General features: G+C 40.2%; 1 protein-coding gene across 1 annotated transcript; it reads right to left on the reverse strand.

Moving 5' to 3' along the window:
* Nucleotides 1-1,185: 1,185 nt before the first annotated feature.
* Nucleotides 1,186-55,197, reverse strand: CNKSR3 (CNKSR family member 3). The gene is made up of 13 exons (XM_066315505.1): nt 55,045-55,197; nt 27,962-28,125; nt 20,721-20,923; nt 19,296-19,383; nt 16,745-16,786; nt 14,795-14,914; nt 12,980-13,039; nt 10,282-10,350; nt 9,421-9,567; nt 7,825-7,949; nt 5,278-5,486; nt 4,732-4,821; nt 1,186-3,275 (listed from the first exon to the last, which is right to left on the reverse strand). The coding sequence occupies exons 1-13, from the start codon at nt 55,094-55,096 to the stop codon at nt 2,977-2,979; spliced, it is 1,668 nt and encodes a 555-aa protein (XP_066171602.1). The 5' UTR covers nt 55,097-55,197; the 3' UTR covers nt 1,186-2,976.
* Nucleotides 55,198-72,089: the final 16,892 nt, after the last annotated feature.

A 72,089-nucleotide genomic window follows, 5' to 3' on the forward strand; every position in this document is an offset into this window, starting at 1 on the left:
GAGAAAGCATGTGCATGAAAGCCTTTCTGCCTGGATCATGTGTAAGATATTCCAAAAATTGAATGATGAATGCAGAAAAGCTCCTAGGGAAGTAAAGCCTGGAAAAAAAGGGTCTGAGCTGAATTCATCAATATGTAAGTTAAAGCCTGATGAGGGGTTTAACTTGGTCTATTCAGGATGTGATTGCAGTTATAGAGCAGTTTGTGAAGACTACCTGGTGGCAGTGTAATAAAACAGGATGCAAGATTTGGACTGGAGAAATATTTATGCAAGAAGAAAATTCTCTATCCTCTCCAACTATAAAGCTAGTCTTCATCATCTGTTTCCTGGCATGGTTAAGTTTTGGAGTTTTACTTTTTCTCCTTTCTGTTTAATGAGCACCAAGAGTATGGAACATGCTGTTTTTAAAACAAGCCCTGCTTATGAGAAAGGAAAAGCGACTGGCTCGTTGATTAGCACAAAATTAGTATGATACTCCCAGTACTGCATCGGTCATCCAGAATTCAAACACTGATCAATTTGTTAATAATACTAGAGGAAACACATGGCTTGGAGAATTGCCCTGCACTCTGTCTCTATTAGCTGTTAGCATTCATTTTTGTCTTATTTCCTCTCACACTTTACATCCAAAATAGGAAATTATTTTTGCAATGGTTATGTAAGAGAAACCAAAGGTATTGGCTTTTACATATTCTACAGACTACAACAGAAGCCTGCTCAATATTTCAAAAGTGCACGATCCTCCCTATACAGATATGAGTACTAAATATTATTTTCTATTTTTGTGGGGTTTATGAACTTCTCCAATTAACTGCATTGTTTTGTCACCATGACAGTGCATTCAGAGTATTGTGGAGAACTTTACCATGGCAGGATATCTGGAAATATACATGGTACTCATTAGGGAAGTCAGCCTAGGTACAGTTTTTGATAGGATAGATACACATACCTTCAACATCAAGAGATGAGACAAGTTTTTGCACAATAGCAGAATTTTTTGTAGGTTAAGCCAGAAAGATATCAGCTGTGATTTATTCCTAGATCTGTGGGACTTTTTTTTTACTTTTTTTTACCCCTAAACTGTAGAGCATCCTCTATATTCACTGTACACAATAAGAGGTTAAGCACGATGGCCCCCATTCATTTTTGAAGTAAAGAAAACACGACATTGAGGATGAGCAGAACTTCCATTTTAAAATAAGTCTTGTTTAGACAACAGCTTTAGAACAGTTCAACCTTTTTGAGGCTGGACTGTCCCACACCACAGAGCCTACAACATGGCAATTTCAGCCCTTTTCTTGGAGGCAGGACCAGGCTTGTTGTAGGGTTCAACTGCACAGCAGCAGTCCATGTCTCTAATACAGACTGCCATCTCGGGGAGTGGAGGAGAGTGGCAGGAGACAGACATATTTGCTTTGATCAGAAAGGTACAAACCAGCCTTCCCAGTCATTAGTGAGTCACAATCAACCATAATTAATTGAGAAGTGAATGAAACACCCTGTCTCTCTTTCTGGGGCTGTAGCACAACATCATCAGCTTATTGCAGCAAAATAGTGACATCTTCACAGGCAGAATTTGTGTGCTTTTAACACCCTGTTATCACATGTGATTCCTGCCTCAGTCCTAAGTGCAAACCAGCATTTAACTTTCCTCTTTCCCCACCAATTATTAAATGTAAATCCTTCTTTTCAGCAAGACCAGAGGAGTAGAGGCTGTTGGCAATGTATCATCTACAAAAATAGTTAGTCTTATAATTAGAAGGTAATACAAAATCTTATTTTCTATTCATTTGACTAAGCTGTGCCAAATATTTCAATACAGGAAGGTACAAACTATCTGTTTAAATGTAAAAATATATACAACTATATTTAACATTTAAATAACTTTAAACACAACTGTTTGCATACTAACAATCTTATGTACATTCCTTCTTAAACAATACCTCTTTAATATCCTCCTCTTTTGTAAAACAAGTTTTATTTTCCTCCCAAAATACCCAATACTACTTTAAAATTCTGGAGGGGTAAAAATTAGAGCTATATAGAAAATAGCAAGATGTTTTACAATTGTAGTGTAATGGTAGCACATATTTTTCATAAAAACAACACATCATTCAAAAACAGAACCACCGTAAAAGTTCTCATAAGTCCAACAGGACTGTCTTCAAAACGTTACTTTGGTTAACAGCAAGTCCTTCTTAAACAATTAAGGATAAAAATATATATTCTTTCACCACCTCTACAGATGCATTTCCTTGGCATGTTGTAGCAATCCATACACCTTTACACATGAGCACTGCAGTTGTTCAGTGCTCCTTATTTGTACTGTGATTTCAATAAAATAGATTATATATATAAGGTTGGATTGATTTATAATTAAATTAGTCCAACTTCCTAAAATCTCTGAATAAGAGAACTCTCTTCCTAAGACTTCATAGGAACTCTGGATATCAGAGAAAGAACGGTAACTACTACTACTTCTTCCTCACGAGGTTGATCGCATGCAGTACTTGAAACAGCATCACCAAGTTGCACAAAACTGCTGTTTCCCTGCTTATTTTCCCAGTCAGGAGAGTGACAACTTCTGTGAGCTCTGAGTGCTCTGACACCCTGCCAGCTGCACCAGCCTCTGAGCATTCAGACAACTAAAGTGCCACTGGGCTTCACAGTAATCCAATGCTTTCCTCTGAGTCATTACGTGCTTTCCAGGTCATGTGTGGCCTCTACCTCACTGAAATTTTACTCATTTCCACGGGAATAAATGCCTTCAGTTTTTGGCCAGGAAGAGGAATGTGATCTTTGTCTTTCTTCCCTCCTTGCACTGTGAAACCCTCTGATCCGTCAAAAATGACAAACAAAAAGGCAAAAGTGTAAGATTCTCCAGGAAAAGAACACTGCATTAGTCACTGTGTGTCAGTTAAGCTGCAAAGAAGAGAAGTCTGAGCAAAGGCACTTGGTAACAGCACTGGGGACAAGTCAGTGAGTCAACAATTTCAGTCTTGTGATCCAATTGACCAGCAGCGAGGGCTCTGCCGAGGAGGATTTTGTGGATGATGTAACTGATGATTTTTTAGCACCTTCCTCTTGAAAAGGAATTGTTGCACTGTTGTGGAGGTCTGTATTCATAAAACACCTGCTGCCTCGAATATAATCCGTTCCCCTCGCTAACTGCTTGTCAGACACTGGCCTGGAGAGTGGATGCTGCATGGAGGGGCTTTCCTCAATGATTGGGGTTATCCTTTCATTGCTGAAGTACCTGCAGAGGACATCTTCACCTGTACAAAAAGGAGGAGGAAAACCAATTATTGCTGACTTCAAAACTCTCCACTAACATTTTCTATTTTCAAAAAAGTATTCTGGTTACATTTCAAATACCTAGATCTGGGGTTTTGTTCCTAAAACACCTGGACATAAGCAGCTATCAATAGATTCACAGCTTTTTGCATATTTAAAGTTTTTTAAGTAACACAAATAATGAAATAAATCCATACACAGAGGAGACACCATTTGAGTGTTATATTCCAGATTCATACACACCAAAAATGCTGATGCAGACTACCTTCATTATCATAGGTGAGATGTAACAAACCTTCTTCTAATGCTGAAGTGACCAGAGTTGAATCCATAAACTTCTCAATATAACTCATTAATAACTTAAAAGCTACTAATATTACTCTGGACAAGAGAAATTAATTTTGTAGGTGAAGATGTAAGCACTTCCCTCCCTGGTTTTGACCAGTGATTTGTGATGCTTTCTGTATTTTTACTCTTCCTTAGACACCTGACCAAGGCAGCTGCTGCTAAAGACATCCTACCAGACTAGGCAGGCCTTCGGTTCTGATCCAACACAGCTTAAATACAAGCCTGCAACACTTAAGTAACATTTCAAGCATTAAAAAAAAAGGCAACAGAAAACCAAAGGTAAAACCAAACAAAAAACCACACACACAAAAACCAGCCCTGCCACCTGGTGATCACTCTGTTAGTAAACCTCCAGGTTGATGCTTCTCATTATCAACTCCTGCTTTTACGTGAAAATAATAGAAGCCAGCTTTGATTTTACCTAGAATTAGACATTAGCTTTCATAACTGATTCCAAGAATAAACCAGTCATCCTTATTTCCATACTAACAAGACTCAAATAATCTTTCAGATGCAAAAGAGGGTGGGAAGAGAACAGTGTGGGAAGTAAAAAAAGCCATCCAACCAAACACAAAATGTTATGAGCTTCTGTCTCTCTCCCATTCAGTGATGCCTGCAGAATATATTCCTTTCTAACAGCAGTAGCAGTAAAAAGCAGCTCCTAAAAGGCCTACATTTTACATTTTGTGAACAAGCTTACTTCTTCAACAGCCTCCACGGTGAGCTAAACAAAAAGACTCAGCAAAAAAATATATTAAATCCAGTAGAAAGGGGAAGGGCTGTGTGTAAAAGCAAAAGGATAAACACATACTATAAAGTCACAAGTAGAAATCTGCCCATGTCATTCTGGCTAACTCTCAATGCTCACTACAAGTCTAAGGCAGAAGATGTGAATCCCATCACTGAACAGCCTCAGAAATTTCATAGTTACCAGATGGCATTCCTGCTAAACCCAACAATGGTCACCTAGCATCAGTTCAGCAATATGCAAACCATAATCCTCCATTCCTAATTTAAACACTTTCACGTAGTTCAACCCAAGGAAATTCTGGAGAGGAAGAGAATGACGGATAAAACCTAAAACCTTGCCTTTTCTCCCTGACCCTCGTGGCCTAGAGAAGGGCTCTGCAGCTCCTATCCAGCTTCCATCAGCAGGCATTGACAAAGGACGAGGTTTTCCTAGAGACAAAATAGAAAGTTATGAGGAGTTACATAAAGTCGAGGAAATCAATCTTTAAATTTTTGCTTTTTCCAGTAAACAAAAGAAGAGATAAGCAATAAGGAGTTCAAATTGCAGAAAAAAAGGATATTTGAAGATGCTTCCACTCATGACATATAAGGAATTAGTGTACTGAGATTAAACAGCCACCCTCTTGCTCATTTAGAGCAGGAGTGGACATAATGTTGTAATCAAAACATGTGGAAATGGCTTTCTTTAGCAGCAGACTCCAGCTGAATGATATTCATTACAGAAAAACTAGCGTTTAAGAGAAATTACTTCAGATGTAGAATTCACAATTTGTACAAATGGCCTGAATATCAATCACATCTGATGAGCAGTTTTCTAAGACGAATCATTTCAGACTGATCAAAGTCCTTATCACAACAGTGATTACAAGAGAGGGATGAACTCACCATAGGACTGTGTTTTTTCTCTCATCTTGGCTGGCAGGACATTTACTTCCATGGGATACCCAGGCAGCTGATCTGAATCAGCAATAGTAAACCTTCGCCTTCGGCTCTCCTGATCCAGAAAAGAGTTGGGAGACTCAGCACCCTTGGACCCAGATAGTGGCTGACTGCGTTTGTTGCCTCCTCCATACACAAAGCTCCCCTTTTCATCTCTGAAAGGACATGTAACTTCAGTTAGTGGCTTGAAAGAGTTTAAAGCTACAGACATAAGCAGGTTTGAAAGATGCTTTTAGCAGCAGGTGATACTCGTGACAACAGGCATTGTGCTGCAAACAAGCTGGAAAAAAACCTCAAATAAGTCAGGTGATAGAAAACTTCATTATATTTAGTAAGGAGAAAAGAAAGCTGCCCTCCTCATGCTAATTCACTCTTAATGAGCCAGTAATTTAACACACGGAGAAATTTAGCAGCTCCATTCCTGCAAAAGATTTTGATAAATGAGACCTTTCAGTCCTGAGGGCATCAAAACCACTGATTCACTGTCTGCTCAGTACATAGTGACTCAGGAGTGCTACATAAATTTATCCATCTCTGTATGCGTAATGGTAACACCTATTACCTCCATCTGAGGGACTCTGCCTTTCAGTCATTGTAGGAGTCCAATAACTGCCACTGAATATTTACCTCCTTCTTCCTTCCTATATACTTTTGGAAGAGAAGCTATCCTTCAAGTTAAGATTTGCATGGAGGTTTTTTCCCCTTCCTACATCTTACAATCTTATTGCTTGAAGCAACAGCTAGCCAAGGCAGGCATAAGAACACATAGCTGACTGTCTAAGCACACATATATCCCAGTAGTCACAGCAGCCCCTGAACGCACATCCCACTTGTCCAGCTCTCCAGCAAAAACAATGCTACAGCTCAGTGAACAGGAAGGAGCTATTTATGGAGAGGCAGAGACCAAAAACTGCACTCAAGTGTTACACCAGAAGTGTGTGTGGAGAGCTCTCCTACACCACCACCATGTGGAGACTGTGCCATGGGGAGGGTAACCCAACAGTGCTCTCTGACTCCCAGGGTGCAGCAGAGGAGATCCCTACCAGGAAGGGAAGAGAACAGGAAGGATGATGAAGGGGAAAAAAAAACCAAACAAGCAACCATCACACAAATGCACCACAATTTCAAGAGAAAAGCAAAACATGCAGAGGTCAATATAAACGGCCAAACAGAAAGCAAAAGAATTGTCCTTTCTCCTCTTCCTGTCTGCCATAACTTCTCTCATTTGCTTTCTTTACGAGTTAAAGTCAAGATGCCTTTCCCTTTCCACACATCACCCAGACAAGTTTTACACCTCGTATTGCGATTTCTGTCCTATTCAACAGGAATTCAGGTCTAAAGGCATATAAAGCTCAAAATAATTTTGTGTCTCTTTAGGAAAGATAAACAAATGGAGCACACGGACAGGATTCACCAATGCGCTTGAAATTTAAAGATTTGAAGAAACGACTAAGGCATTCACCTGCTAAATCTATATACTTGTTATTATGCCAAAAGATTTAAAGATTTGAGCTTTTTTAATAAGAACTGAGCATGTGCAACCATAAAAGCAAGGCAAAAGCAGCTCAAGGTGGGCCCAACTTCAGTAAAGAGACCGTACCTAAGCAAGCCCCCCTCCCAGTCCTGCCCCCAAAAAATGCAGTAATACCATCTCGGTTTCGGTATCAGCCCTTACATGACAGGAGGCAAGTGCCCTCTCACAAGGCCTACAGCCGAAGGTCACAGTTTCTCTACTGGGCTATGTACATGTAACCCAAAATGTCAGGGAAGGCCAGGAATCATACCTGCCTTTCATATCTTGCCTGAAAACGCTTTTTTCCATCCCATTCCCAGATCAGCTGGCAGGGTTCTGGCATGAGTCAACATGGACTTGAGAACAAACAACAGTCAGCCTTACCATACACACCACTCCCCCCTCCCACTGTGTACACAGGTCTGCATTTTTATAGCCTACACCACAGGATAAAAAAGTAAAAGTTGATGTATTGCCTCTCCCTTCCCCTCAATGGGAACATATTTGTTTTAAACAACTTGCAAGTTTAAAAATTTAACATGATAGGCGTCATTTAACGTGACATTCTTTTCTATCCTAACTCCCACAACAGTTACTCAACTTGCTAAAAGAGAAAACACTCAACAGTGAAAAATGTTAGGAACAAAAATTACTTCTTGCTGTGTGCAGTTGGATTTAAACAGTGTCAGAAACATAACTCCACAACAAAACCAGAGATGACACTGGTTCATCTTTGGGAACAACTCTGCTCTCTGTGGCACACAATAATAAATCTTCCAGTAACAAAATCTGTTACAATCCTGGTAGTATACACATTTGAGCATAAGTTTAAGCAATTCAACTAATTTAGACAGCTAGAAGAAAGTTTGAGATTTGCAGCTTCCTCAAGCTAATCCGCACAGAGCTCTAAGAGCAAGCCAGCTCAGAAACAAGTGCAGTGAAGGAGGTTTCTGTTCAGTGGTGCACGTTTGCTTGCTTACCGAGGAGAATATGGGACAGCTGGTGGAGGGGGTATGTACAGATCCAGAATGGCTGGCTTCTCCTTCTTCAGTGAAGTATCCACAGCGCTTTCTGGTGCCGGAGTTGAAGCTGGTAGAGGACTGGTCTGAAATGTTAAACAGCTATCAAACATCTGAACATTCATTTATCATTCACAAAAAGATAACTTAATCATCAACAGCACCGTTTTCATCTCCTACTGAATTACTATCTCTGTGATGTACAAACACTTTAAAAACTCTTAGAATCCACATTTTCCTCCACCCTCAGTCTTGGCTAGCTTTACAGGACCTCCCACAGAAGTCCTATCATGAGTAATGCATTGCTCAAGAATATTTTGCTTTTTCCAGTTCTATTTTTCCTGTAAATTCCACAGGCAAAAAAAGCAACTGAAACCAACCCCCCCTCTTCTATTTTTAGATGTATTAAAATAATGCAATTTGTTAAATACAGATATGACTAGCAAGTCTTGTGAAGCTGGCATATGCTACCTTTATCCCATTTATTCCATTCCCCCTAATGCCTGGGGCACAGACAGAAATATAGTAAAGTTCACCATAGATTGGATCAATGGCTATAACTAGGGCCAGGGAAGCAAACTAAAAATAAATTTGGCATTGCTCATCTTTGCAGCTCTATATATAACATCTATATATTCTCAGCATCTTTCCTATCTGCTTATAGGAGACAAAAGGTTTCAAAGACTTTTCTTTCCAATCACTCCCTTCCCCAAGGAAACACTGCTGGGTATGGCCAATAAGTCAGCCCACCTCAGCTCCTCACACTGGTAGCACATCAGGCACGATACCACAAAAACAGGACACAGACCTGGATCAAAACCGAAAGAGGAGGGGGAACTCTCCCTGGTTTTATTAATTTCAGATAATTAGTTTAAATTCAGTTAGGTTGCTTGCTCCTGCAAGCATTAAGCCCTAAGTTTCCTAATACAACAAGCCACTCCTCAATATGGTTATTTAAGAATTACTAATATCACTCTATTTGTCTGCTCAGCACCAAATCTGTGAATTGCCCTACAACCAAATCTTATTTAAACAAGCAGTTTAAATGATTTCTTGAAAAAATACCACTCTTTCTCACCCTTCACTAGACTAAGAGGACAAATATATGGAATAATCTTAAGTTATTTCACAAAAACATATTACTGTGATAAACAAAGAAAGCATTTATTTCTTGCTCCATGCTGATGAATTCCATACATATCAGCAGTTTTGCCTCAGATAAGTTCTCCGGGTGGCACAAAGACTAATTAAAATATTCAGCACACCTAGTCTCCTTGAGCACCAAGAGGGCATTATCTGGTTGCAAGGGAAAAAAAAAAAAAAAAAAAAAAAAAAAAAAAAAAAAAAAAAAAAAAAAAAAAAAAAAAAAAAAAACACCAGAGAGAGAGAACATTTTCCCTTTTATCTGGGAACCATAGGAGGACAGCCATTTCACCTAACCTGCCTTGACCTGTACTCAAACATGAGTACTTTGGGGCATTTCTGGGATTCCTCTGTTTTCTAGCTGCAGCCAAGGCATTGCCATCCTGACATCAGAGTGGAGCTGGCAGCTCTCACCTGCACCAAGGGTGGTTTCCAGCGCAGGTTCTTCAGTGGAGCAGGAGTGAAATGAAAAGAGCCAGTAGGACGTTTCTTAAGCAGCAGCCTAACTCCAGCAGGATTCTCTCGCAGCTTTGCCACCAGATTTTTTAGTTGCCATCCAACCTGGAAAAAGAATAAAGACATCCGTCATTTATTATTTCTTTTCTTAAAGCAAACAAACAAGAACAATCCAAATCCCCAAAGTCAGACTGTTTGTTTTCACATAAACCTAAGAAGAGATAAGGGATCCAAAAAAGCCATCTTAAGAATTTAAAAAAAAATTGGAAAGCTCTTTTTTTGCAAGGTTCTTCATTTTTTTTCCAAGTTTTCTACTTAGTCTGTAAACTAAATACTTAGATATCAAGCACTGCTCTTTATACCTCAGTTCCAGTCCTAGAAGGACTAATGGACATGTTTAAATTGAACTACCTCTGTCATGTTTCTTCCTCACATTGAAAGGTGTCGCCTAATGTGCTAAGCAAAAATGTAATCATTGCATCCTGGTTCCCAGATGCAAATGATTGGACAATCACTTGCAAATTACTGGGGAGGGGGCTTTTTAAAGCTCTTTATCTGCTTTTTAGGCATTTTAAAACGGGTCTTAAATGCAACATGAACTATTTTAATATGATGCAAAAAGCATTCAAGCATAAAATACTGTATATTTATTTTATCAAAATACTGCAAAGAATAAAACTTGTCTTGAAAATAAAATGTTAAAAAGCCCCAGATATTTCACGAGGAAAGCCCCAGAACTTGTCTCCTGGCCCCATCAATTCAGGCCCTGTGGTGCAGGGCAAGCACAAGGGCAGGGCTGTGAGGCTGCGAGTCACTCACCACAGTTTGCCGATTAACCTGGATCACTTCATCACCAGCGTGAATCTTCTGGGAGCGATCAGCAGGGGACTACAACGAGGAAAACAAAAGTCACGAGCTGCAGCAGGTCTCCCTCCCATAACAACCCTCACCAAACTAAGTCAAAGGTTGCATCAGCAACGCTCTTCACTATATGTAATTTTCACATCTGCTAATGATTTGAGAAATGCAAAAGAATTAATTAAATTATTTATTTTTATACTGGGGGGACTAAAGGGGAAGAGAGAAGCCTCCATCTGTTACAGGCCAAATTGTACTTAAGTCACGGGACAGTCTTCACTCTCCTTTTCCCTCCAGTTTGTACTATAGTTTTAGATACTAATGGAAGAGGACTGATGAGGATTTCTGCCCTAACACAACAATCATCTTAAACAGCTTTTAAATAAATGCGTATTTTTTTAAAAAAACACATTAAGACTTAGAATGTACAGAACAAAGGACCAAAATCTCTCCAATCCACAAGATAGGTCCTTTGCACTTTCCCTTTTTGTTTTCCAATGTAAATAAAAGCTTCTGACTTATGTGTTACAGCTGGCTTGAATAACCAAAGTCAGCAGATAAAAATACTTGCATAGACAGTTATTTTTCAAATACCTATCTAATATAATACACTTTAAAGTACAATTTTTTGAAACAAAGCCTAAGCTCTGGGGAGCCATTAGCAAGGAGTGCACCAGCCTTTGCTGCAGTTATTAAAAAACACTCTCACTGCTATAACACACCAACTCCTACCAGCCTTGACAATACACAAAGCACACAGACACGCTACCTTGGTACATGCTGCACCCTGCTCACAGGACAGCAACTCCTCCCATTCCCCCCACACCATGAGTAACCACCAGGCACAAGGCCAGCTCTTCCTAGTGACTCCAGAACTAAGCACTGGGATTAAGGACTCCCTTCTCCACCTCATCACACCTTTAGACCTCAAGTAATTTTGCTATGAGAAAGAACTGTAAGAATAAACAGTGTAACAAAGGAAGAAAACATGGGGAATTTGTGGGAGGCTCCAGCTATCATGAGTAACCCCGTTTCTTCATTGTCTTCTTGCTTCCTCTGAGAGGAAATGCCTCTGTGGAAAGCTGCACATATAGGAGTCAACCAAGATCATGAAAAAATGCTGGGACAGAGTCAAGTTTGTGAAAAACAAAGCTCATTTCAAGCTGTCCTTTGGGTGACCAACAGCTCATCTGAGGGAAGGTGGGGGACCCTTGCACAGAGAACTCCTGCAGCAAGTGACAGGTCACAGCACTGGGATCACATCGTGAGAACAGAGGAAAGAGCAAAGTTTAGCTCTAGGCAAACGTGACATGCAAAGCCACACGCAGGATGGCGTAACTCAGGAATCCTCTTGGCTAACTCATACCAAATGGACCTCCCCAGTTCTTCCATTGTTCATTACTGTCAATTCCAGGGTGCAATTCCATTGCGTTCCCATACACCAGCTACTAAAATATCAATCCAAACCTAGCAAGAAAATTGAGCTAAGATCCAGCCTAGGTCATCTAAATGATACCACACTACCATAAAATCATTAGTTGTTCACAGATCTCTCAGTCACTTGCCAAGTTCTGTAGCTCCAAAGGAAGAGGTTTCCCCAAAGCAAGAACCAGTGTTGATAACAAAAAGCTGACACTTAGGTCAACACTCAAAGCTACAGAAGGAATGCAGACCCAAAATAAGACCTACAGGTAGAAGCAGAAGTCAACATTATATTCTTTTGCATTTACCAGATGTTAAAATTGCTGCAAAAGTGGACGTGGTCTCTGTGGCAGTTCCTATACAGAGTTATGCCAGGACAATAGTATCAAAAGCTATAGAAACTTTCACTCTGCACTCTGAACTGCAAGCACAGATTTTCCACCCTCTTCTGCTTGGTCCCTGGACCTGGCAGAGGAACAATTAGAATCACTGGTTCTTTCCTATTCACAGGAAAAAAAAAACATTGCTGCAAAAGCCAAGCTTCTGTGCTCTTTTTTTCTTTCAGTCACTGCTCCTGGACAGTAGTAGCCTGTTTAAAAACACCACAGCATCACCTGCCAGCCTCAGCTGCTGGCTAGAGGTCCATTTCTTCAAGGGCTGCCCAGAAGCCTTCAATAAACTCTCAGCTACAAAGGACTCAGTGTACAAATAAAACAAGGAACCACCTGCAGTAAAAACTAGTTGCCTCTCTTGCCAACTACTTCCTTCCAGCTGACCACTGTTAAAGTCTTTCTTGTTCATAGCCTTTTTACTCTGCAAGGTAACTTTATCATGGGACAGGTCATTGATTTCATTACTCATTACTGAATTTACCACACTACCACCTAAATGCTCCCATTAGGGGAGATTGCCTTTGCCAGTAGAGAGCAAATACATCTAAGACTATGTTAAGCAAGATACCATAAGAGCTCAGAACAGCAGATACAGTAACTTATTAAAGCAATTACTTTAATGCCAAGCATTTAAAGTAATTTGTGTACTTGCAGAAACTGGTTTAATTGGACTAACAGTGAAACATGCAGGCACAAAATATTTACCAACTGTGGATAAACAAATGATGGATCATGCAGTGTTTAAAGCAGTAATGCCATGCAATTCATGTCTAAAACAACAAAAAGTAGTAAGTCAAACTAACTCAAAGCTGCTGTCTGAGATAATCTACATTTGCTGCACTTACATTTTCTGTAGTTCCAGTAATTACATGCAATCCATCATAAGTTGATTTGATGTACATTCCCTAAATATAAGGAAAAAATGAAAAACAAGTTTAAAAGCAAAACAAACCACTTAACTTATCTGATTAAAACAATGTTGGCAACAGAATCAAAACATTATTAAAACCAGTTAACAATTCATATATTCTCCCCTAGAAAAGTGTGTGGTCTAATATTACAACATTCTAAACATCTTCACAGATCACATTTAGTGTAATTTATTGTAATATTTATAATGACTTGAAACACCTAGTGTGTGGAATGAGACTTAGAAACACTCTCTGGTTGGTAATACCAAACACTGCTGGTTTTGCTGCCTTGTCAGTCTTTGGCCTTGAAAAGAAGTTTATTTCCTTACTACCCAGCCTGCTCTAGAGAATTACAGGTTTTACTAGGTGGCCACAAATTCTCTACAAACAGAGCAGACTCACACAGGTGGGCTAAAAGTATTGCTGACATGTTCTTTTACAGTTTCTCTTGGTAAGTCAACACACAGACAGCCTCATAACCACAATGCTTACATAAGCACTGAAAGTTCAAGCAGAGTATTTGTGGCTCTGTATGTTAATGCTGAGTGTGAACACAAGGACAAACTGGATGAAGTGGGTGTTGACTATAAGAGCACCAAATTAAAAATCACAAACAGGCTATTAACTAATAATTACATAGATTTCCCACAGGAGGTGACCAGCATATTGACTGCATAATTTATGAACAAATACATAACTACTTTTCTTTTCTATATCTGTTGTTAGAAACACACTGAGAAGTACAGAACTGGATATTACTGAGGAGTTGAAAGCAGCTTAGCTGCATGAAGTTACCACACTTTAAAACTAGGTGGAAAAATAGATGATCTTTTTGACCCATCCTCTCCAGGCAATTCCCTGCCTGTTTTCCTGTCAGTATCCAATTGGGTGCACTCACCTCCTTGTTCCTTACTTAGGCCAAGCAAGACTGACTCTACTTTGATGTAGCTTGAGCATTAACAAAGAGGTTCCCATAATTTCAAGAATGCATGACTGATTCAGTCAAATCCACTGGTCTAGGTAAAACAATATAGCACAGTAAGACTGTGCAGCTTTCTCTAAAAATGTTCATTTCTCCTGCCTTCAGGGGTAGGGTTGAATGCAAATGCATGCAACAATTTAAATTCCTTCCAACTCATTCTAACACATCTGTTCCCTAGACAGAAAATCCACCAAGATTTCAAATTAAATTTCTCATAACCAGCACTCAGCTAAGCAGAATCCATTGAACAAACAATGGTCAGTAACGAGACACGGCCAAACAGTTAAAAAATACTCATTTTCCTGCTAACAGCAAACCTCCAAAATTCTCCAATCATCTAAATCTTGCTATAAACACACATTAAAAAAAGCATCTTTCAAACCACAAACATCATTTCTCATTGCCTTTTCCCTCTCCCAGCCCCCTCAGAAAAAAAGTGGTTATGGTAACCTGAAAAAAAACCAACTACTAGCTTCACAAGCATTTGTAAATTCTCCAATATCCTGGTTAACACACAACTTCTCAACAACTTAGAATCAGAAATATTATTTGGGATCAAGCCTATTAATGTGTATATCTGTCCCTGGCAGCCACTCCAGCACATCACCTAACACCTGACCTTTAGGATTCCTTCTCGTGCCCCTTTCTTTTCCCCACAGGTTATTATCAGTTTTGAAATACCTTATTATAAATACACACTTGCACTGGTTCACAGGGCTACCTATTAAATACTGGGAACATCAGGACACTGAAGAGTTGCTTCTTACCAGGCCTTCCCCAGGTTTAATGTTGGTTAAATGGACCTCCTCCAGACACGCACACTGGCTCATCAGTGGGTCTGTAGTCGATCGGATGGCTTTATCACAAATGCCATTTAAAGTCTTGGCCTGCAATGAGAACACACAGAAACAGTTAGGAAAATTCTCTGCTGACTTCTTCCTCTTTCAGTTTTCAAAAAATGTAAAGGAAATGAGTTCTAAAATCACTGAAATAGAAGATTAATTTGTACAGATCTATTCCACAGCATGTTTACATCCTTACTGTAACACAGAAACAACCTGTTTCCAGTACTGCTACCTCACCATCACTAACAGATGTCAACACATCCTCTGTCTGAAATAAACACACAAAATATAGCGAAAAATCGGGTGTGTGGTTTGTTTGCTTTAACCAAGATAGAACTCATCAAAATATTGAAACATTTTTATGATTCCTTGTGGGAACAATTGACAGTTTTTCATGTCATTCTGTATTTCTGCTATAAGAATACAAATGGCCATGTGTCACAAAAGTTGATGTGCTGGCCATTGACATATCTGCACAAAACCTTACAGCATAAGGTAGGCCCATCCAGCACTTAAGTGCTTCTGCAGTATTTCTCTCCACTGTGCCTCTGAACTGACCTCTTCTGGAATGCTCACACAGGCAAGGTTCATATTTCCTTTTGACCAAAACATAACTGATCCTAAGCCAACATTATAACTAAAAGCTAATTCTGACCTTGGTGTGTGTCAGTAAAGTTGGAGGCAGAATGGCATGTAACTATCAGAATGTCTAATTAAACATGAAAAAAAGAAGAAAAAAAAGTCAGAAAATATTTGCCCTCTCTACACTCACAAATTTCATTATATCCCACTGTGTTTTCTGTCTTGACATCAACTGAAGTAAGGCTGACACTCAAAGTAGGTTACAAAATCTTAAAGGAGAGGGGAGAGAAGATTAGTACACAGTACTGTAGTTAGGTATCAACAGTTTGGGAGCCTCCAAGGTAAGTCACCTTTCACAATCCTTCAGTCAAAAGAGACACATGTAATTACAGAATGGGGGGAGCTATGTCATAGGAAGACATTGGTTTGGATTACAATGGTCCCTGGAAACAATAGCTCCAACGTTTTCTGTTTCTTTTTACGTCAGATTTATAAAGCAGCAATAAAATAAATCAAAACAATGTTTAAGTGTGAATGTGAGGAACTGCTCAAACAAGGGAATTCCAAACAACAATACCTACTTCCAGTGTGGGTGTGCACAAATGGAAAAAGAAAGATGCAGAAAACTCCCTTTTACATAGTCTCGTTATTTATGAACAAAATTATTTTTAGTTATTGTGCTACTAAATTCCTAAGCATCTATGAGCTACCGGAAGGCCTTATCAAAGAGCACAGCCTGGTCCATGTCAAAAGCAGGAAGCGATGATTAACTGTTACAAAATATAAAAAGCATTCCATTACACTCTGCATTTGGTCACAAGGCTGCTTCAAACAACCCCAGAAACTTAAGCTCAAGTACAGAGCCAGAGCTTCAGCTCTGTGGCAGGGAAGTTCTCTTACATGAAGCAGCATAATAAGGCAGAGCATTTTCTTATTACGCCGCTAAATGCACTTCACAGGCATAATTGGTTTATTTAGCCTGTGATCATTTTCCAGCATTAGTCCTCTCTTGAAAATTTGAGGTTAAATTCTCTTGGAAATATAACTGTGCAATGAAACTTTAATGAATACTTGACTCCATGCTATCACCACACACTATCCATCTGCTGAAACTTCATTGATTTCCTCTACAGTAAAGAATATTCACAAAACAAGTCATAGCAATGTTTACTTGCACAATAAGCATTGTGCATTTGGGACTGAAAAGCTGTTGTCAGTACAGCCAGCATAGAAGCAACTCAAATGAATGTGAATGTAGACAGCTGAGTTTCAACAGAAACATAAACTTACCACAGTCTGGACTTTATCTTCCATGTCAGCCACAGTGCAATCCTAAAAATAAAACAAGAACAAAACCCCTACATTAACCAATAAACATGGAAACAAATCATCTCTGAAAACTCTGCAAAACTTCCATTTAACCTCAAATAGAAATAGAGTTACTCATGCTGCAGGGATTAGTCAGATTAGTTTCACCCAGTAAGGCTCAAAAGGACTGTTAAGCAACTATTTTCTGGCCCTGGTAGCAAGTAATAATAAACCTTGAAAACTAAGACAATGTGGGATTTAATTACAGCAGTTGACTTTTCCAGAAAAGCAGAACCCTGCACAATTAAATCAGATTCTCAGAAGACCAGGTAGATGTGTTTGCCTTACACTGATAAACCCCAAATCAGGTAGTCCTCTGGCCCTAGGCATGAAAATGGACCTAAAGGATACTGGTAAAAATAGAAGTGATTTTTTAAAAAATATCCTACCAATGACATTCGTGAAGGGCAGAAGACTGCACACAAGCCATTATTTACACAGCCCAGCTTTAAAAGTCTTTGAACTGAAACAAGTTCATGTAAAAATCTACAGAAGTCATCACTGTTTTCTGCAAGAAATGCTGAACTGGAGAATGATATTACTCCCAGATTAAAAAATTAAAACAGCATGGAAATAGTATCTACAAGGAGAAAACTCCCAAACATTTTAATAAGTTTAAGGAGTCATGTTGGAGAAGTTTGTGGAGGACGTTCCCCTGATTTTCTCTACTAAATGCATCTGCACAAATCAATAGCAAATGCCATATATCATCATGCAGCCAAAATGCTCAATATTGCAAAGTCCTTCTGTTCCCACTCATTTCTGTTTATACTTTTTTATTATTTCAGCCCTAAAGTTCAACATGGAACTTTAAGTGGAGTAGAATCCTGTCCTTGAATCTATATAGCTATCATCAAAGGTAACTAGACTCTTCTTGCATTCCTGCCTTGCTTTATTATGATATGCTTTTATGCATCATTTATGATTATGCAGAGCAGCATTGGTTCCATGAGAGCCACTCTTGGCATCTTCTTCACCATTAGAACTGACCAACTGTTTCTATAGTCTATACCTTAATAAGAAATATTTCTGAAGTCTAAAAACCTTCCTAAAGATTTTTCAACTGTATCTCTTTTCCACATCAGCAGACTCCTTTGGACTATCCTAGCATATGTGCCCCATCCCAGGAAAAAACTGTGTTGGTTGGTTCTTCCTCCATTAATGCTTTTCTCATACGCACCAACCCCATCTTTTACTATAGCCCATATCAAATTGGCAGAGAAGTAGTCTAACATTTTTTTTTTAAAGGCCAGCATTGTATTCACAACTTCCATTCGCCTGCCATCAAAGGCTGATCTAACAGAAAGATTAGACACCATTATTAGCAGTTTTATTAATACATTCAGCAATCTCCTGTGTCAGTTTCTGTAGCACTCTTGGGTGAACACCATCTACTGCTGGAAACATGCACTGTTCCACTGCACAACCTGCACATCTATAGCTGTAAATCACCGAGTTTGTGCGACTGCACACGGAGCATCCCAGCAAGAAGGGCACTGAGCAGCAGGCATGTGCACCTTGGGGAACCCAGACACCATGCTCTCACAACTGACAATAACTGGGTGGCATCACAGCTCGATAACTCAGGATGTTTCTGTCCTTTGACATCATCCCTTCAGCATGGGGAGGGAATCACCCATGTCACAGGCCGTGGTGCTCCAGAGTTCAAACAACATATGGGCAGAGAATAATGGTTATGAGCAAGTTTGGCAGTCACTGAAATGTGCAGACAGAGCTTCACAGCCACAGCAGTGCCACGCTCTCAGAGCAGGCTCAAAAACAGGCAGTATTAATCAGTGAGGAAAATTACGTCAACTGCCAAGATTGCCACAGTTGCTACATGCCATTTTAGCTATTATCTGTACAAGCACTCATCATACAGCTGGTAAATTCAAGTTTTGAAAAACACTCTGGTCTTGCAGCAGCAGCAGCAGCAGTCTGGCTAGTGGGATCTGTATCATAAATGTGGCAAGTCCTTCCATTACATGCAGTATTTCCCATTTGATGACTGAAACATGCTGCATGGGACAAGATCTATGGAGTCTGCAAACATAGGTATAAAAACCAATGGAGCCAGATTTTTGTTTAGAGTTAGCACTGATAACTGTTTTTCAACATGCTGCTTGGAATGTGAAAGCCTTCAAACGCAGATCAACTATTTCAAAGACTAACCCTCTTTTCAGTAAAGATCAAGAAAATAAGAGTAGCCTTTAAGCTGCAGTCACTTAAGCTACAGCCAGCAATACCAAAATTGGTAATTAAATTGAAGGGCAGGAGGGACAACAAAAAAAACCCCTCAACTCAGAAACACAGACAGCTGAAACTGACCTTCATGGATGTTCAAAGTTAAAAGTTAGCTCTCATTCCCAGAACCGCCTTTCACTAGCAGTCAGCAAAAAGCAAGCACATTACTTCCCCAAACACCCCCCTTCCTTCCCTTCTGGAAAGCAGAGAGGAAAAGAAATCAGCTGACCTTTTGAACAGTAGTAGTGAGGTCCAAGCAGAGCTGAATGATTCTGTTCTTCATTGATGAAAAGTCAGCAATACCTGTAAATGGGGTCCTATAACAAGAGAAAATTCTCCTTAGATTGGAGGGACCAGCCTTCTCCCATCCTACCTTACCAGTGAGGAAGAGCATATGAGAGTAAGTGCTGCAACTCTGACACTGACACAACTGTGAGGATAGTTTTACAACGCAAATATTCCTGACTGCATAGTCCTGCTCCACTCTTGCACCAAAACTGTGAATTTTCTAGCCCTGTCCTTGGGTTTACCAGAGAGTAGACTGCCAACTTTCTGACTGGACAGGGAAAAAATGATTGTCAAAAAGAAGAAAAATAGATTTTCACATGTTACAAACTGAGGTGCAGTGAGACTTAGAGAAGAATTATTATAGATAGAGCAGCTTTAGGGCCTGTAGAGTCCTACCTCTGACCTTTCAGATGGCTGCAACACCTAGAAGAAGGGTTGAGAAATAACTATAGCAGATTTGGAAATGGACAATCTTGCAATTTTGACGACTGTCAGTTACAGAAAAAAATTCAGGGTGAGCTGCCAGCAAGAGAGTGAGAGGAGAGGACCAGGTGAGAGGCACAAACTGTTCACATCACTGCCTGGACACAGATCAACTCCTTGCTTGAGAGCAGGAAAAAGGATAAGAGTGTTCCTTGCTGCCAGGCCCTGTGCAGTTATTCTCCTAACTTTTCCTCTCAGGAAAGCTAGCAAGGACTTTGAGAACTTATGTTCATCTGTTATCATGGACTGCACCTCTGTCAGCACCTGACTTGCTGAAGTTGTAACAAAATAACTCTGGGTCTTTCCAGGCAAAAAAAACCAATTAAATAAGATCAAATTAAAAAGAGAGAAAAAAAAAAAAAAAAAAAGCCAAAAAAAAAAAAAACAAAACAAAAAAAAAACCAAAAAAACGCCAAAAAAAAACCAAACCAAAACAAAAAAAAAATCCAAAAAAAAAAAAAAAAAAAAAAAAGCCACCACAGCAGAAGGATAATCTCTCCCACTTCTCAGTTTTGAAACCACATAGCTAAGGCCATGATTCCAGCAGAACATTAAAACATCTTTCAAGAAGGGACCTGCCAATGACAAGAAGTATTTCAGAAGCTGGGAAAACCATGTCTATGTGAAGCTGACCTAAAAGGGAACACTCACACTTTTACAAATACCAGTCTGAGAACAATGTTACCAGTTTTATTGCTATAGCAAGAGTGGAAGTGCAAGAATAGATACCATAGGTTAAATTTACCCACTAGAGGTCTTCTAGCAACACCAATAAAAGAGTTAGTGACATTATGATCTTTACAGCCAAGCATCTAGGAAAGGCCCTACAAAGAGAAGTAATTCAATAGAGCAGCAAATTAAAATATAACCATTTTATTCTTACCTGTCCAGCCAGGCAAGCAAGGCCTTAGCAGCACCAATAAGCTCTACGACAGAAGTGAGGAATTCATTGGGGGGCTTGCGAGAGGTATTTCCGTCATAGTTTGAACTTTTCCTACGGCTGCTGATGTAGTTTTGCAGATTGTTGGATGACCCTCGCAGCTTGAGAACCAGGTTCTTCATATTGTCTGTTTCAAGGCCATAGTTCTGCAAGGAACATCATTGAGCTTGATAAATATCCTTGTTGAGTGCTCCTCTTGATTGTAAAGCAAGTTAAAAGCTCACATGGGATAAAAAGCCTTGATGATTTGCACAACTTTCTCATGGTTTTTGGCAAAAATGCCTTCAAAGATTTATTCTACACTATAGCCAGTAAAGAATACTTTTGTGGGTGCCAAACTTCAGTTTCTGTCATTAATGAGATTTAAGGACATTTTTTAATCAGAATGAAGTCCCAACGTCCTAATAGATATAATTTACTTGTTAATAACTAGATTGTGTTGCTTTTCTTTGCATTAAAGAAGAGCAAGAGTTTTGTTTCTCTTAAAATATTTTCTATCCTTTGGTAAATAAACACTGAAGTAACATTTCATTCACAACTAAAGATAAGTTAAATCTGGTAAGAGATGAAAACATCAACAGGAAGCAAGTGCAATTTTGCAATCAAAAGCTTGAGTAAATATTTGGATCACCAGTTTTCAGTAACTGTGCTCCTTGGCTACAACAGTGCAATTATTTGCAAGTCTGGGGACAGTGTTAACATCATATGTGGTAATTAAACCCGTTTTTAGACATCATATTTTTCAATCATTTACAAAACCTAAAAAAACCCCACTGAGAGTCTTACCTATAACTTCAGCTTTATAAACTCAAATTCCTGCTTTTATTGACAAAAAAAACCCCTAAACAACAAAAAAACCACTCCCAGCAGAACAAAACAAACACACAATACAAGAAAATCCTGCCCTTCACTATGCTTTTGCTGCTGCAGATTGTTGCAACTAACCTGCAAGCTCCATAGTTCAGTCAGATATACTCTCTACTCTTTCTACTTTCCTACTCAAAAACATTAACCAACTAAGACAAATTTTAATTCCATTTAATTTCTAGTTTCCAGGAGTTTCTGATACCTGCACTCAGGATCACCATCCAGGCTCAAGGGAAGCTTCAGAGGTCCCAGACAAACCCCTCCTGCTCAGAGCAGGCTCAGCTGTAAGCTCAGACCAGTTTATTCAGGATTTTATCTTGTCAGGTCTTGGAAACCTCCAAGGACAGAGTACATAACTTCTCTGGGCAGCCTGATCCACCTGGTCTGACTGTCCTCAGAGCAAGAAAATGTTTCCTTATATGCAGCCTGGACCTCTTGTTTCAACTTCTGCCATGCACAGCCCAGCTCTGTCATCCTGACAGCTGTTCCCCACCATGGTGCGTGCCGGGGATCTGCTGTTGCGCCTCCCTGGAGCCATCTCTTCCCTAGGCTGGAGAAGTCTCTGTCCCTCAGCCTGTCCTCAAGGACAAGTACTCCAGCCCAGACCAAGGTAGAGCCCTTCAATGAGCTTGCTCTGGTTTCCTTGTACCTTTGCAGTACTTAGGGGCAGGGGGCATTTTTAGACTAAGGAGTCACAACTAAAGGGTGATAAACACTTCCCTCCCTCTCCCATTAATGCAGACCAGGATGCTGCTAGGGCACAGTGCTGGCTTGTAGCTCCATTTCCTCCAAGGTGAAGCATCTGTAAAACAGGCTGGAATATTTAATATTAAGTAATTTACAAAATGTAAGGATCTTTGACTCAAAAAAAACCCCACACGTCTACAGTGTATGGAGAGGTTTCAGCAACACAGCTACTTTAAAAATACTACTACCTGCTACGGATAAGATCCCAGTGGGTTTAAGTTACACAAGTGCCTCCCTCCTCCACCTCAGGGCTCTTGGCAAGGAAATACCCTTAAAGTACAGCCAGGAGTAGAGGTTGAAAGGATATGTCCAATTTCAAAAAATGCCACTGTTGCAACAGCAAAGGATATCCTTAAATTTTCCAGGATCACAGAAAGGGAAAGATGTGGATTACTAAACAGCTTTAAAGTACTTGCACACTGTCATGTGAGAACTGATCACCCTTTAATTTTAACAAAGCAAAACAAACAAACAAACAAATCACCCCAAGAGCATTATTTGGATGCATTTCTTGCAGTTAGTTTTATCCTCCTCTTAGAAGACTGAATATTGGTCTATTATTGAGGGAATACTTTTCACAAGCAGGTCTGGATGTGGAGCAAGTTCCTATGACCACAGGAACACATCCACATATCAGAAATTCTCCCCTTAAAGAGGGGAACTAGAGGACGCTGATCCCCTGCTTTCATAAAGGAACAGAAAATACTTTTTCTGTGCAGAGGTATAATCACCTAATCATTCTGATCAGAACCTGAGAGCTTTCATGTAATTAATTATCTCCTGATCTTTCTTTCTGTTATTCAGATGCAGAGGTTCTGCCAGCCACCTGTGGGTACTTGAGATTAGAGGTGGCACCAGCATTTAAGAGTGCACATGTTGATATACCAGGTAGGATTTTGGGCTTGGCCTTAAAACATTCACGCAGCCCTTATCACACCTCTTGCACTTTATTTATACCACGGCTGAGTCTGGTGTGACTCTTCCAGTTCAGGTAGTTTTTAAATAATTCTGCCAAGTAGTTCTCAGTTTTGAGGGTGACTTCAGCAAGACAGGTGCTGCCTCTAGGGATGCAGAGGCTCCAGCTCAAAGCTGCAACTGGTGTCCCCAACAGACTCTCAAGAGCACATTGCAGCCAAGCCCTAAGTCACTGCTCTAAGCTCTCCTACAGCGTCCCCCAAAGGCTCTGCAGAGTGCAGAGTGCTAAACCAGCACTTTGTGCTCCAGGAAAGGTCCTGACCAAGCACCACACTTACCCAGCACAACACAGGGCATGCTACTCTTGAGTGCCAGGACACCAAACTGGACAACTGTGGATCAGTCCTAGTGGATGAAATACCTCAGAAATAGGAGTCATCCCAACCCAAGCTACCACTGCTCCACCAGTCCCCTCACTGTCTGCTCTAATACACAGAAAGCATTCTGCCCCTTCACCAGATACAGCAATACTTCTATCCAAGCTGAAACTCTCTTGACTAGCTCTCACATCACAACTATTCTTTCTCCTTCACTTGCAATGTCCAGTCTGGTGGGAGGGTTGACTTGGGGATCTAAATCATACAAAGAAATCTAGTCCTGTGGTTTAACTCCCTGAAGTAGCTCACGTCAGGGTCAGGTGAGAGCAAGCACAAAGGATCACTAATCAGAGGACACGAGGGAGTGGAGACAGCAGCTGACTTGGATTAATTCAACTTGTCACAGAACTGTAGCCCCAGTCCAGGACAGATAGGAATGTTGATATTGTGGCAGCACACCAAACAACCTTCACAGTGACACACAGCTGAAGTGCAAAGCTTAGCAAGCTTTTCTTGAAATTTTTCCACAGGACTAAGGCTACAAGAGTTAACAAATTATTATTTAAGCAACCAAAAGGTTTTAGATGTTGCCCATGAACCAAAGAAAAGATTACACTTTACTATCACTCCCGATTTTAAACATCAAAGTTGTTTTAATCTAAACACAGGTTGCAGCCAGCGGTCAAGAGCACCCGATGTCAAACATTCCCAGGCTATTACTCATTAACCTGGGGAGCCACATGCAGGGCTGGAGGAGAGGCAGCACCCACACGTGCAGGACGCAGCACATGAGCTCACTCCTTCTAAACTCCATCACATTTAATGAGAAAAAGCAATCTGACCAAATAATGGCTCAAGGTCAGGCAGTCAACATAAGAAAAAAATAACGAAAAAAAAATTTAAAAAAACGTGGCTAACTGAAATCAAAAGAGCAAAGCAGTTGTGTCAGAGCTGAATTGGGCTGACAAAGAGCTCTGCTACAGCCCAGGGACAGCATCCTCTTCCCTTTCATAGCCATGTTCACATGCTGCAATGTGATGAATTGGACATGCTGGCTAATTGAATTGAAATCTGCTCTGGGAAAAAAAAAAATAAAAACAGTTCAAATGCTTGCTAAGATGCTGATACAACCCACTGCAGGCCTATATAAATATTCGAATTAAGACAAGGTATTGTCACCCATTCTTGGTCTTTTCCTTTTAATAAAAACGCATTCTAAAGAATCCTCTGGAGTATCAAATTTCCTAACAACACAAAATTTGAAGGCTCTAAAAAACCTAAAATCTTATATGGTAGTGCATAGATATCCTGTGACAATGATTAAGACCTAAAGGGTAAGTCTTTCTGATTTTTTTCATGTTACGATGTTCTTTTTTGTTATGCTGTAAATATGCTGGCAGAACATGACCATCAGCAAAATTATCAAAGACACAACTATGTCCTTTTTTTGGTTTATGGGTTTTTTCAAGGTTTGGGGTGTTTTTTTAATTGTATGTAATTAGTATCTCTTTAGTCTAGCCTCAAGAAAAATCCACTGCTTTTTTGTTTCCAAACTCTCCCATCATACAGTGTAGGCAAAGATTCAGAAACCAAATCCAAAGAACTCATTAAAAGTGAAAACATTTGCATAGTTTCTTGCTTGCATTTTATATTCATTAGGCCCTCAAAAGCTTGTTTTCTGCCCCTGCTTTTGTGGTTTGAAAAGCAAAGTTACATATGTTTGTTCCCTCCTCCCCAAATACTTCAGTAAACAAAGAAATGCAATCTTTCTTCCATCCTTTCCCCCCTAGCCCCCACCAAGCCATAGTGTCAGCAAAAAACTTGAAATACTCAAGTTGATTTTTTTCCCCTCTTCAGGGGAAATTCAGGTCCTTGGATATAGCCTCTAAACTCCTCAAATAAGTCCTCAACACCTGTATAGAAAACTCCATTAGACCAGTTCAAGAGCAACAGAAATGTGTTTATCCCAGTCTACACTCTCCTGCTGACTCTTGAAGATGCTGCATATGCAGCCACTGCTATGAGGACCTGAGGGAACACTGCTTCACCACCAAAGCAAAGAGAAAGATGCATTAATTTCCTTTTCACACCAGAAACTTCCAGACATACTTCTACCCCAGTGCTGCCAAACAGTACTTAACCCCTAGAAAAACTAAATTAAAATCAGGTTAATTTGGTGTCCTTTCTCAAGGCAAGGCCTATGTTCATACTCTATTAAGTGACTAATCTACTGAGGCTGGAACAAAGGTCTGTATGGTGAATGCTTGAAAAGAGATACTGCAGAAGAAAGATGTTCCAAAGAGATCTTCCTCACTGTCTTTAGAGCCACATGTGTTCTTGTGGAGTGAGGCAACCAAAGCATCCCGAGGAAACTCAGCTGGGAAACTGCCAAGGCAAAACTAGATAAAAAGGGAGATTCTTCTTGGGAACTCCAGGACTGGGAAACCACCAAAACCCCTCTCAGCCTTTCTCTACCAAGAATGGCAACCTTTTAGAGAGCGACATCAGGCTGGCCCAGCCAATGCCACATTTCTACATTGTGAGCTGACAGCTTAGTGGGGGTGGCAGTGGGGTCAAAAAAGGGATAAAGAAAAAAAAAAATTAAAAAATAGTTCCTTTACTTAGAAGGCCCAAGAGTTGGGAAAGTGTCAGCAGACGTACAAAACATCCACTAAACAATAAACGTTCCCACTTTCAAAGAACTAATGCAGGTGGAATCAGGAAATCTCTTGCAGAAAAAGAAGAAAACAACAACAAAAAAATTAGTTGTCACAAGCATTTAGCACCCCCTTGGAAACAAAACCAGTGGTGATTCTATGCAGTTCCAAAAACTCAAGGGAACAGGCATCAAGAAGGTGGCAAAGGGCATACTGAAAACACAAGACTTCTTCCTGCACCTCTTTAAAAGGGAACAAGCACATTTCAGCTGCAATATGCAATATCTGTCTAATGCATTAACTTGAGCTGCATTTCACAAAGGATTTCCAGAAATGGGTCTGAGGTCAAAACTTTTGTCCACAAAGGAAATTAGAAGGAAATTGTAGGAGATAAAACACAGCTTTAGGTTCTGGCAGTCATCCAGCTTTGTTCACTTTATTCTAATATTTTTAAGAGAATAAAAAAAAAGTGCCTTTGGGGAGTGCCACATAGATTACTTCAGTCAGAAGTCAGAACCATATACAGCCCACACTACTAACTTACCAGACCCCTGCACTTGCCCAACAAGCTCCTTCCCATGCCATGAACTGCTTTTCAGTCTAGTTACATTCTCTTATTAGGTTTTCAAGTTAATGCTAATTATTTTTGGTAGCTCAAATACCTAAAGGAAATAAAATGTCTTTTAAGTATAAGAGTAACTCTTTGAGAAACATTTTAGATCGTTTGAAGAGATTTCATTAAATACGCTTCTTCAGTACAATTTGCTCCAGGTTGTGGAGTACAAACACTCCCTGTAGCACCTCTCTGCAGCAAATAAAGCACATATCACAGAGGCAATAAAGACTCTCCATTTTAAGAAGCATATTCTCGCTGCTGCAAGCCTTGCCTAATGTAGGAAAGACAGGCCAGTGCTGGCCAAGGAATCATCAGGCAGGCTTTCCCACCCTCCTCCCTGATGTAATTATACATACTCCTCTGGTGCTCATTACACTGCACTACATTAAACAGGCCTTCAAGACTGGGACCAAACTATGGCTTTGAAATAAAGCCTGCCCTAGTAAAACAATCAAAAATATATTTATTCTTTTCAGAGTATGTTTGTTTTCAAAGTATCTGCAGTTACATATCAGGAGCAGGACAAAGGCACAGTTTAAGTTCTGAATCCAATAAAGGGTTCAAGTGAGACTGAAACTGAGGTGGCTAAACATCTCTCATCTCAAGAACTAATTTTTCTTCACTTCCTAGGTTTGCTACAGAATTACCTTAAACCCATTTCAACTGATGTGAGGAACTGCTAGCCCCTGTCATTTCAATAGTGTGTCTTCCGTCTTCTAAGACAAACTGTGCACTAACAGGAGCCACAAGATCTGACAATGTCGCTCAGACAACTTCTTCCTTTGGAAGTGCAAGCAAACGAATTGAAGTTGTCTCTTATCAGGGAAAAAAGAGAGCTATTAATACAAAACTTGGAAGAACTGAACAAATTCTTACTTTTTTATCACGATGTGTAACAGAAAGCAAGAGACAAGGGTATTCTGGTTTTATCAATCTTGCTTTAGTTATTTGCACAAAAAAGCCCTTTAAGAAATTCTTTGCATATCTGTTCACAACTTAACTAACCAGGGCACACAGGAGATCCACAGCCTCTAGAACCAGTTCCTGGTGTCCAATCCGTGTGATACCCAAGTCTTCAAGGTCCTGGTGAGAAATCTGTAGCAGCTGTTCACCATTTATCTTCTCCCGCTCAAATTTATGGACATACTGCTGCAGGCAATCATCCAGGCCTAACAAAATACAAAAGAGAAACAAGGGGACATCAGAAACAAACAAACAAACCCCCCCAAAAGAAGGAAGGAAAAAAAAAGACCTTGCAGGCAGAAGTTTTAAGTTCATTTAATATACAATGCAAAATTATGAAAGAAACTTGCAGTGTGACTGAGGTTGTACCACGGGAGCGTAGAAATAGAGCACAGAAGTTATGGGGATCTTTAGGTCACCTAAGTCAATGCACAACCTGCCTGCTCTTTGTGGATCAAGCTCAGCCAGTAAAAATGTGTCTTTGTTGTCTGCACAGGCAAAGCGACCAAGTTTTAACTCAAACCCTGAGAGGCATCTATGACAACAACAAAAAAAATAACAACAGTAAAAAAAACAAAACCCCAAAACCAAAAAAACCCACCAACCAATCCAAAGCAAGAACAAAGATCTTGCCTAAAGCCTGTTAAACAAGCAAAGAAACAAAATCATAAAATTATGAAAAGGAAAATGAAAAATAAACCAAAAAACACAAAGGCAAAGGAATCAAAAGGATGTTTGGCTCAAGTCTCATTATTACCCTGATTTATAAGAGTCTGCAGCTTCCTGAAGCAGCCATTGCTTCCCCTTTCTAAGGATCAACAACACACACCAGTAAGAAATTTAATCCATTTTTCTATCCAGAAGTATTTTTAAAACAGTTTAGACAGTTTTGTCCCGGCAATATCCCCCAAATCCTCACTTCAAACTGTGATTCTGTGATCCTGCTCTCTGCAGTAGGTCTTCCCAAATCATTACAGAAAGTGTTTCTGGTTTTCATCTCATTTTACTCTAAGCTTCATGTGTTAATCCTGTTTCCTTGAGTATTCTCCTTATTTCCTCTGTTGTTTAAGAGCCTGTGAGCAGCAACAATCTGGGGGGGCATTTGGGTGGATGTGTTATTTTAAAAATGTTTCAGTGCTCCTGTAACTCTGCTCTCCTTCAATATTTTGGCTAGAGCAAAAGGAACAGACCAAATTACATCTGTTTTGCAGGAATATGCCACACTCATTGAAAACAGATGACACGAGGAAAAATTCAGTAACGCATTTGACACCATCTTCATATTGTTCACAACAGCTACACTGGTTCACCATTCCTTTTTAAAAAAAAAGGTTGAACCTTTACTTGAGTAAAGGATGTTTATGCACAATGCTGGTTCAAAAGGAAACCATTCAGATGGACAGGATATCGAACACAGCAGATGAGGAACATGAACAGCATCCTGAACTACAGAGAAACAAGAGCCAAAAGACCAGCACTCAGTTCCACTCGTGGAGCTGCAGCAGCAGCCTGGAAAATAAGCACTCCCAGCACACTCTATCACCATTAAACACTTGACACAAATTACAAAGAGGGTTTGAGGAGTCACATGAAACATATTCACATCCAAACAGCAGCACGAGCAGCCACTGCTTCCTCACAGTGCCTGCTGCCAGCAGATGTGCAGAGGATGGGCTCCCAAAGGCACAGGCTGACTAAACACACACCACTCGCCTCTCCAAGTCAACGAGGACAGACACCCCTTTACATGACTTGGCCAGGCTTAATTATTAGGGCAATTCAACATCTGGCTGAACAAGATCGACTCCTCCCTGTGCAGTGCTACCAGAGCACACAGCTTGATTTTTGAGCATAATTATGAATGGGAAAACCCATATGCAAGACCAGCAGTCTCCCAGGGCTACAGCTGCTGAGGGTGCACTCCTGTTCCTTCCCGTATGTCTTGGGAAAGCTGCACAAATTTTGAAAATTGAGCCCACTGTTCTCTTTCCCACAGGCACCAAATTCCCCCTAAGGCTACACAAACTCCTTTCCCAGGAAAAATAGTATTAAAAAATGACTGGCCTTCATTGTTAAACAATTTATTTTTTTAAACAAATTCACAACCAAGGCTGACATACAGTGCACATATTTGGCATTCCCAATTTTTATTGCTGCCTCACAGAACACTGTTTCCCATCATTTGCTTTTGTAAGGCCATAGTTTCCATTACAAACTACACTAACACCTAAAATAAAACACTTCATTCAGCATGCAGTTTAGGTTTTATTTTTTTAAGGTTTTTAATGCGGTTTGGGTTTTGCCAACTATCCTTTTAGAACTACATTCTATGCTAAAACATGGAGACTCAAACATATATATCCTCCCCAAGAAATATAACTGTGGCTTTTAGTTTGCCTGTGCATTTTTTAACTCATGGTTGACCATTCTTGAAGGTCTAGTAAAACTTCAAGAGCTACTTTTAATTATTTTTTTAATCAAGAGCCCTTAAAAACAGTATTTTTATAATCACACTGTGTGACTATGTTTCATAAAATAATACAAAATTACACAAATGTTGACCCAAAATAGCCAACACAGTGGCACAACTGCTCAGCTAGACACGTATTAAGATTAAATGACCAAAACTATCCAAAGCAGGAAGTGAAGACAGACCCATAAACTCATGTATTGGTAGATGTTTAAGATGAGCTTACCAACATTAGGAACATTGTTATTATTTTTGCTAAGAAAACTAGGGGGAAATAATAAATATTTTAATTGAGGTTGCAATCACATTTTATAGCCTATAGTTTAATTTTCCATTATATGAATGTTTAATCATAGGCAAATCAAAAACATCATGTGCAAACCATACTTCCAAGAGGGAAGGGAGAAGGGAAAAAGAAGGACTAATAACCTAATCCAATAAATTTTAATAATATTTAAGCAAAGTTTAAAAACCAGCATTCAAACATCACTATCAGTCTAAATGAACTATTCATTTTTCCCTTCTTCCAAACATCTATATTCTTTTGGAGTATTTTCTCCATGAACTTCAGACCCTTATGGAGACTTGGTATTGCCAATTGCAATGTCTGGATATTGCTGAAGAACTTAGATGAACTAAAAACATTAAAAAGCAACTCAATATTACTTAGATAATTTCTTACATTATTTAGAAAGATACTTTCTTACATGCCAGGTCATTTTCATGAGCGCAATACTGGCAGATTCAAGGAAGAAAGTAGCTTTCTGTTTTTCCGAAAAAAATACAATTAAGACTGACATTAAAAAAGTTAACTATATTTATCTCCTTTATCCACTGAAGTGCCTTTTTCAAAGCTAATCTATTTTAGGCTCAAAGTGTGTTTAAATTAAAAAGCATTTGTCTCTATCATGTGTCCGAAATCTTTACATTATTTTTTGCACGTACAACAAAACCATGCACAAAAGAATGTCATTTCTATTTACATAATTGTTAGATAATAAGAAAATGTAGAAATAAAAATAGCAATTGCAGAATATTATTCAAGTTTTAGAACACTAGTAGGAGGGGAGAGGGGGAGAGCGAGAGAGACAGACTAATACAGTTAGTGTTATGCATGTTGTGAAAACCTTTTTGACGAACAGCAGTGTAATTTGAACAAAACTCCCTCCCAAATTTTGGCAGGTGTAGAGATGTGCAATAGATCCTAAGAACTGGCTAGACTTTTCTGTCTAAAATAACCACCATGCAAAGCACCCCGAAGACATTCAATACCTTTGCATTCACGCAAAAACATTAGGACAGAGCTTACACTTAAGGATTTGTGCTGATACCAATCTCAGTCTGTTTCCACAATTAAGAAAGTTATTTTGTATAAGAATTGAGGAGAAGAAAGAAAGAACTTTGAGGGAGTGAGGCTTGGGTCCAAGCCACAACTATCAGTTTTCTATTCAGAGAGAATTAACATTTCTATACTTGGGGGATGTCAGCCATCAAGCAGTAGCATATTGACTCCCCAAAAACTAGAGGTGTGTTTTGTGAGTGGAGTCATCAAGCAGCTTCACGCTTTTTGCTCAACTTCTGCGTTGGACACTAGCAAACAGTTTACCTACCATAAAGCAACAATTAACTAATCTATTAAAGACACAACTGACTCACCTCCTCTTTTCCCTCCTCACTCCTCTTCTTGTGTTACACAGTCAACACAGAGTCTATACTCTCCGACATAGCAGGGCAGAGGGGGCAGAGAGCAAAGCAGAGACAGACCGGGAATGAGGAAGGCACGGGGAGGGGAAGCTGGAATGTGACAGGGATTGCTTCCCGCAGGGTCGAGAACTTGAACAGATTCTCAGGACAGCTCATAAAATGACAAAAGCTGACACCAGGAAGCAAGAGGAGCACAAGCCACTTGAACAGAGGAAGGACTCACAAGTACCAAACCTTTTCCTTCACCCAGCAGGAACATGGAGATCATTGCTCACTGCTTCAAGGAAACAAAGTATTATTATGATCATGTCTCTCCTCTGTTGGGTGACTCTAACAAACAGGCAGCACCTAGCATTTCAGGGCAGAACCAAGGCTCAGCTACAACCCTCACCCCATTAAGAGGCTCCCTGGGACCTTGGACAACCGGTTAGGATAGGACTGCCAAAGTCATCTTTGCCTCGTCACCTTAAAACTGACCTTCCCACCTAAAAAAGTCACTCTTATTCTGGTCTTCTCTTCAGGGTCTATATAGTTGACATTTTCAGTATCCAAAGATTCCCTGCACACATCAATTTCATCCCTCCCAAGCCTTCAAAGATAATCAGTTCTCTGAGAATCCCTGGCAAACCCCACGGTATGTGCCATTATACTGTCATTTACATTCCATATCATTTTATAACAGTTACTGTGATAGCCTCCTCCCATCATTTCCTCTATTTCCATGACTGGGAGAAATTAATCACAGATAAAGCAAGAGGGAATCAGATAAAGCAAGAGGGAATCAAGCCAGCAAACGAACATTAGAAAGAGAAAATAACTACTTCATAAGCAGATGAACCAGCACCTGAGAAGCCAAATGAAAATAAGGAAAAAGGGTCTGCAAGGCAGCCAATAGCTGAAACAGCTCAGTAGGACAGATACAGGGTGAAAAGAAGTAAGAAAAGTTCAAGGAGAAGAAAATAAATACATGTTTTTCTTTAATACAGAACTCAGTGGGAAGGTTTTATACAGTAACATCACAGATGCCATTCTCCTGTAGTATTACAAACCGAACCAGAGATGACTTTAACAGAGGAATTCAAGGTTCTTCAAAAGGAGGATAAAAAAATTAAATCTAGAGTAGTCAGTAGAAATTTATTTCACTAATATTTGAACCCAGGTAAGAACTGACTTCTTAGGATCCATATGCCTGATTGTTAGCTAGCATCAATGTTTTTCACATTAATCTTCCCAAAAGTTTCTGAAACAAAAGTTTAGTTATCAATTACTGTAAGCCACTTTTAGGGGGCAGAAAAGAGCTCAAAGCTCTTAGTTTTCCAAGAAAATGCTTTCAAGAGATGTTTGTACTATTGTCTAGTACAAATGTGAAAAAACTTCCTCATTCCACTTTTTACTCTCATGTAATTCCACAATTAGTCATAACACTGTCACCATCTGAAGTATCAATCACTCAAAACGAAACAACACAGAGTCAAAGAGCAAGAGTTGCTGATTATGACCATGGAAAAATATCTCCTGCCTAACCAGACTGTTTATAAAGTAAGTTCTCCTCATGTGGTCAGTTGTAAGCAGCTCTTCCATGGTTTTGTCTGAGCACCTGCATCCTGACCAAGCAGGCACAATGTGCTGCCTCACCAGGCACTGGGTACAGCTATGCTGAGGACAGGCATTGCCAAGAGCAGCCAGAATGGTACAGAAGTTCCCTGTCAGTCTCCCCATCCCACAGGGATGGTACCAGACAAATTGCTGGGCTCTGCCTGCCAGCCTGGATGCAAAGGGCAGCTCTCTCATTAAGGTCACAGCAGGACAGGGGGAAATGGTGAAGCTTCAACCTCAATAATGAGTGCTTTAGTGTCCCAGATGTAATCCCCCCTGACTGACAGTTGCACAGAAAGGCTTTTGCAACATGTTTCTATTTCCAGTATTTTCAAATAATATATTTAGCCTGGAAAAACAGGCTCCATACTCATGCATTCATCTCACCTCAAAATAAATCCATTCATTCCATTCAAATCCATCCATAAATCCCTTAGCTTTTTTTTTTTTTTTTTTTTTTTTTTTTTTTTTTTTTTTTTTTTAGATACAAAACTGAAAGCTTTGCCTTGTAATAAAAGAACTGGTGGGTAAATTTGGGTTGTAAGCTATCCTGACCAGAAGGGAAAGAGAGACTATACTATGTTTAACCTTTAGTTGCTCAGTGTAGATACAATCTCAGACAGACAGGCCTTGTGTTATGCTAGACTTTTTATCAGTCTGCCCTTCAAAGCCACTGACTGCAACCATTCTGGCAGTGCCTATTACCTTGGTCCAGAGAGTAAATCTGAGCTTTAGCACTTAACTCTAAGCTTTAGCACTTCACAACCATGTAGTAGGTTCAGGAAGAGTCAAAGTAGCTTGCTGAAGCCTTCCAACACTCCAGAAGTTTTATGAGGCAAGACTACTCTCTACAAAAGCCAGAAAAATCTACTCAAATTCTACTCAGAAAATATTTTCAGGAAACTAAGCAGGCATGGAATAAGTTTCATGGAAGAAAATACTCTGGGGAGAAGGCCACAACAAAGGCCTGTAAAGCCTAAAGTGGCCAGAAAGAACACAAATTGCTCATCATCTCTTCCAACACAGGAATCAGAGAGTGAAGCAAGCATATAACAGGTCCAAACAAGTAATAAAGGAGTGATCCTTCACACAGCACTATGCAATTAATGTTCAACACCCATACACAGGTTCAGGGAAAGGTGAAGAGGTTCATGAAAGAAAGTGCCACAGAAGTCAAGCCTAACCCTGACAGATGAAAAAAGAGATAGTTTAAGGCTTGAGGAAGGCTACAAGAGGAAATATGTGTCATTGTTCCATCTACATTGCTTCATTTACCCCTTTTTGTCAAACATTCTGGACAGGACACTTAGCTAGACAGCATAGAACACAGAACTATCACAGCTGTGCCATACACCTCACCAAAATTACGGCAGCTTCTCTTTTAATTACTTTTAGAACTACAGAATGGTTTGGGTCAGAAGCGACCTTAAAGATCATCTATTTCCACATCACTCCCTGCACCCCTCCAAAATGGGCAGGGACACCTTCTACTAGATCAGGTAGCTCAAAGTCCCATCCAACCCAGCACTGAACATTTCCAGGGATGGGGCACCCACAGCTGCTCTGGGCAATCTGCTCCTGTGCCCCACCATTCTCACAGTAAGGGTGAGCTCCTGCTCTAAGACTTAAGAAGAAAACTGCCTCTCTTTACTCGTGAAAGGTACTCCTGGTTTTAATATTTTCTGTAATAGTGACACAAGATTTTCTAAAACGGCAAAACTCTATATAGAGTAATTGGAGTTGGGGAGGTAAAGGGGAAGAAGAAAAAGCTATACACTAATACTGAATTGTGATATCAATTTAAGTCAAAGATAGAACCAAAGCTTTTACAGACTGGTTAAAAAAAATATAGCAAAAAATTTACCCTAGTAATAGTAGGAAATAGATCACAGCGAATCACATGAATCACACAGCTGCTCTCATGGGTTTAGTAATCCAGCTTGAGATATTAACGTCAAATGGAAAATTGCTAGAGTGAATTAATTTATAAATTGTACCTTTGGTTGACAATGAGTGAACTTGCATCAGAAATTCAAAAAGAGATTTGACATGGAGAAATGGTAACGTACAATAAACAGTGATAAAGGCAATTCTGCAATAGCTGAGAAGTTAATGGTATTTAATCCCAAAACTTCAAGTAAAACTCAAAGTAGAGTTGACATTTCTTTCTTTTGAATAGCTCCTTTTCAGATAATTCATGAAAAAATAATTGGGGTGGGGAAAGCAACTTATTTCTAATCTTTTCCTTAGGCAGGGGTCCTTATTATGACATACCTTTAAGACTTCAAATTAAATGCAAAATCAAAATGTAATGTTGTAGAAAAGTGTGCTGTGATGGCATGTTACATATCTAAAAAAACAGGAAGAGGGAAAACATCACTGGAATACAGCATAACATCATACAGGTTTAACCAAAAAAGTCTGTTTATGATAGAGATGCAAGCATGAAGACAGTAGATCAAACACACTACACAGTGAAAAATAGATCACTGTGCCAGAACCAGAGAGAAACTAAAGTGGCTATACCAGGAATAAAATTTAAAAAAAATCTCTTTTATTACATTCCTTCAATTTGAAGGCAGGTATCAGAATACACAAGCAGTCACACTTTTCATCAGCAGAACTAGACCGGATATCTGTACAAAGCTGTGGGGTCCTAGGCCACAACTTGTGTGGCTTTGGTGCCATCACACCCACTGCTACCACTCACTTCACAAAGAGACTCACCTGTGAATATTCAGCCATTAAGTATCATTTGGCTTCAAGGAGTGAAATTTTGACACCCCTGGGAGAGAGAGGGAAGAGGTGAGACACCCTCTTGTTCAGCAGCTACCACTCAACCCCAGGCAGACAGACCCCACATTGCTACCCCAAATACTCATCCTGAGAAAAAAAAATGGGTTTCCAAGAAAGAACAGGAACCACAGACAAGGGTTCATACTCAAACACCCAACAGCATATCCTGCTGCCAGCATTTCAGCTGTAACTCTTTGCTAATCCCAGCCTCCACCAGGAAAAGGACTCCTGACCAGAGAAAGATGAAGGATGAAAAAAGAAGAGAACTGATGCACACTATTTTTTCCTGCTAACCTTGGCACATGTTCTGTCTGCATCAGGGATGAAGTTCCATATGATGCAGTAGCTTCAGACAGAGGGACACTCCCGCTTTGGTTTTCTCTTTTAAGAATCAACTACATCACTCACTGACCAGCTACATTTTGCAAAATCAATCCTTCCATGCTTTAACAGATTTTGTTTGGCACACTACATGATTGAGATGGAAGTAGAGCATACCCATATGTTCTGTGCAGACAGACCTGGCACTCTTAGTTTCAACAGAACACACGATGAAAGCCAACACTCAGCAAATGCATGCAAACACATCATTAAAATAGAGAACACACCTGCTTTAGGCAGACAAGCCCAAATAGCTTCCTAGCTAATGCCACAGGATGTCTTTAGGAACACTTCTGACAACATCCTCCCCCACTTCACAGTAAAAACAATATCCTACTTGTGGCAAGGTGCAACTTGCATTCATCTGCTGGGCGCAGCACAAGCAAGGCAATATGAACCAAATACAACGGCAGTACGTTGTAGGTGTAACAAGGCCCTTTTATTTAGGCAGCATTTGTTGCTCCAGTATAATTTAAGAACTACTATCAACTCCAAACTGAAACAAGAAAGCATCTTTTTTTTTTCCCAATGTACTATTACATGCAAAGGTGTGGCTATTTGCCTGTTGGTTGCATTTAAAACAGTGGTAGTTAAATGGGTTTAGAATGGCTCTCAACTGACACACAAGCACTTCAGTCACTATGACCCAGATCTTGCTATTCTTTACTGTTACATCTAGCAACCCACTTATATCCCCCCAAAAAATCATTTTAAACCCATAGAGATTGGAACAGCATATTGTGGTAGACTACTGCAATGGCAGAAAAAATGCACAATTTAATAAAAAATAAGGGGGCTTTAAACAAAAAACAAAACAAAACAAAAAAAAATATATATATATAAAAATTGTTCATGAATTAATTCATGCAAACTTTTGATAGCCATCATGCCCAGTGAACCAAACCTAGTGTTTGTCACAAGCTAATAAAATCATTTTGCTGGTGAAGACATGACTGACAGTGTCGGCAAATACAGAGCTTTTAGCACAGTAGGATAATCACTTGGTGTGACTTCACAGTTGCACACATTATGTGAAGCAAGATAGACAACCAAATGAATACCTGTACTGAGAGAGATGCAACAAGACTTAAAAAACTGCCAGCTTCTCCCTACGGCCTAAAGAATTCTCTTCTTTAGTGGTTTGTAATTGATATGGTAACTAAACAAAAGATTTTGCCTAAACAGAGCATCACCAGAAGTGAATACTTTATTACATTACACCAGCACACAGCAGCTTCATTAATTTCACTCACTCACTGAATGTAGAACTGTTCCACATACACCAGAATATATTAATATGTCCTATAGACTGATAGTGACACAACACATCATCCTCATGTACTGTGCCAAAACTCTTACAATGAAACTTTCACCAGAGTTTCAACGTGGGGAATCTGTTCCATCTTGGGTTTGAAAACCACAGTTCTCATGGATACACACAAGTTGTTTCCCAACAACTCAAAAAACCACTAAGTTTTCTTCAGCAGGGAAAAAAAAAAAAAAAAAAAAAAAAAAAAAAAGAGAGAGAGGTAAAATCAAAAGCAAAGAGTGGAGAAAACCAGATGATTCCAGTATTCATTCTTCTCAGCCCACGAGGGCTTTTTTTCACACTACATACTCTTTAAGACATGCTGCCTAAGACATTTTAAATTGTACTCAAACAGGACTTTGCAACTTCTATAGCCATGGTAGGTCTGCTCACCTAAAAATTGTTTTGCTTCATTGATGCGAATAACAGCTTTGCCTAAGCACAGTAGGGTTTTGGCAAGAATGAAAGCACAGTAGTAGCTGGCCATTGAAAGCTGGAGAAAAATCTCCAAACATGAGGCCTATGTCCCTCCCTCCATACAGCGCTTGGCTCTATAGGGAATCAATCCCCTTCATGGTGTGTTCCCTCCTGTACAGAGCACACAGGATGACTGCTGCAGAAACAAAGCACCCATGGGCATACCACGGCATTTGTCCCCTTCTGCAGCTAGGTGGGACAACAATTGCCACTTCAGCTTCAGGCTGCTCCAGCGCCCTGACTCACTCTCTTAGCAAGGAGACCTCATGCAGGAGGGCAACACAACCTCCAAAGATTCACGGGATCCCAGACAGCACAAAGAGATGTACAGCTGGTTACTGCCAACTCACTTTTACCAAAAACTGAGGTAAAGCTCCCCCACAGCACCAGAGAGGCTTGACCCAGCCACATAACATCAACATCTTGCAACAGAAGGCAAGCCGTGAGGATGTCTGTGCTCCACTACTGCAGGAGGGCTTTAGAAGCTCAGCAGCAGCAGCTTCAGCCAGCATAATGGGCTGCAAATTGGAAAAACACAGAGGAGGACACAACCCAGTCTGCCATCTCTGCTGTGGAGTCACTGCCAAACACAAGGGCGGAAAGATGCAGGGGGTGGGGGACAGCCAGAAAATGGCACAGCTGTGACCAGGAGAGCTCCTCTGTCTGAGACCAGACTGGCGCACTGAGACCTCCCACACACTCCTCACCAAACTGGCTGCAGACCCCCCTTAGAGACCTGCATTTCCTCACACCCATTAACAGCTCCAAAGAGAAGCCCAACAGAAATCTTACTGCTGCTACTAACACATACAGATGTTTTCACTAAATCAATGCAACCACAGAGGAAATACATTTCCCAGAATTTTCCAGCTCACACAACTATGCTGAATTTGTTGTGTGGTTTCTTTTTAATACCACTGTTCTAACACACACATTTTACAGGAGAATTTTTACTCAAAACAAGTCTTTAAAACACTACCATTTTGCTTGCAGAAGCATAATAGCACTGAACATAAAATAGCTCCAATGTTAGCTATGGAGTAATTCACAAGATTAAAAGAACCAGATTTTTGTTTTGTTTTGTTTAAGAGAAACAATTTAATTTTGTTTTATTGTTCGAGTAGAATACATATTGCAGCTTAATCCATAGCAGGAATAAGAAATTGTTTCAGTCTCCAGAGGCAAAAACTCTAGGAGCTGTGGAAATTATGGAATTTGGACTCAGTCTGTAGTTCATGATGCATGCTGAAGACCACCTCTTTAGTCTCATTCTTCCCACTGTCCATCTCATTCCTCTCTCCAACATCTCTGGTCGCCTTCTTTCTCACCTCTGAATCACTGAACAGGTAAAATTACAAGGCACCTCAGTGGGGTCTCCTGATCCAGCCTCCCTGCACCTGCACCACAGTACCTGCTCCTCGCCAGAAAACCTTCCAGGTCCATAGCAAAAGTGAGGATATCTACAGGTGAGGGGGGGTCTCACCATGTGCTCTGGCTGCATCTGAGCACATTCTGGGAGGTGTGCCAGGGCACCAGAGAAACGCTGCAAATAACATTCCCCCATCCCTGGCACACTAGGAGCACCAGGGAGCAAATGACACCATGCGAGGCACAGGTTCAGGCACAGCTTTGGGGAATTATAGGCGCCATATAGAGGGGAACCAGTAGCAGGACTGCACTTGGCACCATGGATTTCAGGAATATAAGGCTCTTTAATAATCGATAGGACATTGGACAAAAGACAGTAAATGCTACAAAAGAGAGGACAGTGAGGAATACAGTGTGGTATAGGATGTAGGGTTGCAGTGCTAGCAAAAAAACACATTTTAAAAAACATTTAACTCCTTAGAAAAGAGTACGTCCTCTGGCAGCTTTCACTCCAACCCCCACATCTCCTTAATCCAGTTTTCCAAGCAGCAGACATATGAAGTTAAACTTACAAAAGGCAGCTCCTTACCATTGTACTTTTCTAGTTTGTCTAACTTCATTATTACTATAAAGTAATAAAAGTTACTGTAAAGTAATTCACAACCAAATTCAAACAATTTTCGCAGGAGCAGACATAGGAACACCCGTGGACAACTTAATTAGCCTTTTCCCATATTGTCTTGGAATCTCAATTTTAAGATTAATGCATTCACATAACAAGCCGTTTACACCAGCACCATCACAAGATGAAACTTCAAGGTGTCAAAAAATCAAAGATGTCTAAAAGAGGAAGTGTTTCTGCTTCACAGAGAGGTAACTTCAGTAGAACAGTCACCTGTATTTCCACCTATATTATCTTTCACCTACTGACACTTCAAAGCAGTGCTTTTTCAGTTCATTATTTTCATGCATTTAATTATTCTCTTTGTCTACATGGTATCACTGAATTCTTATGAATAATCAATGTTTCCTCATTCTCAGATTTTTCTGGGGCACTACACAGTTTGGCGGGGTTTGGTGGGTTTTTTTTGTTTGTTTGGTATTATTTTGTGTGAGTTTTTTGTTTGGTTTTTCCTATTTTAAGAACAATGTTACATTTAAAATTTGTTTTAGCAAAACATCATTTTCTCTGTAGGTTACTTTTTTTTTATTAGGGATGGCTTTCATAACAAATTAATTAATCAAGTTTAAAAAAAACCAAACAAACCTCATTCCCATGCTTGTAGAAACCCTTACAAGAGGCACAAACTTGCAGATAGCTCCTAAAACCCTCAAGCCATTCATTGAGAAAATGTGCTACCCCAGTGGCTGTTTTGATCCACCTCATTTCTCCTGCAACCTAAAAACTATTCTCTATTTCAGTTATGCCAAACTTCACATCAGCCACTTTACCACTGTATAGTAACCAAGGGGGAGGAGTTTCTAAATTGGATTTTAAATAAGGCTGGATGGATCGGGTAACATTGGTGAAAGTGGTACATAACCACTTAAAGCCTCTCTTCCAAGCGATTATTAAGTGGACAATCTCCCCTTAAAGCTTTGAGTTCTGTATTTGCAGAACAGATGCATGAAAATCCCATAAATGGTTTGTGTTTGTAATGTCTGACACAATTTAGTCACTTGGGAGCACCCTACATGTGTGAATGTGTGCACGTGGAAGATTGCATGCCATCTTTCACAATAAGGCCCTGATGCTGAACCTGTAACATTACTTTAAATACCAAAAATAGCCTACTCTCATCCTGCTGCGTTAAACGGGGAAAGCAGGCTAGAAACATACAAGTGCATACAGATGCTGTCCTAAAAACAATGGCTGCAATAATTTTTACACCTGTTTTTTTTAACGCCATATACTCCCCTCCCCAATTTCTATTCTTAGGGTCACCTAGACATTTTCTTATTTTTCTTCTACTTACTGCTGCACTTACATTTTAAATAGCATAAAGTTTAAAGAAATGGATTAAGCTTTGTCTTAGTGCTCAGATTTTTTGGTAAATCAGTACCAAGAATGTAAGTAACGAGAAGCAGTAAACGCAAGGTTTCGTGTGAAACTGAGTGTCTTGTAGGTGACTAACATTGTACTTGAAGAATAGGGTAGAAAGAAGAATTAGGTTATATTTCATGAGCATTGTAAAATTTTAAATGCTTTTCTTGTCCCTGAAATACTGACTTGGAAGAAACCAGGACACTTATTCCTAACATTTACATTGTTTTTTAAAAATGTCATCTGATTGGTATAAGGGCTGTTTGAAACTGGAAGGTGCAAAAACTTAGAAGCAGATGTTTGCCTATTGATAAAAAGATATTACATCCAATCTAGAAATAACAAACATTTTATTTAAATGCAGTTGTTTGTTTTGACCAGCTTCAAGCTGTCTGAGCAGCCTCTCTCCTGGATGCATATCGTATCTCACGTATTACTGAGCCTTATTTCCAAACTACCTAAAGAGATTAAATAACTTCAAGTCCCCAGATCAGACTTCTGCAAGCCAATCTGCCACATGGTCAGTACTGTGTAGCAATTTCCAGTCAGTGATTGACTTTTCAAACTTCCAAATCATAAGAATTGCTCACTGAGCCCAAAGCACTTGGAATCATAAATTCAGAAGTAATACTTCGGTGGCTACTTTGCAAGGGAAGACAGAACCTGCAATCAGATTGAACCTCTTCAACTCCTGAGAGTGCCCCCATTTGTTAACTTTTTGGAAATGAACTTTTAAGATGGTGATTTATGGAAGCTTGTTTGATCACTCTTTAGTTTCTCTTACAGGCACTGACTGTAGTGACCTTATTTACACCCGAGTTAATCATTAGGTCCTTACACGAGGTGGGGAATGGTGGGGGAAGGGAAGAGAAGGGGGGGCAGAGGTGGAATGAGGAGGGTTTATTTTCTAAATTAAAGGCATAAGTGATATTTAGAAGTTAGTGAAACAGCAAAGAAAGTATCTCACACATTAATCTCTATTCAGACTTGGCTTCACATCCCCAAACCGAGACCACTACTGAGAGTGACACCTTCCCGTGTTCTCTCTACTGAAACTTCCAGGAAACCCACCAACTCCAGCAGTGCCCTCTGCACCCATCATGGAGACCCCCTAAGCAGAAAATTGTGAACAACTTATTTGCAAGCTGTCATCACAGAAGCCACCAAGCACTCCTGTGTTCTGCTTACCATTAGCTAGAGAAAAATGAGGGCTCTCCATACAAGGGCTAAAACAATTTAAAAAGTAGTATCTTCTTTACGGTGGGGAAATAAAGTCCAAATACCTCTGAAAACTGTTGTAAAACAGCCAGGAGACAAGTAAGTTATGTCAAGTAAGTTACAAGTTACTCAAGCAAGACCAACGTGACAGAATATCATCTAGGAAAGATCACATCAATAGGAAAATACAAGGAATAAAGGGAAGTACAGCCAAAACAGTAAAGCTGATGAGAAATTACTACTGAAGGTTTTCATTGCAGACATTCACCCCAAAGCAACCATTTAACAGACCTCTGGACAACCACACTGCTTCAACTGCATCAGGCACCAAAAAAATTCTACGCATTATTTTCCTCTTAATATTTATTTCAAGTCTACAGAAGTAGCAGTATCTCAAATGCAAGCAATCCACAGCATAATGTTACAAGCAAATAATAAACAGGGCAACACAGAAGTCTTCTTATCCCAAAGTTACTTTCTCTAGATATCCCATCCCTTTAATGTGAAATATGAAGACATTTATTTTAGCCCAATGTTTTCAATTCTAAGAGATATAAAGCTGTCATCAACCTCTTGGTCTGCAGACACTAAACTTCAACTGCTATTACCCATCTCATGCACACACACGAATCCTGCTGAAAAGATGCTGGAATGAGAGCCACAGAAACCAGAAGCATGTATTTACTTGCAAGCCAGAGCTAACAGCAGCTCCTCAATCTCTGCTCCTAGACAGTAAACTGCTCAGGCCTAGAGAGCTTATGGTTAGAGGGAACAGGCCAGACCCCTATCCACCTTCATGCCAAAACCCCCAGCAAGGGAAGCCTTTAGAGAGAACTGCACAGCAAAGCTTCCTAGCAAAGCAAAACCCAACTTGAAAAACAAACAACCCATCCCACCTGGAGGCAAAAATCAACCTTCAGTCCATTTTATCTAGAGTAGGGTTTCCATCAGCCCATACACACACCTCATCACCAAGCCTCTGCTCATCTGATTTATTGTTGTAAAGAACTTCACAGCAGCATAGATAATTACACTTCCAAAGGAATAAAATTTAAGTACAGAATTAAATCACATGCAACATTAATATTAATCACAGTACTTACACAATGACTGCAGGTAACACAAAAGCACTGTCCCCTTTCAAAGCATGCCTCATAAGGTGACTGCTTCCATGTCTTGTCAGCTGTAATAGGTTATGGTCCTTTCATGAGGAGAATAAGTCAAGATCTTGGCAGCAAGAATAATTTTTTTACTCATTATTGGTCTTTGCTGGCCATAAAAATAAATACTCCCCTTCAACAGTATTTCAAAAGTTATTTCATTTTCCAAAAGCAGCAACGGTACACTCTACATTACTTGGTTTTGTGACCACCATATGAACTTTCTGTGCCTTATAACTTTATGTGCTTAATAGGAAGCAACAACCCCTCATGCCCTACAGCCACCACACAATTAGGAGCTTGCCTTTTATAAGTTACAAGGTATTTGTGGATGAAGAAGTTCATTAGTCACAAGAGCTCCTTTTCTTGAACTCAGGCAATTAACGCTCTGTTGCCTGTTTCCATAGTGGAAGAAAAAAAAAAAAAAACAAAAAACAAAACAACATTGCAAAACTACCTGCCTCTTGTCTCCCAAGAAGAAAGGAGTAATCCCTTTAATCTGGTTTGGTGCTTCTCCCAGCACCACGTGGAACTGTTTTGGCTGATTGCAGCAAGGTCCATTACTCACACCTGCCTCTCCCTTGTGCGTGCACCCCTACAAACACCGATCACTGTTCCACCCATGAGCAAGTCGGGGAGTTGCTGCAAGGCAACAGCTGATGCAGTTGCCAGATAGCCAAGCTTCGGGATGACAACCTCCTACTCGGTTACAAAACACGGATGCCTAGCACCTTATGGGCTGACAGTCACCAAGGAGGAATAAGTACAGCCACATGAGAATCGCCAGCCATCAGCACCTGCTGATGAATGACAAGCTGAATGACATTAACAAGCTGAATGACACGACGTTAACAGAAAAATGCTGATGGTGCATCCACCTTTCCATCGTGAACAGATCCTGAGGAGTGACTACTGGATTCTCCTAGGAGATGCTGTCATTATTTGGATGCATAAATTACTTCATTTTGAAAAGCCTCACAACATTTCCATCAGGAATTCTCTCTTCTTAAAAGTTACTCCTCGCATTATTTTACCCAGCCCTAAGAGTGCTTTCCATGAACCAGGATGTACTTACTGTCTTGAGGCACCCAATACAACAGGCATTTCAAAGCACATCACAACTCGGTCAAAAAACTGAGGTCTATCAACTGAGCAGTCAAACACCAAACCTTTGAGCTTCTCCGTAACTTCATAATCCCTTTAAACATCTAAAGCAATTGCTTAAAACAATTAGCTGTCTGACCCATTTTCATTATTTCCTATCTTTTAGCCCTAGCTATGATGCTACTTCCTAAAAGAGCAGAGACCTCAGAGTTCAAGTGCAACACACCAATCATAACAAAGCCAAAGGTATCTTAAGATCATTGGTGGCAAAGCTGAGGGCTCTGTCTGAATCATAGACAAGTCCAAAATATCAGTAAACTGACCAGGAGACTCACCACCTTCCTAAACCAAAAGTAGAACAACAGAGAGCAGGTAAGAGTCCTACAGGTTCCTCCGCCAGTCCATCTGACATCCTCATTTTTTGTGATGCTGAAGAGGCAAGAGTGTGAGCAGATATTCTACCCTCCTAGTGGGGTGGTGTCAAGATATTTCTGACCCTCTGCTGAAGCTCCAAATAAGTCTTCCTGGTACTTCTAAGCCACAGCAAAGCGCCATCAGAGATTTGTCAGGAAGTCAGGCAATTTGGTTGATGGCTATTTGCCTCTTTCTAACAGCTAAATTGGATTTGTTATGGGTTTTTGGGGGAAAAATCTGTCACAGAGTACAATTCTTTTTGGTGCAACTTCCAGACAATGCATAATTCCTGGGTGAAGAAGCATCTCAAGGGAAGGCCCATGCACACATGGCTAACAAAGCTGCCAGGGGGATAACGGGCACAATGAAAATAGTTTAAACCTTAACATAAAATTAGTTTTCAGAAGTTAACATATTTTTGAGAACACCCAATGACAGGGAAGAAAAACAAAGAGCAAAATATAATTCAGTAAAGCCACAAAAGATAATTAAGTTTCCAACTATCATTTCAATGCTCTCTTAACCCTTGGAAAATTGAGGATGATATTGGACAATAAAATTTACATGCATTATGCTCAATTATACATGTGTTAGAAACCACACAGTCCATTCAGTATTCTGCAACAACCAAGCCATATTAATTTGAGCAAACCTGCAAGCATGCATACAACCTGAAAATCCTGGAAATTATGATTTCCATGAAAGGCAGCCCAACAAAAGTCTCCAAACATGTCTAGCACATGACTGACTCTTCTGGAAGCTGGAATTCCTCTCCAAATACATAACCTTTAGAAGACAGTAATAATCTTACTACAATAAAAACTAGCACATATTGTTGCTATTGGTACCATGGCCACGTCCAATGGGATCGTCCAATTGTCTTTTTGGAAGAGATAATTTTGTACACCAAAGATGCTAACAAGCTTGGAACTTTAACACCATCCTCTGGTCTAAAAAGATGTGTTATGAGGAGACAAAACCAAAACCAGCAAGATATAGAAATGTTATTGGCAGGTTTGATTTCCAAGTCCTTGTTTCAATCACATATAAAATTATTTATCCAGTGTTATTGTCTGAAATAGTGTGAAGTAGGTATAGCTAAGAGAAAAGATGAACTGTTTTGAAATACAAGGAAACAATTACAAAGCTTTTATGTTGACACGGGGATTATATTTCACAAGAGATATAACATTACAGCCTCTGGTAAAAATTAAGTCCAAATACCACAAGAAATACTACAAATGTTGATGAAAAAGACTACAAACATACAGAATTTTTATAGCATATTTATCTTTTGTCTCCTCTTTCTTCCAAAGTTTCCATTACAGCTTGCCTTAGGAATGTCAACAATTACTAAGTGTAACTTTTGCCATAATACTTTTATAATTCTGTTTGGTGCAATTGACAGAATACAAACAGAACCCATTACCTTGCAAAGGACGCAAGTGAAGCAGTGAATACATATCTTGACTAGAACCAGACAGAGAGGGAAGAAAAAAAAAGTTTCATGTCAGAGCAGGTATCTATATTTCACTAAGTTCCCACTTTTCCCCTGCAATACTCTCTGGGCAGATCTCCATCCACTACACATGTTTTTCAGGCCACATTCTTCAGGCATGTCTGAACTTGTTCTTTGAGTCCTCTACTTAGGGCAAGTTCTGTTAAGGTGGGGGCAGAGTGGGGAAGCAAGTCTCCATCTCTTTTTGTTCCCTTCTCCCTCTCCACCTGCATGGCCAAGCACACACACCAGCAGTGCAGTGTTGAGATACTCTACAGGTACAGAGTTCTGCCTCCTGCTAAACTTTGAGTCCTTCTCTCCTGGCTTGAAAAGCACCTGTACCAGAGAAGGTCTCTTTTATTTAAAGACAAAATGGGCTTATTGCAGAGCTTTTAATAAAGCATTCACCCAGCCAACTTCATTTGGCTAAAACAAGACTGTGAGATAAATAAACACAATGATAAAAGGATGGCAACTAAGCAACATTCATTTTGCACACCCAAGCCAGAGACACCGGGATGATGAGCCCAGAAGCGTGTACCAACACTTGCTTAGCAGAAGCCTTGGCCCTTGATGAGCACAAATTAAGTTCTTTCCTTTGATCAAGGTGCAAGATAAGATCACATTTATGCCAAAAAGCTCTGACTGCAACAGCACACCATGCACTTTGCTTACCTACACCCAACTACTAATGTCAGAAACAGTCCAAAAAACTATTTTGTCATTACAGTGACAAAGAACATTCTTCCTTCTAAAGGGTGTATAGAGAAGCACACACAAGAAATTACAGTGTTTTAACACAGCACTGATACGGTATTAGAACTCAGCCAGGTGCAGAACGCATGATTGTAGACCAGAGTTACAGAGGTCAGTGATCTGATCTCACCAAATCAAACACAGATGCTCGGTTTTGTCCAGCACGTGTGCTGTTTGATGAAAATTAGCTACATTTCATAATACCATAAATATCTGTTTTAATAGGTAATGAATGTTTAAAGCCAGCGAAACAGATCAGGCTGATTCAGTGAACCTCCTGCAGATCCTGCAAGCTGTGAAGTGTTACTGCTTGTACTCTGAAAAGATGGAGCCAGGCATAGAAACCCACAGGAAATTTCCTCATGCAAAAGAGGCATGGCCCAGGGACCTGAATGATAGACTCACACTCCAAAGTTACCTGGTCATGGGAGTCCAAATGGCACAAAGACTCTATACCAGATCTAACATAAATCAGAGACCCACTGCCAAACAGCATTTTTATTTGAATCTCCTAATTCTTACTGCAGCCCTGTGAACAAACACACTAAAATCTTGAACTATCCCAACACTACAAGCAGCTGAGGCCTGAAGAACTCCCATAAACGTGTGAGAGGATGCTACAGCAACCTCAGTTCAATTAATTCCTGTCCACCCTTCCTTTCCTCTCCTCAAATGTGCCTTGCCATCATCAGTATCTCAGTACCTCTTCCTCCTTTTGACAAGGCTCATTTGGGGTGTGTGGAGCACAGAGCAAAGAGAAACACTGCAGATACACCATTCCTCTAGGAAGACCGTGTGATACCATTAGGCAAAGACAAGGTGCAAATTCAGAACAGATCACTTCCATGAAAAATATATAATGAAAAGCAACATCTTTCACTTAATTCGGAGTCACTGTTTAGACTTCTTCATTAACATGCCTTCTGTGTGAAGCATCAGCGAAAATCTTAGATCAAAGATGATAGAGCAAACAAAAAAACTGAGCAGTCTTGCCGCCTCTTCTGCAATTCCCTAACCATCATCTGTTAGACATGCTTGGAAAGAGCTCCATGACTTAAACCAGGCAATTCAGAAATTTTGATTTAAGAGACAAAAAGGAACAAACAAACACCACCCAAAACCCCCACATACTGAGTACTTGATAATAGGCTGTATTCACACATCACTCATAACTGCAATTCATCCTGTAGCACATGTTGAGAAAAAGCTTTTTGTTGGGGTCTTTTACTAAAGAAAACAAATCATCATGGCAAATTTAAACATACATTTTTATCCGGTGCCCGGTACTTTGTCTTCTTGTAGCTCATGCATTGTGCTAATGAGCGTAAACACAAGGAGAGGCATGATTCTCGTTCAAGAGGTTTTGCATGCTGAAAACGCAGGGTTCCAGGCAAGGAAGGAACACATAACAGGAGTTCTGAAAACCTGGAGCACAAGCAATATTTCATCAAAAATGAGGCTTTTCCTACAGAAGTGTCCAACAACAGATACAAATTACTTCCTGACCCTCAAGTTCTAAAGCAAGGAGAAAAGCAGCATGCACAGTGGCCAACCTCCGCACCTTTAACTGGGCAGTTTCACTACATTCCATAAAGTTACAACCAACTTCCCATTAATATCTATTGTGATTTTAGCTTTTAAAATGTTGCTTTTCCAGACGTTATGCTGACAGCATTCAACTTTCAGATTTTCTGATGTTTGCTTACAGTAGTTTGAATAGCAATTTAATGGCAAATAAACAGAGCTGACTGTGAATATGAAAAGATCAAGGGGAAAAAATCACAACCCACGACCAGTTCAAGAAAGTGCAACACAGCAAAATCCATGAAAACACGATCTAAACACATGAACACAGAGGCCAACTTCGATTTGTGTTTTCATATATATTCATTCATCTAAGCAACAATGCATGGATAGCTTGGAGACTGCAGGAGTACAAAACTTGTTGTGCAAGTTTTTACTTTGTTTCAGCCCACAAATAAGTATAAATAGATGTATTCAGTATATTCCACCTTTTGCTAGTAAAACATTATGGGCAAGCTTGGATGTGCAAAGAATGGTTATTCAATACCATTCTCTGATCTAATTAACAAATACAGAGAGTTTTTAGATAAGCAAGAAAAGGTTAGGAAAGAGGAAAGATTCTTCTGTATCCCAGGCATGGTCAACTCTCCCTGCTATTCCTCACTGAAAGCAAAATGCCCTTATCTTACAAAATAAGTAGGGATTTCTCAGTGTTAGATTTTCCCAAATAATTTGAACACAACGGCATTCACTTGAGAGTCCCTTAAAAGAAAAGTTAAAAAATAACTCCAGTGCTAAGCATCACTCATAATTTGTCCTAAAATCCAGCTCTGGTTTGCAGCTCCCAGCGCGCACACACACTTAACATGACCGACCTTGTTGAAATCTCCCTGGGAAAGCAAGATAGCTCTAAAAAAAGAACACAGGCCCTCGCGATTAATTGCTAACTATTAATAAATTAGCATATTTCTCCTTCTTCTCCCAGACATACCTATAAATGTAGTCGCCCAACAGCTTTACCAGGAATGGAAATCCAAGTATTTCATTACATATACAGGACTCAGTAATGTCCATGAACTACTGAGAAAGGGAATAACTGAACCTGGAGTGCAATAATGAGCCCGAAGCAGACGCCTGATTCCCAGCCAGCTGAGTCTACAGCTCCAGTGACAAAGGCCAGACTGTAATGGAGCCTCACAACAACAGAGGCTTCTAACCACAAGCACGTCAAACTGTCTTTACCGAGTAAAATTTTGCTTGAAGTCACAACTCACACAAGCATGTGAAGCCTGGGGAAAGGGGGAAGAGACAGATCAGGCTGCAGCAAACAAAGAGGAGGAACAGCGATGTTCTCTAAGACGACAGTGACATTTCTCACACAGGAGCTCTATGCCAAACACTGCTTTCCTCTTCCTCACATCTTTTGAGGAAGGACCTTAGCTGAGGGGTTTCCAGTAGCCAGGGGCTTCTGACAGCAGAGAAAGTTTCACCATACCATCAGTTTTGCCAGTGAAATTAAGCCACTTTTATAGTGTACTGCAAATGTGCTGCAACATCTATGGCCACTCACCTGCCCTGCAACAAGCTGAATAACTCTAGGAACATCTCTTGAGGAACACTCAAGAAATTCAGGCACACAAGAGTGCTGTGATATACAGGTGAGGACTTTAAGGCCCCAAGCATCTTACATTGCACAAAAGCAAGATCACAGGCCAACTACAACACTATCCAGATGTTAGTCTCTACCACAACAAGGATCAACTCAAAACAACCCAGAGAAACAAACCTCAAACACATCTTTTCAGGAGAGTTAGGAAACAGTGCAAGCAATACTGTTCAAAGAGCATCAACTCCATGCCAGCCCAGGCACAAGTACATCAGCACAGCATCCTAGACAAATACATACCTTTTCATGGCTGAACATGGGCCCTAAATGCTATCTGAATTCACTGTGCTGCAAGAGAAACCTTAAACTACACCATCACTTCTTCCAGACAGAAAGTGAGGTGGTGCTTAGAGAAAAAAAAAAAATCAGATTGTTTTCAAACACTGATGCTGTAGCTGAAAGTTATCACATCCTTGGTCAAAGCTTGAGAAATGCTTCACGTACACAGCAAATTGCTAGCAATAAAAGCACAACTCTTCCTCTGCAGCTTCAGTTTAACTAGACCAGCTCTTATTCGCTGCATAGCCTGCTATTGCCAGTACAGCACCCTGTGCCAGAAAAAACACCCTTGTTCACAAAAAATAGCAGCATTCTAGTCTGAATTAACAAGAGCAGACAAGCAACTGTGTTTCGTATCAGCTGTAGTTGGTAACAATGAACAGAGCACTTTTTATTTAAAACCTGAATACAAATATCTAAAAATATTTATGTTCAGCTTACTACTTCTTGATAGGTTCTATTTTAAATTCCAGATAAATGCTTCTTACAGTGTTGACCAAGAGATGAACAACTCCAAATCTCAGAGCAAAACTCTTCAGAACAAAAGTTTTGTTTAAAAAAGTTACTTAGAAGCAATTAAAAAAAAAAAAAAAAAAAAAAAAGGTAAATTGACTAAGAACAAGTAAGCTGTCCAGCAGTGGACAGCTTTGGGATTTTGCTTTTAGGAGTTTGTTTTATGGGAAAGGGTTAAGTTTCTATGATTCTTTTTGGTTTGGAAAAGTCATTAAAAAAATTAATTTATCAAAGTTTGATTTGGGGGAGGGGGCATGGGGGTGGAGAGAAGAGAAAGGGAAATGTTCCTGAACAATGTTCCTCAGTTTCGCATTGAACACTAAAATGGACTGAGTTGGACCACTTATTTCCACCAATCTCTACATTTCGCCAAGGTATTTTTTTATCAGTGTATGGTAAGTAAGAATCATTATCTGCAAAACCAATCTCCCCACTGAGAGCTGGCATCTCCCAGCATTTTACGTCATGCTCCTAAAATACATCTCCATGGCACCACAGCACTAGCTACTGGCAGCAGATATCACCGGACAAATAATTTCTCCCAGTTCAGTTCAGATCATGGCATCACTTCTCACAGAAGGCACGTGCAAGAAAACAAAGAGCATAAGCTCCCCTCCAGTCACTTGCTTCATAAAACTAACCTTGAGAATTAAATGCAATATTCATAAGGTAAAATTAAATTGGCCTTGGTCAAACATGAAACCCAGTGGTTGTGAACGACACAGTAAATAACTATTTCAGATTGAAAATAAACGATGAAACATTGTGCTATTAAGGCTGTTAACTAGCTATTAAAGTGTCTATTTTCGTGTGCAGAGATGAAAGTATAACCATAAAGAAAATTTTTCCACATCTCATTTCTTTATTACAGTCTTGTCATGCAGGGAGTGACATCGAATGACACTGTGTACTGAACAAGTCCAACGCTTACCTAGAAACTGAAAAACAACAGCACAAACAAAAGTCACCAGCAGCCTTTAATCTATTCCTTTACATTTCAAAGTACACGTGTTTGCATTAGTCAGAAGATCCACCTCTCAACTACACTCAGCCCTCAGATTATTCTGCATAACACTAATTGAGGGTCCAGCTGAAGAGTTACCTGTTCAAGGAACCTGCAAGTAAAATAAATTATGCAAGAAAGGAAACCAAGCTTTCTTAAGATTAATAAAGGCTTTTTAAATGATTAGCAGGTTTACTCTTTCATCTGGCAAGGCAACAAACTTTCAGGACCCAAGAGAAAAAACACAATGAGGGAAAAGCTTTATATAAATATTCCACATGCCAAAGCAAAAGGCTTATTTCATTGGAACAATGCACTCCTGTTTAAACCAATACCAAGCATAAAAAAAAAAAGAGAGATCCTTCTGGGGAAGTTATTTATATGTTAACGCATAACTTCACAGCACGTTTTTGTGGAATTCTCTCCTCACAAAGGCTGCTTGGACAGTCGCTCACTGGCACAAGCCCCTTCAGGCACATGCTCACGCTCAGGAGGGCTGGGAGTATCCATCCCTCGCTGTCTGAAAACACGAGTCTGCTTTCCAAATCTGCCTCAGTCGAGAGGCGCGCCGCTGCCAAGGCTGACCACAGACAGGCACGCAGCGCAGCCAGCGGGACGGTCCCGAGGCACGGCTGAAATGGCTGCTGGGAGCGAACGCCGCTCCTAATCCGGGCAAACTTTCACCTCCCAAAACATTCCTGACTTCTCATCAACTTAAACGCCAGCTAAGCCTGCGAAAATACTTTATGTAACCAAAGAGGATCACACTAAGACGTAATGCTGCAAAGTAAAAAAAAAAAAAAAAAAAGAGAGAGACGTACACCCCAGAAGTCATAAATCCCTCACCTAACTCATAGCTCACTTCCCTTTTGATTCATTCCGCGCAGAGCGGGAATTGCGACAGCAGCACCCCGGTGGCACTCGGGAAGCACTGGCAGGGTCCAAGCGGAGCACGGCAACACGAGGTTGAAGGTGCCCTCAGGTTTTCCCCGGTAACACCCAGCGCTGCCGAAATGCCCGCAGCCCTCCCGCCCCTCGCTGTCCCCCGTTCGCTGCTGTCAGCACTGCGACCAAACCTCGAAGCAGAGGAGGATGCTCTTGCTGGCGGGAGGGAGAGACACAAGCGCACACCCGAGAGATGAGGGGTGGGAGGGATGGACGGACAGACCGGAGGACGAAGGGGCCGCTATTCACCCCTCCGAGCGGGAGCCCAGCGCTTCAGTCCGACCATCGCTGAACAGGATAAAGAGTTCTTGCTTAGCTGAGCTAGTTTAAAAACTTCTCGCTTACAAACCTGAAGTTTTTTCGAAGCGTGAATGGATTTCGCTTGAGAAGCAGAAAGTTAACTTTCGCGGGACTTTTCCGACCTGAACGACTCTGTGACTCCAGGATCCTACCTGCCTGAAGGAGCACGGTGACCCCCTCCCCATGCAATCAGGCTGGCCAGGACCGACACAGGGAGAAGGGGCCCGGGCCATGGGTAGAGACCCCACTGCAGATATACAAATATATATATACACACGGACCTCAAATCAGCCAGTCTCGCTGCAAAACTTTCTCTTTCCCAGTGTCAGGAAAAGAAACTACCAAGACACCGAAAATCCCGCAGGGCGAAGCAGGCACAAGCAGGCACGGAGGAGCGCCGGCAGGAGGGCGCGGGAAGCCGCCAGCTGCCGAGCACCACGCCGGGGAGCCCCGGGGCTCGGCCGGGGCCGGCGCTGGCCGAAGCCGCGCTCCCCCCGCCGCCCACGCCGCCGCCCCGCCGGGCGGAGGAGCCGCGGCGGCAGCGGGGCACCCCCGGAAAGTTCCCCCGGCGCCCAGACGGCAGGGCCGGCTCCCTCTTACCCTTGGTCCAGTCCACCACTTGCTTCGGGCTCCACCTGGTCACCGGCTCCATGGCGGGTGCGAGCGCGCCGGCACCAGCCCCCGCGACACACCGCAGCTCCTCGGGCCGCGGACTCGGCCCCTCTCACGCTCCCATCCCGGCAGCGCCGCTCCCGGCCGCCCCCTCCCCGGCCCGGCTCCTCCCGCCGGCCACGGCCGGGCCCGCCCCGCTGCCGCTCCGCCCCCAGGTGCCGCGTCCCGCCGGCTCGGGCCGGCCTCGTGCATGGGAAAGTGCTGGGAAAAAAAGTTCTTGGGGTGCCCGCTCCGACAGGTCTGGAGAGACGGCGATTCGGGAGCCGCCCGGCATCCTTCCCCGGGAGCGGCAGGCGGGCCGTGGGGTGGAGCGGCGGCCAGGGCGCTGCACCCCGCTTCGGTGGTGGCTAAGTGTGAGTCACAACCTTGGGGCAATTTTAGCAGCAACTGCAGAGTGCCTTGAACCACGCTTGTCCCCGTATTGGCATTTGGGGTTTTTGTTTCTGAATCCCTCGCTTAAAAGCGTCCTTGGGTGTGGAGGCTGCTTCATCAGAAGAGTTTACTTTTATTTTGCTGCCTTCTCTTGTGAGCTGCATTAAGCCATCAGCTACACCTCAGACTCGCTTTCCTCACGGGAAATGTGTCGCTTGTGTCCTGGCCGCCTCCCGAAGCCCATGTAAGCCCCTACTGAGTGTCGGTCTCTTCTCGGAGGTTAAAGGGCCCACCTCCAGAACTGTGTGTCCAGCATACCGGGCTCTGCCGTTCCCTAGCGCTGAGCACATAATTCGGCCTTGCAAACACTTTTCCATGCAGCAAGGAAACATGAAGAAAACGGGAAGTTTTACCGTGTCTATCACAACACTGTCTGGTTCAGCAGCAAATTCCAGCCTGAAGCTCTTTCGTAGCATGCACAAAAGTCCTGCTGCTCCTCTTCGTCAGCGAGAAAGAAGCAAAGTAGACTCTGCTGCGACAGTAAAACTGTGAAATTTTAACTTGGCAATATTAGAGAGTGGGTAAGCAGCTGGGATTTGAGACTGTCCCCTATCCCACTGTTTCCGTCGTCTCCCATCTCGACCCATCTGTTATCGCCAGTCATGCAGTTGAAATGTAAGCTCTTTGGGACAGGGGCTGTCAGCTCCGTGCGGCGCCCAGCTGTGCAGTGCCCGGCTTTCCCACCGCGGCACAAACAGCTGCCTCTGGCACGCACTGCTGCGGACCCCTGTTGGAATCAGGAAGAGTTTTAGTTCTAGTTCTAGTTTGGGGAAGCAGTAGCTAAAATAAAGAGGGGTGCATATACCTAAGAAGTATAATTTATTAATTTTTTCTTTGGTTACATGGTGGTTGAACGTATATTTTTAGTTCTTTATTATAAGGTTAACTCCTAGCTGATTTCTCTGCTTTCTAGTTTGTGAAATATAACAGCTGTCAGTTAACCACTCTGCCTATTTGAAAGATTAAAATGCAGTTCCTCGCAGCTTTAATATTGGTGCAACAACCAAAAGTTTCCTGATTCCCTATTGAATCATGTGCCATTCGTGCTTAAAAAGCAACAAAACAGCAGTTTTCCCCCCTTCCAGAGGCCTGAGTAAACAGATGGACATTGCTATGTGCCCTGCTAATGGTTTCACATGGGTTAATGTAACAGCACTTGTTTTAACTACGCAGATGCTTCCCTAGGTTGCAAGCAGGATAGCAAACGTCTCTTGACCTTAGTGTTTGGAATACTCACCTGCTGTCATCCTTCTGTCACAGGCCTTGGGCCGTCCCTCTGCCTGATTTGAGTCAGATGAGCACCATATTTTGTGAGGAAGGTGTGCAGAAATGATCACTTGCTAGCAGATTGCAAATCAAACAAATCCATTATTAATATTTAGTATTTTTTGTCATTTTCAAGGTGAGAAATTATTCATTTACTTTTTAAGCAGGACAACAATGCAGTGACTCTGTGGTGTTTTACTACATGACGTCCTACAACATCAACTGCTTTACATCTGCTCTGGACAAATTAAATGGGGCTACAGGGGAAGGCAGCATGTGTCCTGTTTCTAAAAGGATCCTAGGCACATTGCTTACCTGTGCTACTCTTTTCAAGCCCAGATTGCAGCTGCCTTTGAGTTGATCTTTCTCATGATTGCATCACCTTAATCTGATCTTTATTTGAGATGAGATTAACTAATAGTCCACTGGCATGATATAATTAGAAGTTCTGTCTATAGAATAAGATATTCTTATTAAAAAGTAATACTCATTGCCAAAAGAATTAATAATTTAAAAAACAAACAAACAAACAAAAATTAAAAAAAACCCTCTGTCTGATTTCTAGATATGCCAGATTAAAAAATGACACTTCTCCTTTGAATGTCTTCAGATGCTCTGTAGATTGGTTTTAGCCAATTTACTTGGCTGATACTTTTAGCCAGTATCAACTATTAGGAAAGATGTCCATTCCTTTTCTCTGCTTGCAGCCATGCATGGAATTAATTGATTTGCCAAAGACCAGGCTACCAGCTCTCCAGAAGTGCACAGTTTTTCTTTTATTACCATTTTCCGGTGGTAAAAGTGTTTTGATTTGAGAAGATGATTCAGACCAATTGTTTTCTGATTCCCTGTTTTGTTTATTTTCTTCCTTTTTATTTCCTCTTGCAGGCCAGGTTTTCAAAGGGCTCTCAGACCAGTTTGCCTGACAACACAGAGCTCAGTATGGACCATCGTCTTGGTTTCACAATCTTAGGCACAGCAATATGCATCCTCCCATCACCCCAGAGGAAAGACAAAAGAATCTTTCATCTAAACCCACAGCCACACCCTGTCAGGATGGCAGAAGAAGCTACACAGTGTTTGTCACCTTCAGGTTTCTCTCCTTGAAGCTGATCAGCAAAAGGAGGACAGATGACTCTCTATAAGAGAAAGTCTGTGGGAATAAATTATCCTTTCAAGAAACAAACAAAGAAGTGTATTTGGATAATTGAAAAAGCTTAGCATCATTCCATCAGCTATATTGTCTGTACTCTGGATTAACCGTACATTTGTAATTTTTTCTAAACACAATCTGGTTGACCCTGCCTCAGAGGCCTTTGTTTTCCATACCAAATCTGTGACCTACCAGGCTACCTGCCTGGACCCGATTTTTTTTTGCCATATAGATGGTCACATGCTTGACAAAATAACCAAAGTGGACAACAAGGATGGCATTTAAATTTTTAACTAGCACGACGGTGGGAGGCAACAGATGATCTAGCACAAATACCTGCTGGTACAGAGAGAACACACCAAAATTCCTTGAACAGTTGAGAATTAAATGAGTTTGGACCAGGTTATCTCTTCACATCACATTGCTGCTTTTGTCCCCTGGCTGCTGCATCACAGTCTGTCTGTTGCCAGACTTACTACTACCCTCCAGAGCTATGCCTCATGCTCCTTGGTGCTGTGCAGATTTGCAGGGACAGCAGCTCCTTTCTCTAAGAGAGGTAACTGCTGCTACTCATCTCTAGGGGGATGAATAAACTGCTTAGCCAAAAGTCACATAGCAAGTTCAAAAAGTGTGGTTTTGTTCAGGGCCACAAAAAGTTAATTTTCTTACTGGATCAAATTTTTTAGGGGCATCAGCATATTGTAGTTTGTATTTTTAAGTGGAAGGGATGTTTATGTTGGGCGAAGCACTGTCTAAGCAAGTTTTACATTACATTACATTTTAATTACATTATTCGTGAAGATTTATTTATTTCATATTCATAGCTGAAAGCTGTGAAAATTGAAAAATAAAAAGTATGCAAAACAAAAGCCAGTTTATGGGTAGAAAATCCACTGTTTGCCTCTATTGACAATCCACAGATGAGCAATTAGGTCATGACAAGGTCATCCCTGAACTTTTGTTAAGTCATAATGCTTCAGAGACCACATCAACCACTGTCACTACTGTCACTAAAAAAAAAAAAAAAAATTACCTTTTCAAGCATTACCTTCTTCACACAGGCCACAGAAATCAGTAGAACTTTTTGCAAAACAAGAAAATTTTACCCTACATAACTGGAACTGAGAACTTCCCCAGTAAGATCAGTGAGTATTAAAGTTCTTTTCTAAATTGCAACAGGTAACTTAACTGAGTCAGAGTGAGTCAAGTTCAGAACTGGGTTTGGTTATATGAGCATGTAATTAAAAAAACTCATACTAGTGGGAAACTGTTCTTGCACAAGAATCAACATCCTATTTCTCACTTTGATACCAGTACTGTTAATGATGGGTCTCTTCTGTGTATGACAGTGTGGGAGATCTTGGGGTAGCCTGATGAGAGAAATAGGTCTGCCTAGTGAGATTTTGGATATAAGGTTATGCCTGGTCTATCAGTAACCAAAGTTAGCTTAGGACGACTTATATACATGGCTGTATTTATAATGAATCTATAGGATTTTTTCCCCCAAAATGAAGTTCTTGCACTACTTATTTCCTAAGGATGGGAGTCCTGTATTTGGATTGTCTTGTTATCTTCCATTCAGCTTTAAAACTACCTACACAAAATTCCTAGATGAGTGAAAGTTGTCGCTGCCTGCTGCCATAGGGGTATATATATGTCTGCATAAAAATATATGTGTCTGTGTGTATGCAAGCTGATGACTCTGCACAAACTGACATAGGCTGTAAGGTCGATGAGAAGAAGAGAAAGGTCTTCTCCTGAAGTTTTTCCTCAGGCAATATCCTATAAACTTTAACAAGTATATTTATTTCTTTTAAGATACAGGACCTTGAAATGCCATATACTGGTCTTTTTAATTCCCTAGGTGGTTTTATTAAGCAGATCTCAAATCACTGCATAGAAATAATTTCCTCCACTGCACCTGTTGCTAAGGTAGCATGTTTAAAAAGAGGATCATAAACCTGTTATGCAAAATATAAATGTATTAAAAATGTATTTAATAATTATTAGAAATTAGATTACAAATTTATTTTGGTCTACCTTAGATCCTTTTACCTGGCTATAAAACTATCTGACTCTCAGGTAAACAAAGCACAAAAGTGATGTGTGAAAAATTATGAAACTCACTGATATCAACACATAAAGTGAAAGTTAAAGTCAAATGACAGAATTTTGGTACAGAGCAATAGAAAATTCTTCATTTCCCTGCCCAAAAGGCACACAGGAGGAAAGATTTGTCTTGAACATACTTGGTCAGTGAGTTTGGTCAGCTGCAGAAAATTTATGTCCCCAAATGGAAAACAAACAACTTCTGGGAGTTTAGCACTAGCAAGGAGACATTTATGCTGCTGGAGCAGGGAAACCACTTTGCAAAATTACCAGGAGCAGCGTCTGCCCCAGCAGCTGTGGCTGTTTGTCCAGCAGTCATTTATCACAGGCACACAGAGGCAGAGTGGTGGAGGGAGCGAGCCGTGGCGCAGTGCAGGTGAAGCAGGAATGGCACAGCCGAGCTCCTGGCTCAGGACCAGAGGAAGGGGCTGAGGTGCCATTCAGCTCCCTTCAAGCACCACGCTGCTTTGGGCTGAGGAACTGTGAGGAATGAGGGTGCAATGGGCAGCTGGTGCAGGACAAAAAGGCTGCTGTAGCAGATGGGCTGTCCCCACCACTCCCGAAGTCACACACAGATGGTGGAAACCTCCTCCTGCTAAAGGGATACCTGTGGGCCAAGGCAGAGAAGACTGTCTCGCATATATCAGTGGAACTGTCCACACAGCCTGGGCCATATTTGCTTGGAAACTTGCTCAAAATAAGGTCTAAAAGAGATGGATTTATGGAAGGAAAACCAGAGTTATTTCTACATGGAGCATGTAGGAATATTGTGTATTTTTATTTGAAGACCTTGATTCAAGAAGCCTGTGTTCTGCCTAAATTACACTTACTCTTCTTCCCCCTTTTACTTAAGTCCTCAGACATCAGAAAGCACCAGCCAAAGGGATTTAAGGCCAGGCTGGCTAAATGTGCACGTGCAACAGTAGAACCATGAGCTAGAAATATTTCTTTTAAAAAGCTATGTGACCTTGACAAGAAAATGTTCTGCTCAGTTTTGCAGTCTTCCTGCTCCTCCTTTTAAGAGGAAGTTAGATATACAAGTATTTTAATTCACCTGTTTATCTTAGCCTAAATTTATCTGCAGACTCTGAAATGTAAGAAGGGTGCATTAACTCTATCTGCTAGAGTTTTTATTGCAAATGAAAGGGGTTTTTTTGAAAGGCAAAACGTGCAATAGAAATTCAAACAATTCATTTATTTAGCTTTAAAAATAATACCTAAAATCAGAGGAGAAGGTTTGATTTTTTAATTATTTTTTCACTAATTGACATATATTAAAAGCTTTTAAGTAGAATTGGCAGCAGTATCACAACTGGTTTTTTGCAGAAATCCACCTATTCAGGAATAAAAATCCCCAGTAACTTAAGCAACACTTTCTCTAGAAAGCTAGAAAGCCAACTACTATTGTAGTTTCTTCTACAGAATTTTCTCAAATCTTCAGATCTTCAAACATGCTGCAAACATTAATTAGCAGTCTCTCAAAATACCTGTGGTCTTGTGGTTAAGACAGCCCAACACAGTTTCAAAAGAAAGACATTCAAAGCCTTGCTCTGTCACAGCCTAGCTCATATGAGATTAAGACTGATCCTGAAATGCTTCATGATTAGGGATGAGAGCAATTCTGTTAAATTCAATGAGAAGGATGTGCCTAAATGTTTTCATATCAAGGGGATTTAAGGATATCTTTGGCTTCAAAGTCCAAACAACCATCCTGCAGCTGCTAATAGCCTCACCTCCAGCTGTCCATTGGAGCACCTGAGGAGATTCCAAAAATAATTCTATGTACTCCCTTGAAAAGGGAGGCTGAGGCTCGGCTGGCTGAGGGTCTGCTCTAAGAAATAGAGCAGGGGTAGGAATAAAAGCAATAATCTCATAAAATATGATTTTTGAACTACTGCCACAACTGCCTTCTCACACATCTGCCCAGGACCCTGGTCCAGGCTTGGCTCTACAGAGCAATGACTGTTTTTGGACCAAGACTCTTCTGGGTTCAGGTGCTAACTTTGTTCATTTCTCTGTGGCACGTGGGGATCCTGAAATAATAGGTATATTCAGAATAGGTCTGATCAAACCAGTTGGGTGAAAACACTGGGGCTTCTTCCACCACCTGGGTGAGCCGCAGGCTATGGGGCATCTCAGTTCAGCTCCCCTCTCTGCCCCACAGGATTTCAATTTGCTTCCCGAGGCTGTTTACAGGTACGGGTTTCACTCCCTAGTCCAGCCCTAGCAATATTCTTAGCAGACTGGCTCAGCTAGTTCTTCCAAAGGTTTTCAGATTTTGTGGTTTATACCCTTTATGTGGCCAGGCTTCCTCAGGTGTTTTCTGTGCAATCTGAGGAGAAAGCACACACCTCTGTGGCCCTCGCCCTGACAGCAAGTGCTGCTGGGACTGGCAAAGTACCGCTATTAAAAAATGCAGCTTGAAAATGAAATCATAAATGGCACACAACAATTTGCTTGGAAAATTACAGCTTTTTTATCATCACTGCTGAGAAGTGTATACCTGTCATCCCTTTCTTCAATGACCAACACTGAAATATTTCCTGTACATTCATGACAAGCTTTTTCCTTTAATAAATTACTACATTAAACATAATACTTCGCTTAGATTGTGTATTACTCTTGCTTCTGTAAAGAGTTGACTCATTGGTTGTGTTGAGCCTGGGATGCAAAGCTAAGCCCCAGGGAAGAGAAGCTCTGAGAAATGGAGAGGAAAAAGTGGCCATTTAATCCCCTGGTCTATGGCTTTGCAGACTAGGTCTGTCCTTTGAATCAATGACTGCTCTGAGAGCAATAAAAGTCACAAACAAATGTTGGTACCACAAGTGTTGGAAGACCCTATAAATCATATGAGAAAGGTTAAAACAATTATCTGAAGTACAATAGTCCTTTTTGAAACATACTGATCTTCAAAAACAGGTTTACAACCTCCCTTCTGGACAATAATTTTCATAGCAGAAGTCTGGCAAAAAGCTTTAGAATCTGGATTCAGTAAGTATTCTTTGTATCCACTGCATGGATAATTATGTTTCCTTTCTCCCCACTTTCAGGACTTTTTCCTCAGCGTTTGATAATTTAACTAGAAAGTACAGCGACAGGGAAGAGGTTTATCAGACTGGAATAGCAAGTTTCTGCAAGAATCATGCTTTTAGTAAAAGAGCACTTTGGTCACCTCTTCATCAGTAACAGCACCCTAAACATGAAGCAGGAAAATTTGAGAAAGGTAAAAAACAAAAAATCCCAGGGCATACAAAGTCTTGAACATAAAACAAAACAAAACAAAACCAAAAAAAAAAAAAAAAAGGTCATGTAAACAGCTCCAAAACAGCATACTCAGTGGAGAGAAATTAGGCCAATACATCAAATATACACTGTTTGTTGTTGATGCCTGAGGCCACAAAATTATTTGGAGTCTTTGGCCTTCTGTGTGTACAAGATGACGGCAGAAACCAGACAATGGGCTGATGTTTGTTCTTCAAACCCAACCACCAGATGAGTGGAGTTGTTGTTTTTAAATACTTCGTGCTTTGTTGGAAGGCTGGCACCTCTCACATGCTCCTTAAAAGAGAAACAGCAATACAAAGATCTGGTGGGAGTTCAAAATCCTCATTTGGCTCTTAATTATCTGTCCCTACCACACAGGCAGAGATGTATGTGCAACATACTTTTTTGGGGCCTACTGGTTTTTAATTGTGATTTTAGTTTAATTTATGAAACTATCTATTTTTAATGGTCATGGGAAGACGCAGAGACCAAAAACTAACTGAGCAGAGCACAGAGAGGTGTGGTGTGTTGAGCACATTAGCAGCAGTGGCTAATGCCACTCATGTCAAAGGCTCACGTGAAAGCTGTTTTCACTACACAGCCTGGCCAAAGTCAGCAGTTCTGCAATGTACAGACAATTATTTGTAAGGACCTCTGCTTTTGTTTTCCCCAAATGATGCACCTTTACAAGGAAGCAGAAGGGAATTGGCCCAGCCATTAGGAGATGCTTGTTTTAATAGCAAATCCTGTGTGAGCATCTGAACATCAGTATTCAAAAGAAGTACAAGAGGAAGACAGATCTCACTTATGGTCAGCCTTTCTCATGGCTTCCCTCCCTTTCTGAAATCAAGAGGAGAGATCACCAGAATGCAAATATGCTCTCTTGGGAAGGAAGTGGAATGAATTCATTTCTCTTCCACTGTTTTATATGCGAAGTTCCTGTCTACCATTAGCAAGATTTATTCTTTTAAGACCTTCCAGTGTTCTTGAAATACTTATCTTTTAATTTACAACTTGATTTGGAACATTTTCTGATGGTTTTGAGGGAGGACTAAAGAGATTTTGATAAAAACTTGTGCAAGAAGAGAGAGAAAGGAGTGTTTCTGTAAGCTCTTGTATCCATGGTTGAAAACAGAAAAAGTGGGCAGAAATCTCAAAGACCTTTTGGTCCCATGGGACCAAATCAGATGCAATTTTAACCATGACAAAAAAAAGATGCTACAAGAATTAAACGCCAGAAGTGGAAGGGGCACAATTCCATGCGGGATTCCCATCAGCTTTCTGGGGTAGATTCCAGCTGTGAAAGCCATAGGAGAAGCTCCTCCACTCACTGACCCTCTTTGTGGTCAGGATTTGCCCTATAAAGGCCTAATTGACACTAATGTGAATGGATTCTTAGCTCAGTGCCTAGAGCAGGTTTATATATCCTCCTTTGGATCCCTGGCAATTTCCTCTGCGTGTCAAAACGTGAACCTCCTCTCAAAAAGGCAAACATGTACACTGCACATGAAAGCAATCAACAGAAACCTTTCTCCCTGGAAAAGTAGGGAACAGCTAGGCAGCCCAATGCATCCTTTGTCTATGTTCTGAAAGGAGTCAAATTCAATGGCAAAATAAAATGCATATCCCAAAGGCTTCGTGACTCCCTTTTCATTCAGTGTTACTGCACTGAAAAATTATTTTACGTAGCAATATTTATTTTATATTTTAACAAATTCTGTCTTTATCATGACCAATTGCTCTGGTTTTATTGCACTATTATATGTTTGGTATCTTAGTCTGTAGTTAAGGCTGCTGAGTGTTTTTGAACAAAATAGGTTTAGAAATGGGCTACTTGTCTGGTGAAGCTTGAGTCTTTTTCTACCTCTGTGTGTAATCATCTACTAATAGACAGAGTCTGACAGTACTGTATATTTGACTGTTTATGACTATGCTTTGTGTTTACTGTCAGTTAAATCATGGATTTTTCCCACTGCTTTTCTTGTTTTGAAGACCTATGCTATTAAAAAAAAAAAAAAAAAAAAAAAAAAAAAAAAAGAAAACTAACTGTGATCCAGACACAAATATGCCAATTTTACTGAAGCTGCTGATTCAACAAGGTCTTTCAGAATTTGCAAATTTGGGGGCATGACAGATGGAGCTATTTTTGAAACAGTACCACTAGTCATGTGTTTAAAACTGCACTTGTGTTTATGTGCTTTTTGGAATCAAACCTTCATTCAGTGGGTTAAACTGAGATGAGTCATTTAAGGGAAAATATCATATTATGTGAAAAAATATTTCTGCTTCCTGGTAATTCATCACATAGGTGCTTTTGTTAAAATTCCAAAGATGAGTTTCTCTTAGCTAACTCTACCCATTGTTAGTCAAGAAGCTCAAGCCTCAGTAATATAATCACTATGAGATGTAAGGAGATGCAACCCCACAAGCAGAAATAAAAATGGATAGAGCAAATGAGAGATTTCTTACTAACTTCATACCTAAAATCTCTCTAATGTGAAACATGATTCATCAATGAATTTAGCTAACTTCAAGTGAGCAAACAATTCTGAAAATGTAGGTCCGTGGCATTAAATGAAAAGAGGACCAAGCAGAAAGTACTGATGACTGATAATTGACCCCTTTGTCCATGATTTCTGTAAGCATAGTGTAGTGTTGGGTGTTAAGTGTTAAACATCCTGAAACCTTCATCAGCAGTTTCTCCATCAGCAGGCAAATTTTCCAGTCTGTCTTTAGATGGTCTGTTATGCTGCTCCTAACTGCAAGTTCCTCCTCTGTGTGTTGTCCTCATTGCTGCTTCAATATGAAGGTAAAGTCTTTAATCATTTATCAGCTGACACAACTGGTTTGAACAACCCTTAACACTGCATTTGAGAATGCTTACAAAATTTATAAGGCTCAAGTGGACATTTTACTCTTAGTATTTAGTCTTCTAAACAAAATATTTCAGACACATAAACAGGTATGGCATTCTCAGCTCTTTGTCTGTCCATATGCTTTTTCCATGAATGCCATTTACGACAAGTAGGTCTTCCAAACACTAGCTGCAGGAACAAAAATGCAGGTGAACAACATCAACAATAACAGTAAAAACCAAACAAACAGACAAAAAAACTCCAAAGCAAACAAAAAGCTCCCTGTTTAAGTAATACCGCCTTCCTCTGCTGAGTAAACAAAAGTCTCTAATGACTGCAGTTTGGGGCTGTTTTTCACAAATCTCTCTCAAAAAAACCAAAAGTGCAGGAATGTGTTCATAGAGTTAATGGGATTTTACATTTGATTTATTCTTTCTTTTTATGGCAGCAGAGCAATGGCATTTTCTACTATATTTCTTTGCATTTTTTTTTAACTTTTAAAGTTGTGTTTCAGAAGATTTGCTTGCACGTGAAGGCATGAAGTCTTTAAAATATTTGGAACCTCTGAATGACTTCTTGTTGACATCTTTAACATGTTTCAATCCAGCAGAAATCAGATGAAATCTGCTGAAACTCAGATGAATTTTGCCCTGGATGTATACCACTACATTAAATTTTCCCATAGTCCATTGAAACATCCAGTATTCTTGTGCTTATACAGGCAGTTTTGAGACATCACACGTGTAGTTTATGGCAACTTCTGTACAGACTCTCTTGGATATACAGACCCTCATAAAAATCCTAAGCAACCACTGTTTCTAAAGATCAGTGGTTTGAATATTTTAAAAAAATATGTATTTTGAATATTTTTAAATATTTTAATATTTTAAAAAACCTAAGCCACATTTGTGGCTAGTCTCAGACATCCCATGTTGGTACTGTTATTTGCCAAAATCTGATGAAACTCATTTGAAGTTGTAAGTAGAGATTGTGACATTTGCTGTCACAATTTGTGGCAATGTATGCATCATTTTTTCAAATGAGTAAGGATAGTTCACAGTCTTTTGTTGACACAAAAGAATGTTTTGAATGGAAAAGTAGTGAATGATCTCTCATTGATTTCAATATAAATAAAATTAGATTCAGCACTTTGGACTTAATAGGCAATTATGGCCAAATAACCAATTTATAAATTTAACTAAATGAATATTTAGTTAAATAATATCCTGAATATTTTTGGAATCTTTAGTTACCATTGGTTCCTCATTTAACACTTCAGTCTACTGAAAACTAGCCAATGGTTGATATTAAGAGCTTCCAGATCTATTGAGATCTTGGATTCACTTTGGATGTGATGCATTGCTTTTGGGGTTTTAACGGTGTTACAAAATTTACCTAAAACAGGAGGTTACAATAATTACCTCACTCTTCTTGGTGGCTTGAGCAGTGATGTGGCAGATCTTTTTAAGGACTTTTACAAGTGACAGCATCTCTATCCAGGAAGTTCTTGTGCAGTCCTGGTATGTTCAACTTATTCAAAGGACTATAAAATATTGATCTGTTTTTATTTGTCTAAATATCTGGCTATTTACATGCTTCTGAGGAGTAGAAAGAAGGAAGTTGAGGCAGCAAAGTGTTCCATTGAATCAGTCCGAGCAGGCAATATATATTCAATCTGTACTCAGCTCTGAGAAGTTGAATGAATTTATCTTCATTTTTAAAAATCTTTTCTTCATATATGTTAATAATCAATTAAACTTGACTTATTCCTCTTCCTTCAATGTGACTCACAGTTCCTTAAGCACTTTACTTTTGAATTTCACTACTTGAAAAGATTTTAACACCAAAACAGCCTCTGATTTTTGTGGGCTGGTCTTGTGTTTGTTCCGTGGAGCTGTGTGCCAGTGGTGCACTCAGGCTGATACAGATGATGGCCTAAGGTTCACCTGTGCCTCAAGGAGTTTGTCTTCTAACCAGACCAAGACAACCCCAAACTGCAAGAACCTGCCAGGCATTGCAGTGGAGAAGTCAGGTTTTCCTGAGTGTGGAGGTGTGCAGAGAAGGCAGTATTGTTCAGGTCAGGTTAGCAGTACACTGGAGCTGGTACTGACCTTGAAATATTCACATGTTTTGGAGAAGTAAGTAAAGGCTCAAGGGGTCAGTGATCATGGCAGGAGGGTGTTCTGGCTGCCAGGGACACCAGAATAGAGGAATGGAGAAACTCTAGGGAAAAGAGCTTCCAGGCCCAACATATCAAATAGTAAAAAAAGCAAAGCACGTAAATAAAACCAGAAATACTGCAGAGTAAACTAATAATACCAAGCAGGGTAACTGAGCAGTCAGCTTGCAATGCCTACTTTTTGGCAACTTAAACTTTTGTGTCTCCCAATAGCCACCCGTTGTCATCCAGGTCCCAAGGAAAGAGATAATGTAAATGTTAGTCCCCAGAAACACCCCACTCATGTATGAGTCATGCCTATGAGGAGTGAGCAAGACAGCCATTTGGACTACATCCCATAATTCTGAAAATGTGTAAAAAATATTTCTATAGAGTAAAAAAGGAGATCAGAGAAATCAAAAAGAGAATTTGCCTTTTGACCAAGCAGATAATAGAAATTTAGTATTTTTCATTATCTTTGGCCATTTGTCTATATTCATTCTTTCTCAAAGCGCATTTTCTCATCCGGGGCTCAGCAATCCTGTGAAATATAATTATCTTTGCCAGTCAATGTAAGACAGAATGTAGTCCAAGTTTAAACAGAAAGATAATGGCTTTTATCCTTTTTTTTTCTCAAAATGTTTCAGCAGTGTTGACACAGATCAAAAATCTGTGCTGCCAAATAAACACAAGAAATTCCTTGTGCTAGTGGAAGCTGTGGGACAATTCTTATACCAGAAGTTGAGATGGACATCTGTATCACATGCATATTAGCAGAGAAGAAGATTCATATATATATCAATGTCACAAATATTTTAATAAAGTGAAAAGAGGACTCTTATACATTTGTTTCATCATGTATTACAAACAGGAGGATCACTTGCTGAAACCAGTCCTTTTAGCAGAGCATCAACTTTATTTTTTATTACTAGAAGATATTTCCAAAATATTACTGCAAAAGGCACTTTGAGATCTCACTGACATTAGCAAAGGTGTGATTTCTAAAGGAAAGGAAAAATACAATGATGACACTATGAGACAACGATAAGCAGAAGGACTATGTTCGTTTCACTCAATTACATCATGACAATACATTTTGATTAGTCTTTGCATAGACTTTCATCTGAGGAGTTCAAGGAAGTTCACAAACATCTGCATAGTAGAAGGAATATGCTCTTTTCACTGAATTACATCATCATACTGTATTTTGACTTGTTTGTCCTTGCATAGACTTTCGTCCAAGGAGTTCAAGGAAGTTCAAAGATGACTGAGTCTCAGAGAATACAGAAAGTAATAAACATTGACTGATTTATGCACAATAATTCAAAAATCAATAGCAGAGAAAGGTCCAGGGTTCACATTTTCCAACTGCAGCATGCTACTGATTCATGAATACACTGAGATTATGCCTGTCTTGAGCATTAAGGTTCATTTCGAGCATCTGAGCACTACTCAGGTGCTCTAAGTAGAGAAAATACCTAAGCTCATTTCTGAATCATGATCTAACTTTCTTTGCTAGGAGACTTGGTGAACCTTGCACCACAATGGACTTCTGCACCCATTCAGTCAGCAAACAAAAAAGCTCAGTCTCTTGCCTCATCCAAACACACTCATGACTGACTACAAGAGACCAAAGAAGACAAATCTTCTTTATTTCATGGGAGTGGCCACCATCTGCTGATGGCTATAGGTGAAATGGCTTAAATTAGGACACTGAAATTCACCTGAGGCCTGGCTGAAGCCTTGTTTATCTGTGCACACCGGGACAGCCCAGGCTCAAGCACTCAGGCTGCACAGCAACTCAGCAACTCAGTACATTAAGTGAGCTCCAGCAGAAAGGTGCCGTGGGCAACTGGTGGGGGGACACAGGAGGAGAAACAGATTAATTCAATGCAAGGCATTGGGCAGACTCTCAAGTGAAGATTGGACACCTGAAACTAGTCGAATTGTGAGATTGTGAGTCCCAGAATAGCCTGACAAGATGTTCTATAGGTTTTATACTGTCCAAAAAAAAAAAAAAAAAAAAAAAAAAAAAAAAAAAAGAAAATCAATAAAAGATGGGCTAAATAGTGTTCTAGATATCTAACATCCTTGTTTTAAACTTCAGTGTAAACTGTTCATTTTTTTCTGTTTTTGCCAAAATAATATTTGAACAGTGATGTATGCCACAGAGTTCATGTAAATCAAAAGCACTAGCTGGTAGTGGGAGCTGTGAGGGTCAGTTTCTTATGTCTCTGTACTGACATGTGATTTATTTCCTCCGTAACCAAGTGCAGGGTCTGATCAGAATGTTTATGAATTTCCATCATCTGTCTCCCAGGTGGCATTTTCTAGTGGCTGGTATTACAGTTGAGCTCATTTATAGAAACTTCCCTCAATAGGGGCACAAATGTTCCTATACTGTACCCAATAACTTTACACCTTGATAAGAAGTTTATAACACAGTGTTCCATGTTCAAAAGTACCTAGTTCTCTTAGTCTATATTTTATTTTCAACCATTTTAAAAAAAAAAAATCACTAGGCTTTTGGCTGTTTTTTCTTGATTGTTTTTTTTCAGCAATATGTGGAGTGAATTGAAGTAACTCTCTAATGCTATGACCTTACAAGACTACATTATAATGCTAATAAAATAAACTTTAAAAAAATCTTCCTGTTCTCTTAAGCACTGCCTGTTTACAAGAACAAGCTAATTCTGTGAATTAGCCAGGGCTTTGTATGTCATAGAAGAGTTATTTTAAAATGTACTCAGTTACATGGATCATTTTGCACCCGTTTTCATCAACAAATCATTGAAAAATATCATTAGACAATTTGCTCCAGATTTGTAAGCCCTGGGGATTTCAAGGGAAAAAGGAGATAATGAAAGAAATATTACAGATTACACTGAGCCAAGTCTGTTTCCACTCTGTTGCCAGATTGGCAAGTAGAGGAGAAAGTAAAGGGTCCCCTTATTTGATAATTATTTAAGTCCCAATAAGATTCAGAAATCTAGGGAAGGGAGTCTACTAAAATCCTAGATAGAGATGAATTTATGTAGACATTTTTCTACAGTTTCTAGCAAACAAGGATAAGCATTGCAGGAAATGATTAATTTATGTGATATGGGTAGAAGACCTACTCCCAAAGCACTTTCAAAGCACTCAAAAAAGTATCCTCTTATACCTGCAAATATCATTCAGAAATTTATTGCTGCTACTATTCCTGTGCTTACAAACAGTGTTGACAATATATTATGCTTTGACAATAGAGTTGTTATGCTGTGAAAGACGCAACTGCATCCTATAAAAAGGAAGTCAGAACCTACCCTCACAAACTGTAGAGAACCAAGACAAAGAAGCAGAAGACATCAAAGTTCCATTTTTGAACTAACATGAAGGCAGCAATAACAAAATATGTTCTAATCTACCTTGGAGTCGGCTGTGTTCATACAAAGGGCACATTGAACAGGCCTGGCATAAGAAACTAAATGAGTGGTTCTGTCTTCACAACAGCTGGAAAGGAAAGTCAAGCTGACATGGGGGCTTAATGAATTAAAATTTTAGCCCATTAGACCCTGGTGGTACAGCTAGGTCAACATTATTTTTACTGTCAAGCCGAATCATGCCCATATAACTTCTCTTTCTGGGAAGGAAGAAATATTTGCATTCATTTATCTTTTCACTGAGAGGCAAAAGTTCCCATGAAAACCATGAATGACTTGCTGACTGAGTTTAGCAGCAAGAATGCCTAACAATG

The sequence above is a fragment of the Sylvia atricapilla genome, chromosome 3 (genome assembly GCF_009819655.1).
Source record: "Sylvia atricapilla isolate bSylAtr1 chromosome 3, bSylAtr1.pri, whole genome shotgun sequence".
NCBI lineage: Eukaryota > Metazoa > Chordata > Aves > Passeriformes > Sylviidae > Sylvia > Sylvia atricapilla.

What these genes read in the sequence shown, in the direction of transcription:
- CNKSR3 (XM_066315505.1), bottom strand. Translation starts at nt 55,096, where the DNA reads ATGGAGCCGGTGACCAGGTGGAGCCCGAAGCAAGTGGTGGACTGGACC. An exon ending in TGGATCTCCTGTGTGCCCTG is followed by an intron (nt 20,924 to 27,961) that starts GTTAGTTAAGTT and finishes TGTTCCTTGCAG; the next exon opens with AACTATGGCCTTGAAACAGA. An exon ending in TTACTGGAACTACAGAAAAT is followed by an intron (nt 10,351 to 12,979) that starts GTAAGTGCAGCA and finishes TCCTCGTTGTAG; the next exon opens with TCCCCTGCTGATCGCTCCCA.